The sequence below is a fragment of the Onychostoma macrolepis genome, chromosome 03 (assembly GCF_012432095.1).
Source record: "Onychostoma macrolepis isolate SWU-2019 chromosome 03, ASM1243209v1, whole genome shotgun sequence".
Classification (NCBI taxonomy): Eukaryota; Metazoa; Chordata; class Actinopteri; order Cypriniformes; family Cyprinidae; genus Onychostoma; species Onychostoma macrolepis.
In genome coordinates, this window is record NC_081157.1 from 8,593,078 (window position 1) to 8,657,325 (window position 64,248).

Below are 64,248 nucleotides of genomic sequence, written 5' to 3' on the forward strand. Positions count from 1 at the left end.
CAAGGTACCAGGTGGAGTGAAACCGGAAACAAAGAAAAAAGTCGAACAGCTCCAAGAAGCCCTTGCAGTTGCTGAACGTGACCGACAAGAACTAAAGGCTTCCCAGAAAGACATGAGAAGACATCTACAGTCTGCAGAACAGCTACTAGAGGAAGCTAAAACTGACCTTAAAACAAAGACTCTAAGATAAATGCTCTGGAAGACCACCTGAAAAGGAATTAGAGCCAAGAAAAGTGGAGCCCTCATCAGCATCACCACCGCTGAGCAGAACGGAGTCCCCCATCCAAGAAATGCTACACACTGGAAGAAGTGAATGGCCGCAAACCAAAGCATCGCCAGCCCTCACCATAGAACTCTTCCTTCTAGCAAAGAAGAAAGCCTCTCCATGCAGACCCCGAAACTGCACGAGACGACTCCCAAAGACCTTGACAAACTGGCTAAAACATCACCCAGTTTGACCAAACACTACAGAAGGCCAAGATATCCAGAAGTGGAAGCTCACGCGACTGACAGAGACAGGTTACACCTCCTCAGACCCACATCCAGTCCTGAGAGTCAACCTGATGCAAAGGTCCATGAACAGGTGCACAGCTGCACGCCTCAGACTTTCAAACGGAACCACTGGAGAAGAGGGGCCCAGGCAGAGACACTGCTGAACCTGAACAAGGTTAACACCCAAGCTGAGGAAAAGTAGAAACCACCTGTCATCAGTCATTTGTGATCCACCTGCCATCTGACCATCATGATCCACTGTTGGCTGAAGATGTCTCCAGGTGAACATTTTCAGCCAAAAGGGGATTCTGTAACATCTGCTTATGATCCTTGATGGTCGTTGGGACTTTATGGCTTAGGGGACCCTTTTAGCCTTTTGACTTTTGCATATAAATTACTGACCTGGCCTCAGCGTTTACATTTATATGGGTACTAAATTGCAGATGGTCTTTATCACTATCAAAAGGATGCAAAAGGATCGACTAAGTGTCCTTATCAAGCTTCAAAACATTCCACAGAAGGGGGTGACCCCGGACCAGACTAGTCTGTCTCCATGATTTCAAATACACATCACACACACACACACCTAAAGACATTTTCTCTATTTAGGCCATAATTAAGCAGTTATAAATGTATCTGGTATATGCATGTGTTGTTTGTATGTTTCCTTATTATATTAGCCTAGTTACCACTCGTTATTCGTATTAGTAAGCTCTAAACACTCATATTTAGAGGTATGAAGGTATCTCTGGTTTAATACCTTTCAGATGTCTCTTTCTTGATATCAAAATGATCTGCTCTTTATTCCTCACACAATGATGTACACTATGTGATCATGAAATGCATCACACTATTCTTACTGTACTGTGGGGAAAATTACACCAGTCTCCAGATCAGTCGTAAAACATGCAAACGAGGTGTCAAGTGGGACAAAGAACATTTTCCCGCTGAAACTATGAGCCTTGTTATTGGTCAAACTAACCAAAATGGGTGTTACAGGGAAACAGATAAAACTTCTCCCACACCAAAAGCCAATGCTTCTCTTAACTGTCGGTGCCCCGGAGACACACTTATCACCTTGGAAACCTCACGGCTCCCCTTCCGGGGAGTCCGATCTTCTGAAGTTTTAAACTCAGTAACTTTGTCAACTCACTTCGGACTAATCACCCATGACTGGAATGACGAAGCTTTCACTCCTAAAGGAATTCATCAGGAATCTACGCACCAGGATGCTTTACTCAGCACCCACAAAACCCATGCAAGTAACCGCTTGTTAACTATCTAGATGCGCTTCTAGGCTTCGACCCCTTTTAATTAAGGTGATGTGATTATCTGATGGTTCGTAACAGGTTGTAGTCAGCTGATGTTAAAATCCTGCCATACGCTCTCTTGCGCGCGAGCGCTCCTTCTCTCTCTCTCTCTCTCTCTCTATCTCTCTCTCCATGCCTTCCTTGCGTTGGCATCCATGTTTAATGTGTGTATGTCTGTGTCTAGTTCTATGTTACATGTTCCCCTGTAGTGTAGTTTAATAAACATCCATATGTATTCACACTTGGTTGTCTGTGTCTGCTGCTCTCAGAACGAAGTCACTTTAACGTCCGGTCTTGCTACATGCTCGGAGAGCAATGTTTCAGTAAGGAAATTATTGGTCGTGACCAGAGGAATAATTTTCCTTAGAGTCAATAGAAGGGTCCGTACTGCGGACGAACTAATCCTTTTATTGTACTATTAATACTACAGCTAATTCCTGAAGATGGATATATAAATGATAACCCGTTATGATTAATTATGTTCATCTCATAAAGCAAATATGCTACATTTGCATGTTTTACGACTGATCTGGAGACTGGTGTAATTTTCCCCACAGTACAGTAAAAATAGTGTGATGCATTTCATGATCACATAGTGTACATCATTGTGTGAGGAATAAAGAGCAGATCATTTTGATATCAAGAAAGAGACATCTAAAAGGTATTAAACCAGAGATACATTCATACACCTGAATATGAGTGTTTAGAGCTTACTAATACGAATAACGTGTGGTAACTAGGCTAATATAATAAGGAAACATACAAACAACACATGCATATACCAGATACATTTGTAACTGATTAATTATGGTCTAAATAAAGAAAATGCCTCTATGTGTGTGTTATGTATGTTGTAATTGTGGGGGTAGTCCACAGGCCTGGTACTGAGGGTCATTTAGTTCTCTTGGCATGTGTTTGAAGTCAATGGAGACACAAGATAGTCGATCTGTTTAGCATCTTTTTAACAGTGGGGGGGACAACCCTTGGCAATTAGCACCCATATAACGGTAGAATGTGGGGCCAGGCTGTGAATTATATGCAAATGTCAAAAGGCTAAAAGGGTCTCTTAAGACAAAGTCCCAACGACCATCAAGGATCATAAGCAGATGTTACACTGTCTCTGCCAGCAGCTCCGAGTTCTCTCAACCAACGGTATGCATGTGTACAATAATTATAATGTATTACCAGTGGTTAAAGAAGTACTCGGATCCTTTAAGTAGAAGTACTAATACCACCATAAAAAACTGGTACTGCATTGAATTTGGTACTTAAAGAGTTAGTTCACCCAAAAATGAAATATCTGTCATTAATTACTCACCCCCATGTCGTTCCACACATGTAAGTAAAAGTATGTAAGTATAATCAGGAAAATAGACGTCTTTAAATGGGACCAGGGAACAGAAAGAAGTAATTGACAGCTTGGCGTTTTTCTATTTTCGCTTTCTTGAGTGTACGCTTCCGGTTCCGAGATATGAAGTGAGGGAAGATATGAACGATGGCACTGTTTTACACATGACCTACCAAAGGTTACAATCAGCGATGTACACTGGCAAGCTCAGCCCGGAGGAGCAAAAGGGAACAGGGGTTCAATATGCATCTAGTTCTAGTATGTTCTAGTTCTAGTTACATCGACAAATATGAAGGTACTTTATGCAACATTAGCTAACTGACTGGCAAGCTTGCTAGCTCTAGTTAACATTACTGGCTAACTTTCACAACTTGACAGTCTATTTGATCCAGTGTAGAATGTTTTGATGATGTACAATTAAGTTTATGCATAACATGAATGATGTCCAATCCCCCACAGTTTCAAACAAAGATTCATCTGGGAGGGTGAGCATCAGGGCTACCTGTTACAGGTCGATGAGAAAGAGCGAGAAGCCTCACGACCTCAGAATAGGGAGTAGAAACAACAAGTGTTCATCAGTTCAAAGCCTCAAGCAAGGCAAGGCAAGGCAAGTTTATTTATATAGCACATTTCATACACAGTGGTAATTCAAAGTGCTTTATATAAAAGGAAGTGAAATAGTCATTAAAAATAATAGTAATAACAAGAAATTAAAAATAATAATAATCACAACAATAAAAACAAAGTGATTTAAAAATTGATTTAAAAAGAATTTAAAACATTTAAGAATGGAAAGTGATTATACACAGTGCAATCAGTTCGGACGTAGCACAGTGCTCATTCAACAAATGCACAGCTAAACAGATGAGTTTTGAGTCTGGATTTAAATGTGGCTAATGTTTTAGCACATCTGATCTCTTCTGGAAGCTGGTTCCAACTGTGGGCGGCATAATAGCTAAAAGCAGACTCCCCTTGTTTTGTGTGAACCCTTGGTATTTCTAACTGACTCGATCCAAATGATCTGAGTGGTCTGTTAGGTTTATATTCAGTGAGCATATCTCCAATGTATTTAGGTCCTAGGCCATTGAGAGATTTATAAACGAGTAAAAGTACTTTAAAATCAATCCTAAATGTAACTGGAAGCCAGTGTAAGGACCTGAGGACTGGTGTGAAATGCTCAGATTTTCTGGTTCTATTCAGAATCCTGGCAGCAGCGTTCTGGATGAGCTGCAGCTGTCTAATGGTCTTCTTTGGAAGGAGACCATTACAGTAATCCACCCTGCTGGTGATAAAGGCATGAACAAGTTTCTCCAAGTCTTGACTGGAAACAAAACATCTAATTCTTGCAATGTTTTTGAGATGATAGTATGCTGATTTAGTTACTGCTTTGACATGACTACTAAAACTAAGGTCTGTCTCCAGAAACACCCCAAGATTTTTGACTTGGTTTTTAGTTGATTGACCCCTAGAGTCAAGGTATGCATTCACCTTGAGAACTTCATCTTTGTTTCCAAATGCAATGACTTCAGTTTTCTTCTTGTTTAACTGAAGAAAGTTCTGGCACATCCAACAGTTTATTTCATCAATGCATTGGCAGAGGGAGTCAACGGGGCTGTAGTCATTTGGAGATAAGGCTAGGTAAATCTGGGTATCATCAGCATAGCTGTGATAGGCAATTTGGTTCTTTCTCATTATTTGACTTAGTGGGAGCATATACAGGCTAAACAAGAGTGGTGCAAGAATTGAGCCTTGTGGGACTCCGCATGTCATGGACGTCCACTTAGACTTATGCTCTCCTATATTCACATAATAACCTCTCCCTTCTAAGTATGACCTGAACCATTTGAGTACCATCCCAGAAAGCCCGACCCAGTTTTCCAGTCTCTCTAGAAGTATTCAAGCCATGTTTCATTTAGAAACATAAAATCCAGGTTGTTTGTGGTTATTAAATCATTGATCAGAAATGATTTTTTTTTTAGTGAGTGAATGTTTAAAAATGCTAACTTGATGGAATTACATTTCGTCTCTACAGCAATCTCAGATTGACGCATTATAGGCCGCAGATTAGATGGGTCAGCCGTACGGCTTGAGAAGGCCTTAGACTTTCTATCACGTCATAAAACAGAAATATAGAAGACTACAGGCACACTGGGTTCCCGCTTGTTCTGTGAACATTTGTGAGTGTTGCTGCTAATATAGCAGGGACCCGACACACATCACTGAGAGCTGTTATCAGTTGTTTTTGGTTCACCTACAGCCGATGGAGGAGGGTTTGGGCCCTGGCGTTGTGGCAGCGGTCGGAGAGCTCTCACAGGAGGAGGAGGGTGAGCTGGGCCTGCAGTCTTTGGTGGTTGTGGGGCCCGTCGTTTTTTAGTTGATATCTGGGGGCTTGCAGCGAACGAGTGGGAGAGTTTGGTCCCAGCATACACCAGTTCCTCCATTTTCTGTGAGAAGCTTAGGAGTGGAGATTCTGGAGAGAGGGATAGTGTGTCTGGTGAGCGGGGCTCCGGCTCTGGTGTTTCCGGTGTCTGTGAAATGTTGTCCTCGCTTCCCTGGCTGTTTTCCAGATAGTTGTCCTTGGGTGCTGAGTCTTGGAGCTGTTGTAGTACATCACAATCTGTCTGTGATGAGCTCTGTGGGCAGGGCTCAGCCGGGATAGTTTCCATGAGGAAAGCTTGTTGTGGCTGCGTGGTGTTATCAGTGTCCTTGCGGGATGTGTCAACCACATGATGACTCTGAGGCTGACATGAAGTCCTGTGGTCACTCATACTCTGTACAGGTGTGTGTGTCATTGAGGCCGAGTAGATTGGCACACACCACTGAAGGATGACGGAGGGAGAAATAGATATTGTCCTTTAGCACTCTCGCACCAAGTTTGTTTGGGTGGAAGCCATCCAGTTTAAACAGTTGTCTATGGCCCCAGAAAATATTGAAGTTGTCGATGAAGTTGACTCCTTTTGTACTGCAGGTTTTTTGTAGCCATGTATTCAGCCCAAGCAGCCGTGAAAACATGTTAGTTCCTCTTGCTGGGAGTGGTCCACTGATGAACGACTGAACTTCAAGTCTTTGAAGTGTTTCGAAGAGTTCACTGAAATCCTTTTTAAGCAGTTCTGACTGTTCTTTCTGAATATCGTTCTTCCCCACATGGATGATGATTCGATTTGCAGTCTTGTGCTTCATCAGAATGTTCCGAAGTTCCTTGTTCACATCAGAGGCGGTTGCTTGAGGAAAGCAGCATGTAGTTGTAGTTCTGCTACTGATGTTTCTGATAACAGAGTCGCCCACTATCAGAGTCCTGGGCTCGGCTGCGCTCTGAGCTGAATGCCGCTGTCTGCTCGACCTCGAGCGCCTGGTAGTAGCGATGTTAGCTGCTGGCTGATTCAATCCATGTTTTGTCACATTTGGGGATTCCTCACCCACATTCATTAATGCTTCAAATCTGTTCTCAAGATGTATAGGGGATGTAGAATGCCAGTGTTTACAAGTCTTGTCATAGCTGTATCTGGGGTAGAGGATGCTACCGCAGCAATACGAGATACTCGTGACAATCTGATGTCTCGAGTGCCTTTGGGTCTCGCTCCCTGTTTGTGCCATCGATTAGTCTGTCGATCAGCTTGTTCCTCTACACTTTGTATAAACTGTTGAGATTCACTAGATTCACAGGACTCACCGGCTGTATGCTGAGGGGGTCCGTGATGACGATCTGCTGTGTGTTTCACCTGTTTTGGAGGTCCAGCAAGTAACTTTGTCTCAAGAACCGCAATCCTTTGTAGAAGTCTGTGGCAGTTCATGCAGCAAGTAGATTCCACAAGGGGCATTTTCTTTCCCATCTGTTTGAATATAGACAGCGGCGTTTTCCTGTCTCCGGAATGTAAACTGCGGGCAGCGGGAGGCAAAGAGTCTTCTTTTTCTAAAAACTGTGTTGTTTGAGCACTGTGCTGATATGCTGAATTTAAAAACTTAGAGAAATCTGAGAAAAGTACATAAATAGGGAGCGAAGCGCAGAGCAATAAGCAGGAGCGTCCGAACAGTAGCGAAGCCGGAAGCGAAAAAAAGTTCATGTTCTGTGGTTTTGATGTGGCTAGGGGAGGTAACGTTAACCTGTAATTTAGGATTCAAACAAGCCTAGCTAGTTAACGTTTTGCAACAGGTTGCATAGTAATAACACCAACTGGTGAAGTTAGCTAGCTATTTGTGTGTAGCATGAAATGCCAAAGTGTTTTCTTTCTTTTCGTTTCGACCTATTTTGATCTTAAAAAAGTGAGTGGTCACTGAAAGGTAGGGGTGGCACGGTACACAGATGTCACGGTTCGGTACATACCTCGGTTCGGGGATCACGGTTCAGTACAATTTCCGGGGGGGGGGGGGGGATCTACTATGCTCAGTTTCTTTTCATTTATTTTGAACAGACAGTAGTGCAAATTACAATTTTTTTCCATCTAGATGTCAAAATACTAAATATTATTACATGTTATATATATATAATCTGTTTTGTTTTCATTGTGAGTGTACACAAATAAAAGCAGACCTTTATACAGTGATTATTAATAAGACAATATGTTTAAAGTTGATTCTGCTGGTATAAGGAAACAGTTGAAGTGACGCACGCACACACACACACACACACACACACACACAAAACACATCAGTTCCAGCATTCCAGCATTGCTAACTTGACAACGCAGTTGGTACTTTATCAAAATAAAATTAATTGAGCCAAACATCAGCGCGCGCGCCTCTGTGTCACCGTTGGAACGCGACTGAAGTACAAAACCTATCATTTACATAATAAATTATAGTTTCGCATTCAGATACGTTACATCGCAAATATGGAAATATTATGCAATATTTGGATTTGTGTCCAAAATAATTCAAAGACATGTCTTTGCCATTTCATCCGTACTTATTTATTCTTGATGCAAGGAGGAGCAAACAATAAAAATTAACAAGAAAAGTTTAATATTTGTTGCAGCAAATACAAAAAGTAAAAGTAGAAACAAATGAGACATCTCCCTCTTTATTGATTAAAAAGTTAGCAAAGCATCTTAAGAGAATAAAAGTGAAGAAAGCCAGTTGCAAAGCTACATGACAGTAAATCTTGCATTTGCTTTTTTGAAATAAACAAAAAGTGAATACCAATTTGAGTTGATAACAACAAAGTTTAAAATAAAAGAGCCTATCCAGCTTCTTAAACAATAACAATCTGTAAAAAAAAATGCTTTTGCTTTATAAAAGTGTAAACAAACTTCACAAAATTGAACATAAAATGAAACTCATCATAAAGCAAATTGATATAGATTATATTATTGAGCAAAGTGATTTACGAGAGATATTGTTCTTTGGAGAAGAACATCATCCTCGAACTTCGACTTAAAGATGAACTTTACCCCCTGCAGCTAATTTAGATGATGATTCTGATTAGGACAGACTAATAGGGAAGAGATGTGTCTTCGCACTCGAAAGTTCTGGAATTAAAGATAAGCTACTTAATGTGAGTTTTGGCGTGTATGCGTAGAGTTGATGAGTGAGTGAAACTCTTCCCACATGCAGTGCAGTGATACGGTTTCTCTCCGGTGTGTATCCTTTCATGTGTTTTCAGATGTTCTGAACGACTGAATATCTTATCACAGTGTGAACACATGTAAGGTTTCTCTCCAGTGTGAATCATCTCATGTTTTTTCAAGTCTCCTGATTCACTGAATCTCTTGTGGCAGTGTGAACACATGTAAGGTTTCTCTCCTGTGTGAATTCTCTGGTGCCGTTTCAAATCTAGAGCTCTAGTAAAGGTCTTACCACACTCAAAGCACATATAATTTTTTACACCAGCATGTATTTTCTGATGTATTCTTAAATATCGAAGAAGTGAAAATCTCTTTCCACATGAGGAACATGAATGTGGTTTTTCCTTTGAATGAACATTCAGGTGAATCTTCAGGGCTGAAGCCAACAAAAATGTTTTGCCACATTGGTCACATTCATATAGTTTCTCTCCAGTGTGGATGATCATGTGACTCTTAAGGTGAACATGTTTAAAACTCTTCCCACACTGATCACATGTGAACGGTTTCTCTTCAGTGTGGACGTTCATGTGACTCTTAAGGTGAACATGTTGTTTAAAACTCTTCCCACACTGATCACATGTGAACGGTTTCTCTCCAGTGTGGATGTTCATGTGTCCCTTAAGGTGTTCTTTTCGTTTGAAACACTTTCCACACTGATCACATGTGAACGGTTTCTCTCCAGTGTGGATCCTCATGTGAACCTCGAGACTCTGTTTGCGTGCGAAACTCTTTCCACACTGATCACATGTGAACGGTTTCTCTCCAGTGTGGATCCTCATGTGAACCTCGAGACTCTGTTTGCGTGTGAAACTCTTTCCACACTGACGGCAAGTGATTTGAGATTTTTGAGATCGTCTTTCTTTCTCTACTTCATTCACTTCTTCATTCTCATCTGTTAGGTCTGAAATTAGAGTTGAAAAAGTGCTCAGTAAGTCAATCAAAGAGAAAAAAATCTGTAGTAAAGTAATATATAACACCCTGATGTAATAGTAGAAAGAATTGAGTTGTGTTCAAACAGCTGTCTGTTATACAAGATTATCATAATTTTGAACCATTATGTTTCCTGGAATTTTCCATGAGGGGTACATCGAGGTACTAGACATTAGTTTTTTTTATTCATTAGAGGCACAAACCTTTAAAGCCCATAATAAAGGAACATTATGATGTAAAGAAAAATAGTATTTCAATGCTTACAGTGCATCTGGAAAGTATTCACAGCGCTTCACTTTTTCCACATTTTGTTATGGTACAGCCTTATTCCAAAATGGATAAAATTTATTATTTTCCTCAGAGTTCTACAAACAATACCCCATAATGACAATGTGAAAGAAGTTTGTTTGAAATATTTTCAAATGTATTAAAAATTTAAAAAAACTCAATTTTGAGTGTCATGGTAAAAGCTGTGGATACATGTGATATACATTTTTTCATTTTTAATAAATTTGCTTTCATTTAATAAAAAAGATTTCAAACAAACTTCTTTCACATCGTCATTATGGGGTATTGTTTGTAGAATTTTGAAGAAAACAATGAATGAACATGGAGAGGGTTCATCATCCAGAGAAGAAGGTGAGGGTGCAGAAACGGAACTCAAAAATGATTTCTCAGTATATGAAAAGATGCCTGAAATCAATCCAGAAGAGGACCCAGTCGCATGGTGGAGGACACATGAGACGACTTTACCTCACCTTGTCCAGTTTGCTAAGAAGTATCTGTGCATCTCTGCTTCAAGTTCAGCTTAGTACATCAGGGCTCATTTGCAGTGCAAGAAGGGCACGACTTACAGAGGAGCACACTGACATGCTGGTGTTCCTAGCTCAAAACAAAACAACTTTAGGATACAGTAATGGGTGTCAATCTCACTCACCTCTGTAGAAAAAATTTGCATATAATTGCAGTAACGGATTCCATTTAATTATTTTGTTTACTAATTTGTTACTTGATGCATAAGATTGCCCTGATTTTGTTTTTGCTTGAAGTTTAAGTATCTTTTGTTGATATTGTGATTGGATTTGATTTTACTTAGAAATACAAAAGATTGCACTTTTTTGGTTTTTGAATATATGGCAATCTGAGAGGCTTTTGAACAAGTGCACTACCTCAAGACATTTTTGTTCATGTAAAATATACCTCATTGTCATGTTCTAGACTTGTTATATTTATCTTTAAATAAAAAAAAGAAGAAAATTTACCCCCTTAATATTGTGGCAGTTTTTTTCTCCGTGGTATCGAATATCGATATTTTTCAAGGTATCGTATCGAAGTTCCATATTCCAGTATTGTGACAACACTAGTCTTTCTTGTTCTGTCCCATCTATCATATGTTGCTGCCTTCATTACTGTGCTATAGATTTAGAAGAAATGTCTTTTAACTTTATAGTATATATTTTAGGGGTGTCCCCGAATAGTCGACGATTCGATGCTTCGATTCGAGGAGCCTGATTCGACTCCCAATCTCACAGTCGAATATTCGCGGGGTGTTATGATCATGCCATTTTGGTTATATGGGGGTGCTCAGTGTCTGATTTCACATCGAACTACCGGTTTTCTCCCAGTAAGTTAATATACAGCCTATTATGATAATGCTGTAAATAAGAATCTTAAAAGTAAGAAGCTTTAAATAAATATTAACGTGCGTGAATAAATCCAACTTCCCTATAGATTAAAGTTTTGCTTTCTAATCCGTCACCGACAGAGGAGTATGGCGGGTAGGGTACAACAAGTGATTTCAAAACGTTTCAGTCGGTTTATTTATATCGTGTGTATATATTATTTATCTCGTATAAGATGCATTTGGTTGAGTTGCGCTACAGTAAATCGCTTCATTGTAGTAGCCTACTATCTATACGGTGATTATCTCTCCAGCGCGGTGCGAGCAGAACAACAATACAGAATATTAATAACTATGACTGCCACTGTCATATACATAGCATTATAATGAGAACTCTATTATAATACTTCAGGCTATTTTTGAAGAAACAGTTGTTAGACAGGCTCAAAAAATTATTTCAGATCCCACTCATGTCCTCCACTCTGAGTATCAACTTCTTCCCTCGAGAAGACGCTTCAGAGTTCTTCAGTGTAGGCTTAACCGTTTTAAGAACTCTTTTGTCCCACTGTCCATTAAAGCATTAAATGCTAAGTTAGCTAGAGGGCAACAATTATAATATAATGTTTTTTTTTGGGGGGGGGGGGCAGAGACAGGTTGTTACATGTATCGTATGTGTGTGGTGTGTTGTTCGTGTAGAGCAGCAGAGATATCGTATTGTATGTGTCTACAGCAAATTTCCTTCGGGACAATAAAAGTTCATCTTATCTTATAATAAATCGCTGTGGTTTTTTTTTATGTTTAGTTGTGTTTCTGGATGTTATTGCGTGAAGAACGTGTCCACAAAAGGAGTTCATTCAGAGCCGCGCAGACACATTCATGTGCATTCGGGGCATTTTATGCATAAAGCCTATAAGTCGTAATATTAACGTTATGTTATATAAATAACGAAGCGTATTCTATGTGAGATAAATGAGTTAAATCCCATTGATTAAAAACCGGCTATCATATGCTTCATTCATCTTCAGCGCGCGCAGCTCAAAACAGAAATGCAGAACGTTATAATGCATATACATAACATTATAATGAGAGCACTATTGTAAAAAAAAAAAAAAAATTGTTGTAAATTCTTAAGGGTTTCGCTGACGTTTAATGTTAACTATCTTTTAATCAAAACATAAAACATTATTCACCCCGTTTGTATCTGCGAGACACCCGTTACACATTTTCCCTGTGTATTTATGACTGTCGAATGTCTGACTTGACTCTTGGTAATGTATTTTGCCCCGCCCCCAAATATATGATTCGACTATCAGTCGACTATCAGCATGATTCGAAAATTCTGATTCGACTATGAAAATCCTTAGTCGGGGACACCCCTAATATATTTATAGGCCTATATAAATGTATTTGCTAATTTTTCATGAATGTATTTTACCACAATACAAAGAGCAATGTGTACCATTTTACCAGATTTAGTGCTACACTTATTCACTTTTATTTGTGAATAAAAATGTTTCACTAGGTTTTATAAAATTATTGTGCACCCATGATTTTTCTAGAGTATCTTTTGCTGCTGAATTATCCACTAACCTAGTTTATAATAGTATTTTTGTTATAGATTATGATTATATATTTTTTTCATTTGTTATTTTTCACTAAAATTAAGTTAAGTTATCTATATGTAGTAGATTATGTTTAACACACAAAAGAGTGACGATCAGGTCAACACAGAGAAGTATAGAAATTCGATTTACAAAAGAAAACTGTGCTGGTATCGGATTGGATCGGTATCGGCGGATACTCAGAAATTCCAGTATTCCATGACTACATATGAGCTTAGATTTTTAAGTGTTTTTAGACCTATAAATATGATCAACTCTATAAACTAACTTTACAACTTTTACTTGCACTTATATGGTAAGATGTTTTCTTTAAGTTTTCCTCTTTCAAGGATAGATCGTTTCATCTTGCTGTGTAAATGTGTTTAAATCCTGCATACTGTTCAATCTTTGGTAGTGAATAGCACTGACTCTCTCACGAGAAGTGAATCACAGTTTCAAGGCATGTGATTAGCTGCTCATTACTGATGTCACACTTTCATGTGCACGCGCTCCATTAACTCAGGATCAAGCCTGAGTTGACAGAGAAAGTTGATGATCAGCTTCATGGTACCAACAAAGCCGGATTGGACTGGTTTGGTTTTGTCAACTCAAAACTAATCCTGTAACCCTGAGTTTGTTCAGCCACCATCATGGTACAGGCCCCTGGTGTAAACAGGAATGGGTCACCCGCATCTACTTGGGTTCTAATCGCTCAAAACACATCTTAAAACCAGGTGGAAACAGTGCCTTACAATCTTCTTTTATCCCTTCATTGACCATGTGACTGAAATCAAATGCAAGACATTTAAACTGACCAATCAGCAGATTACAGCTTCCCACGTTGTACTAAAGGTGTGAAAGTTAGCAAATCTCAGTGCGAATACGTTTTCATTATGTGATCACTATTGCTTTGTCTGTTAAACAAATCATTTGATGTGTACAGAGTATTAATGCGCTTTTAATTTAAAATCACAGCAGCGTCCATCTTTGAAGAATGTAGAGTGTGAAACATACACAAGCCAATCACAGCAGTAGGCGTTTACTTCCGAGTCTATAATCCTCGACGCCTATTTAAATAGAGCGTTCTGAAGAGGGGGGTCAAACTCAGGACAGAAAGTAGCCTATTACTTCAAAATTATGTTTTTTGATGTAAAAATCTTGATAACTGTGGACCTCAAGTGTACAAAATAAAAAACAGAGGCAGTTCATGATCCCTTTAACATTTTAAAAAAATATGCAATAAAGCAAGAATTTTAACACTGTATTTTACAAAAACTACACATCACCCATTGTTTTAAGAAAGTTACTTTAACACTGAAAATTTGTATTTCTTAAAAATACGTTAATTAACATATAATCTGTTTTTACTTAATTTATGCCAAGTCTGTAACCCATTTAAGATTATTAACAGATTTGCGGAGTTGCTGTCTAACAGCAGTGTAAACCAGCATGCTGTGCTAACCTCCCTAACAAGTGCAGCTTGCAGTGCTGCCCTTAACCAGCCAACTCTTCACAACTTCTGAACTGGATCATGTGAGAATACTATTTTTAGATTTTCTTTTCACACACGTCTATTCAGTTTTTTTGTGTGATTTAGGAAAACATAATTATTTTGTAAAATACTGATTAAATAAAAAGGCCAATTCAATTTATTATTTAATGTGTATTGCACAGGTTGAAATCCGCAAAAGAAAAATAAACATTGCAAAGGATACATTCCAAGCATGTGGTAGAGGGGGCACATCATGGTCAGCCATGATTAAGGATTTAGCCGTGGCTGTTTTTGGGAGGAGCATGTTAGCATCCCACAGCCTTTCTGGAAAAATTGGAAATGCCAACAAAGAATCGCAAGTCAAACCTCCTTTGGACACCACAAAAGTGGAACTTGTTATAAGTATAAAAGTGTTGAAGGTTTTTAAGTACATTTGCTCTCATAAAACATAACAAGTATCTGACACTAAAGTTTATTTGTGACCCACAAAACCAGTCATAAGGATCATTTTTTAGGAATCTGAAAATGTAAAAAAAAAAAAAATCCAAATATAGAGAAAATTGCCTTTAAAGTGCCCCTATTATGGATTTTTGAAAATGAGCTGTCATGCAGTGTGTAACACAGCTCTAAGTGAATGAAAACATCCTGCAAAGTTTTAAATCTGAAAGTGCACCGTGTATAAAGTTATTGTCTCTCAAAAGAAAGAGTCAACTCTGAATCATTGAAACGAGTCGTTTTTAAAACGAATCCCAAGCCGTTTCATGTTGACGTCAACATGAAACATTAGCATATTGCCGCCCACTTGTTGGCCTTTTCGCGTTGGTCTGAATGAAAATGCAAATTCATTCTTTGCCACTAGGTGTCGCTTTTGGAGCGGTAAAAATAGCGGTTTCCTTGGTAACACTGTAAAAAAGCAGCACTGCACTCACAAACACTGCTTTATCAGGCATTACAGGTGAGATTAAATGAAAATGAGACCAATCAACCAATCACCGCAGACTAGCGTCAAGCAAAGGAAGGGTTTGGAAAAATGAATCATTGAGCGAATCGTTTGGGAGTCGTTGAGCAAATAAGGTAAAAATACATGCATATTATAAGACAATGAAAGTGTTTTTTGACCTTGCATGCATGACAACCTGTTATTGGGGACTCCCAAAACCAAAATATGAACCTTTAACTTTAATGTGCTATTTATATTTGATTTGGCAATTGATGTAACTAAATTATGAACATTTTAGGTTACCTAAGAAAACATTTTTTTTTTTACAGTGTGTATATACAGGTGCATCTCAAATTAGAATGTCGTGAAAAAGTTAATTTTTTCTTGTAAGTTATTTCAAAAAGTGAAACTTTCATATATTTTAGATTCATTGCATGTAAAGTAAAACATTTTTAAAAAAAATTTTGTTTTAATTTTGATGATTAGAGCTTACAGCTCATGAAAGTCAAAAATCAGTATCTCAAAATATTAGAATATTTACATTTGAGTTTCAATAAATGACCATCCCTACAGTATAAATTCCAGGTATCTCTTGTTCTTTGAAACCAAATTCAAATTCAAGTTTATTTCTAAAGCACTGAATAAAACAACAACGTTGACCATAGTGCTGTACAAACAGTAACACATTGAGCAGGAGACAACATTTAAAAGGGATCATATCCATCTAAATGAATAATATAGCAGAGACCTTAAAACAATCATAATACATTTTAAATAAGATCAGAAAAACCATATATAACACTAGCAACCTTCGCACTTATCTTAGATCGAACGCTATCATAAAAAGGTATGTTTTTAAATGGCTCTTAAACTGACCAAGTGTCAGTACGTCCCTAATATAAAGCGGCAAGCTGTTCCATAATTTAGGGGCGGTGACCGCAAACGCACGATCCCCTCTAGATTTCAACTTAGACCGAGGAACAACAAGAAGTTTCTGTGATTGAGATCGTAAGGATCTCGTTGTCCTTTGTTCCTTGATTAGATCAACAATATAAGACGGAGCTAAACCGTGTAGCGATTTAAAAACAAATAATAAAATGTTATAGTTAATCCTAAGAGAAATGGGCAACTAATGTGATCTAATTTACGCGTGCCTGTGAGCAATCTTGCAGATGCATTTTGAACCATCTGCAATCTCTCTAAAACTTTATTTTGAGTGCCATAATATAATGAGTTGCAATAATCTAATCTCAAGATGATGAACGCATGAATAACTTTTTCAAGATCTTTCTGGGATAAAAAAGGCTTAATCTTAGAAGTCATCCTCAGTTTAAAAAACTCTTTCTGACGATTTCATTTATCTGCTTGTCAAATTTAAGTGCGCTATCAAAAATCATCCCCAAATTATTTACATGATATTTCCTAACTTGGCTCAAGGGACCCAACTTAGTTTGAGAAGCATTATCAAGTTCAGAGGGACCAAAGACAATCAATTCCGTTTTCGATTCATTTAGGCTCAAAAAGTTAATAGACATCCATGCCTTGACATCATTAAGACAAGCCAGCAATCTTTCCATGGCAGTGTAATCACTTGACTTAAATGGTACGTATAGTTGAGTATCGTCTGCGTAACAGTGAAAGGACACACAGTATTTACGCAGGATCGAACCTAAAGGGAGCATATAGAGTGAGAAGAGGAGCAGTGCTAAAACAGACCCTTGAGGAATACCACATGATAAAGGTGAGGAAGTTGATGTACACTCACCCAAACAAACAAACAGAAAAACTTCTATTTAACAGGTAGGACTTAAACCAGTTTAAGGCATTTCCAGAGATGCCTGCCCAAGTTTCAAGTCGAGAAATGAGAATATGATGGTCAATTGTGTCAAACGCTGCTGTGAGGTCTAAAAGCAAAAGTGCAGTCATATTCCCTTGATCGGTTGCCAAACAAATGTCATTAAAAACCTTTAATAATACAGTTTCTGTGCTATGGTGCTTCTTAAAACCTGACTGAAACACTTCACAGATATCATTATCATCAAGAAATGACTCCAGTTGAATAAGAACACTTTTCTCTAAAATCTTAGCCAGAAATGGAAGTTTAGAGATTGGTCTATAATTGCAAAGAACGCTCTTATCCAAATTTTCTTTTTTCAACAAGGGCTGAACTACAGCGTGTTTGCAGTACTCGGGAACGATCCCTAGGAGTAAGCTTTTATTTATTATAGAAACTATATATGGACCAACCGAGTCGATAATTTGCCTTAACAAAGTTGTCGGAATAATATCTTGGGGGGCAGATGTAGCTTTCAATTGAAAAACAATGTCATTAAAAGTGGATATGGAGATAGGCTCAAGTTCAGATAGCATAGCAGGGGTCTCTGGTGCATTCAATGGCACATATGTACACTGCTGAATATTATTTCGAACCTTTGATATTCGACTGACAAAAAATTGTAAAAAACTTTCACATAATTCCACAGACGTATCGGCAGACACCTCTAATTTAGGGTTCAAAACAGAGTCAATAGTTGAGAAAAGAACTCTTGGATTTTGACGATTTTTCTCAATAACATTTGCAAAATAGCTTGTTCTAGCAGATTTCACAGCCCATTGAAATTTAGACAACATGAAACATGAACACCTCCGCACTGATCTAAATTTCATGTTTCTCCCCCTCCCAGTAACCTCGGAGGTAGAAACGACGAACTCGCGGGTTGAGCGATCAGGCTTGAGCGATTTCACGCCGGCACACATCCTGCGTGCTCCACTTAGGCTGCGTGTCCACCAAAGCGTTTTTCCCCGCGACTAGCGTATTTTTTCAGTTGTTCTCAATGGGAGCGCCGCATTTTTCAAAACGCCAGGAGCGTGCCGAGCGCTGAGCGTCTTTTTTGCGCTGAGCGTTCTGGCATTTTTTCTCGGCACCGAGAGTTGAAGAATGTTCAACTTTGAGTAAAACGCTGCGCTCATCACTGTCACTTTCTAGTCAGCCAACCAATCAGAGTGGAGGAGGGGCGGGACTAATACTGACCACCCTGCTTGCACAACAACAAGTTAATATTGCCTGTCTCCGAGTATTTATGTCTTTAACAAATTGAATTGCTGGACTACCATAACATTGTTATGAAAAATAATGCTTGGAGAAACATAGCAACCACAGCGTCTCAACGGGGAAAAAAAACACTGCGCTCCCAAGCGCTCACAGCTGGGCGTTTTCAGCAGAGCGTCTGGCGTTTTCAGCTGACAAAAAATGCTTTGGTGGACACGCGGCCTTAATCTCACGTGAGGCAGAACGCTGTCACCTCTCTATTGCTGATAGCTCCACATTTGTGTGCGTCACTGAGGCTGCGCTCACAGAGTCTTTCCCTGCTTCGCTCGTGGAAGGCGGCCTCCACTCGTATTTTGTTTACCAGTGTCACACTCTTTGGACTGTCTGTGTGTTTTCTGTCTATATGCTCCCCATGACTTAGCTTTCCCTCTTGTATGCCCATATTTGGTTCTGTTCCTGTCCTCATTGTATCATTATTAGTTCATTCAGTTCCACCTGTGTTTGATTAATTACCTTGTTTAGTTTCAGCAAAAATACAGCATATGTGAGCACATGGAGTAGAAGAGAAAGGATTAACACGAATCAATGTTTTTTAAAATATATTTTGCTGGACGGCAACATTCCAGAAGTCTCTGTAACATTCTGTAATATTCTAGTGCTTTCCAGAACATTGTGGGACTTAAAAGATAAAATAAAAGATAAAAATCATCCGTCAGACACTACTGAGGATTTGGACGACTCCCTTTTAGTAACGGTTTACAGTATGTTCGACTGCTGTTAGTTCAGTATTATACATGTATGATGTAATTTTTTATGCATGAATAATAACAAATTAGCTTGTTTAAATTGTTAGCATATTTTTTTAGTTTTCATGAGCACTGTTAATGATACACAAAAAGCAATGTGATTTTCGTATTCATTATGTCAAACTTCATAAAGAAACATTAAAAATAAATGCAAAACAAAACTTTTATAAAAATTTGTTTCACTGTATGATTAATGCATGATATGACCTAGCAACATTTAGCAACTTTTCGGGCAAGTTGCCCCATTAACCTTTCTGTGCGGTTACCGGTATAAAACAAATATGAGGATAAATACAAAAACATCAAACAAATCAGCATTGGAAATCAGAGGATTTTCCATAAACATAAAGTGAATCCATAAACAATTAGAGTAATTCTGTCAAATCTACAAATTTTTAGAAACCGTTAAAATGTTTGATCTTGTTCATATTTTCTCTAATGAAAGACATATATAGCGATGAAAATCTGTTGACTCAAAACTCCAAAAAATCCATAGTGAATTAAGCCTTTATGCCAATGTTGGAGTTAACAATGCAAAGTTTGCATAAAAATAGATGTAAATGCAGTATGGATGGATTCCCACTAATGCCTCTGGCTCGTCTGGCGTATAAATGGACTAATTAGGATGTTTTCTTTCACTAATGTGTTTCATAGCTTTTATTTGTTCATTCATTCATTCATGCCTGCTAAGACTTTTAAACTACACTAAGGTTAGAGAACACAAATAAAACTTTACAAAGCCTTTAAAAACCATAAGAGATAGAGAAGCTCTGATGTCCAAAGGTAAGTTGTTCAGCGACGGAAAATCATGATCACCTAAAAGCGTCTCATGTGTCGTTGGTATAGTTTACAGCTGCTTATTTGACGCTTATTTGTTTATCTGTCTGTGTTTTTGTTTGTCTGCGTGTTTGCACCTGATTTGGCAGGCCTGTGTAAACTGACGGAAGTTTCAGCACAAACTCCCTGAAAATCTGTGCTGAACATAATATGTTTTGCACAGTTCTGCATTTCTTGTAGGTTCCAATAGACATTAGGACAAGGTAAACAAATACAGGGTCATTCTACAGAAACGTCCACTTTTCTGTCCCTAGACTTTAAAGAAATATTACAATTGAAATACAAATTAGGGTTACTTTTTTTATATATATATTTTAAAATGAAACAATATATGTTATTATAATAATATGTTATTTGAACAATTACACCATCCTGAGCCATCAATGTGGCATTATTTGTTTTTTATTAATTATAAAGAATTCCAAGCACCACAAAACTGCTCGTCCCCACAGCCATGTACAGAGGGAAAGTGCTTTATTTTGAGGTCAAAAACAGGATTTTCTACCATTTAAAATACAAAAGTATATTCATAACTATCAAATATATGATATAAATGGCATAATAAAACAAAATGCCAAATAAATATTATAAAATATGTAATGAAAACAGTGGTCCCCTGGAGTTGTGTCACTGGTGTTACCGCTTAACAAAAGTCTTTTATTTTGGAATAAAAATATCACACTGATGACATCACTCGACTTCCTCCTTCCTATTTTCTAAACATCTATGAAAAAAGGCCCATGTTTAGTCCATTGCTTCTTTTCAGTTATGATAAATTTTCTCATTTATCTCATGATTTCATATGAAGCTTTTAGTTGATGTCACTGGTGTGACCTATTTATTGTTAGGGAAATGTAAAACTATAATACAAATGGATTAAACTACTTAATTTAGTGAGTATACCATGACTGACGACATGTGGCTTGATACCTTGCAGCAGACATTTTGTAAAATGCATTTTTCATGAAAATTGTCACTGGTGTTACTGTCACTGGTGTTACCTTCCTTATGGATAACACCAGTAACGACCAGTATATCAGGTCTAATGCATGTCACCTGTGTTACTGTACTGTTTTTGTCTGTCACATTAAATAAATAAAACAAAATCTCCTTATTTCTTGCATTTTCATTATTTTTCTGTAACTCTGACTACATGTGCTGATTTTTTTTTTTTGAAATAATATTTCATAAAAACTTTTAATATTGCTAAAGAAGATAACACCAGTGACAAAAAAATGATACATGTGGTCTTGAAATAATTGCACAAAAAATAATAATAATTAAGCTGTCATTTATATGTATTCATAAAGGTAATCTAATAATGTGGTCTAAGCTTAAATGTAAAAAAAAAATTAAATGTTAAGACATTTTGCCATACCAAAAGTGGACGTTTCTGTAGAATGACCCTACAGTGTGTTTGTTTGAAACCTGAGAGACAGGCGAGTGTGACTGAAGGAGGAGACACCAGGTCGGTCATGTGATGCACATATAAACAGATCATCCTCCATAAAACGTACATCACTCACACTCTTCATCCTAAAGAAAGACTTCATCCTTTAATCAGCCATGAAGAAGCTCTACAAGTGCCTGTGGATCTTACTGGGTAACGTACAACATTCATGTATCTGCTATTTTACACTGATATTAGCGCTGAGTTTTCTGTAATGTTATTCTTTGTTCAGAGATGCCAACACTCATCTCGTCCTCTAATGTGGATTTACAGCATATTATAAAGTGTTAAATATTCTGGCCAAACAAACCTAAATAATCTAAATCAGATGGTGTTTCATACATTAATTAGGGCTCTACGAAATCCATTTTATTTTTTCTGAATTTCCATTTCCATTAAAATTTTTCCGGATTCCTTTTTTTTCCCCGTTTTAATTTTTCTGAATTCCATTTTAATGGTTAAAATAAAATTTTAGTAATCAAAAAGCATGCCTAATCAATTGAAATCATAAAGCTTATACAATTAAACAGCAATTTACTAAAAATGTACATTGAAAAATACATTTTGGTATTGTTTTAAACTGCTTCAATACAGAATTTAATCAAAAACAATATATACATATATACTGTATAAAATATGTGTAAAAACTTTTCCCTTTTTAGACTTGCACTCTATTCATTTACTGCTTGTTTTCTTAATAAATAAATAAATAAATAAAACTAGCTTTTCTAATCTTTTTGTATTCTATCCGTTTTCTTTTTATTTATTATACAATTAACAAAAGCAAAAAAGGCCTCTAACACTAGCTTGCTCTATTCTTTTTCTATTCTATGTTTTCTTTTTATTTATTATATAATAAAAAAAAAAAAAAAAACTGGCTACATGTACTATGTTAAAGGAACACTCCACTTTTTTTGGAAATAGGCTCATTCTCCAACTCCCCCAGAGTTAATAAGTTGAGTTTTACCGTTTTTGAATCCATTCAGCCGATCTTCGGGTCTGGCGATAGCACTTTTAGCATAGCTTAGCATAGATCATTGAATCCGATTAGACCAGTAGCATCGCGTTCAAAAATGACCAAAGAGTTTCGATATTTGTCCTATTTAAAACTTGACTCTTCTGTAGTTATATCGTGTACTAAGACCGGCGGAAAATGAAAAGTTGCGATTTTCTAGGGCGATTTGGCTAGGAACTATACTCTCATTCCGGCGTAATAATCAAAGAACTTTGCTGCCGTACCATGGCCGCAGCAGGCGCAGTGATATTACGCAGCGCCTGAAAGTAGTCCCCAGCTGGGTAACTAGTTATAATATAGCTGGGGACTACTTTCAGGATTACTTTTTCATTTTCCGCCGGTCTTAGTACACGATATAACTACAGAAGAGTCAAGTTTTAAATAGGACAAATATCGAAACTCTTTGGTCATTTTTGAACGCGATGCTACTGGTCTAATCGGATTCAATGATCTATGCTAAGCTATGCTAAAAGTGCTATCGCCAGACCCGGAGATCGGCTGAATGGATTCAAAAATGGTAACACTCAACTTGTTAACTCTGGGGGAGTTGGAGAATGAGCCTATTTCCAAAAAAAGTGGAGTGTTCCTTTAAGCTAAATGAGACTTGTTATAGCACTTGCATATCATTGCTCTTTTGTTGATTTTGATTGCTTCCATTGTCCTCATTTGCAAATCACTTTGGATAAAAGCGTATATATTATATATATGACCCTGGACCACAAAACCATTCTTAAGGGTCTTCAAAATTGAGATTTATACATCATCTAAAGCTTTCCATTGATGTATGGTTTGTTAGGATCGGACAATATTTGGCCGAGATACAACTATTTGAAAATCTAAAATCTGAGGGGGCAAAAAAAATCAAAATATTGAGAAAATCGCCTTTAAAGTTGTCCAAATGAAGTTCTCAGCAATGCATGTTACTAATCAAAAATTACGTTTTTATATATTTACAGTAGAAAATTTACAAAATATCTATATGGAATATGATCTTTACTTACTATCCTAATGATTTTTGGCATAAAAGAAAAATCTATAATTTTGACCTATACAATGTATTTTTGGCTATTGCTACAAATATCCCCCAGCGACTTAAGACTGGTTTTGTGGTCCAGGGTCACTCACACTCACACACACACACACACACACACACACACACACATACAGTATATATTAGGGCTTTTACACCGTCTTAATCAATTTCCTTTTTATTGAAGGAAATTAAAGTATAATTAATGTAATTTGTTTTTAAAGATTTTAACTATAAAAATTGTGCAGTTCTGCTAATTCAGAAGGGAAACTGTGATGTCAGTTGACAGCAATATCACCTCAACAAGCCAAAGTAAACATCTAATTTGCATTGTCTGTAAATTTGCAACAAACAAATGTACAGAGGTCCTATTTTTTTTTAACAGTGGCCTACAGAACATTCTCAAAACAACCTGAGAGGACGGTTAAAAAAAAAAAGTTATTCTAAATGGTACCTTAAAATTACCAAGTATCTGCAGAATTTTTAAAAATTTTAAATTTTTAAATTTAAGATCTTTAAATACCTATTCAAGACCTGCACTTCACATTTCAGCCTTTAAACATGAGTCAAAAGTATCAATTGTTATATTAATTTAAACAATTATTATCAATCAATTATTATATTAAATAACATATAAATATATCTTAGTGTCTTAATTGTTTAGGTTTTTATAATGCATCAGCTTTTGGTCGATCCACCGGTTCACATTTTAAAATATGTAGAAAAAATAGCAGATGGGCTTATTGAAAATGGAAATTCGTTCTTTGCCTTAACGACAGCAGCACTGCGCCTGACTTTGAAACGTGCAGACCTCAAGTTTATTCAGTGAAATTGTAGCTTTTTTCAGTTTAATTGTCATATTAATCTATATTGCAATTCTTGTCTTCCCGTCCCCAAATTAAAGACCTCTTATAATTAAGACTTTTGTACCAAGAGTATTCATGGCCTTAAATTTAAACAAATAAACTGAAGACTTTTTAAGGACCCGCAGAAACCCTAAGAACATTCAACAGTTCAGTGCAAACATTTCTGTCATGCATTTGGCAAAAAGGTTTTGTTGATTGCATTTTACCTTTGAAATTTGAGGCAAATGCAACTCTGGCGTCCCCGTTGTTTGTGAGCAGTGGTGTGATGGCGATTTAAAATACAGATTTCCAAACAATGGGTATCTCACTGAACTTGGTAAAAAGATAATCTGTTTACCATCTTGACTGTAAAATACGTTTTTCATGGTCAGTTTTTCTTTTATTAGGCCTATTAGCTAATGTTAATGAATGTTTACATTAGAGTGCACGTCCTACTACGCTGTAATTAATACGGGGAGCGGCTGGAAACTAGCGACCTCTCCTGGTTGGAGATAGTATTAACATAATAAACTGAAAGCAATCTTTACGGGACTTACTTTTCAAATATTTTAAAACTGATCATCCGAGTCTAATATGATCCAGCGGGCCGTACTAAAAGACACTGGGCTGCCAGTTGCCCATTCCTGATCTAATTAATCGCAAATTAATCGCACATTAAATTTGGCTGAGAAATTACTCAAAGATCATTTAGGGTGCTTTCACACCTGCCTCATTTAGTTCGGTTGAGTTCGTTTTCCCTCTTGGTGCGGTTCGTTTGGGCAGGTGAGAATGCAGCGGGTGTGCACCAAAAGCGGACCAAACAAGCGTACCGAGACCCAGCTGAAGAGGTCGTCTCGGTCCGCTTACAAATGAACTCTGGTACGGTTCGTTTAAGGTGTGAATATGAACCGGCCTTGATCCGATCCAATTACAGAAAGCACGCTCAGAAAACACACAGCTCGCGCATATAGTGCTGTTGTTTGCATTTCAATCGCTTAAATCACTTGTTTTCAAACCGCAATGCTTAAAAACGCTTGCAAATTATGAGTTTGGTGATCATAGCACCCACAGCAGCGTGACATGAGAGCACTAAATAAGCTAAAGCTTGCTGCAAAGCCCCAGCAAAAGTTACAATGAATGTGTCTGGGGAAATAGTAAGGAGACATTTGAATTATTTATTAATAAACTAGTGTTTTCTGAGTCAGTGTCACAAAGATGAAAAAATCCTGACTCGCCATCTCTTCATTGGACACGCCTTTAGAAAGAAATGCATCTTTACGGATAATGACAGAGTTTTTGTTTTTGATATGATTTATTTCGTTTTGTAGTAATTCAAAGCTTTCTATAGATATATTCATCATGTCTGTAAGGAAAACATTCACTGAGTTACGGTTCATTTTTGACGGGAAGTGCATCCTATTAGTTTTCTTTATTTTAGAAAAGCACATTTTCTTGATATTGTGAGTGCACACAAATAAAAATATACCCTTTACAGTTCCGAACAATGTATTATTATTACCTTTATGAGCAACAATTACGGCGTATTTGTATGATGTCCTGAAGCGTGCTTCAGCTTCCACTCTCCGCACAAACAATTGCATATGCGCCTAATAGCGCATTTATCTAGGTTAAATGTTTAAACTAACATTTTGATATACTTTGAGTATTTCATATCTATAGATTTTATTTTTGGCAAGTCGTAATTACAACATTGTATGACATTGTCTCATATATGATGCTCATAAGTTTCTTCATATTGCGTTTTTATCTCATGACAGCAAATCAGTAAAAGAATAAAAATTGCACTACGAAAGATCTCCATGATTAGCCTTTTTTTGCACTTCCTGTTTTTCCCTGCTTGAGAATTTCTGTCCAATGAAAGGATGACCTTAGAACACGTGTGGTTTTGTTTACAATTTCTAGTTCACGTGCAAAAAGGGCAGTGTGAAAGCGAACCGCACCAAAAGTAACAAAAAAAAAAACTTCTATTTGGTCTGGACCAAAGCAAGTGAACTATCGGACTTTCCTGGTGTGAATACACCCTTAAAGTCATAGTTGTGTAAAGCATCAAACAGACATTACAAAAAGTAGCTTCAGCAAGAAATATACTCTTTTGGACCATGAGGGTGAGTAAATGATGACAAAATTTTCATTTTTGGGTGGGTGAACTATACCTTTAATAATTTTTATTATAATTATTACTATGGAAATATGAAATTATTTCTGTAATGAAATGATACTCTAAATAAGTAACTAAAACTGCAAGTAGGTGGTGGTAAATGTCTTAATGATTATGTCAAGTCATTAATTTGATTCGTTCAAATGGCTCATTCATTCAGGAGTGAAGTAAATGGTTCTCTTTATGAATGGTCCATTGAATCATTAGGCTTGTTCGACTTGAAGCGGATCGTCAGATTGATCGGTGTGACATCAAAATACAGTGAGAGCGATTAGAGAGCAGACGTCTCTAACCATAATTTTACCAAGCAACGAGAATACTTTTTGTACTCAAAGAAAACAAAATTAACAACTTTATTCAACAATTCGTCTCCTCCTCATCACCGTAACGTCATCAAAGCGTAAATAAACGTAGAAAACGCATATGCTGTTTGCGTTCAGTGGATACTCTCCAAAATGGCGCTACGGTGATGAGGAGCAGACAAATTGTTGAATAAAGTTGTTAATTTTGTTTTCTTTGCTTACAAAAAGTATTCTCGAAGCTTCGTAAAATTACAGCTGAACCCCTGATGTCACATGGATTATTTTACCGATCTCCTTGCTACGTTTCTGGATGTTGATCGTGTTAATTACATTGCTGTCTATGGGATGGTCAGAGAGCCCTCAGAATGCATTAAAAATATCCTAATTTGTGTTCCGAAGATGAACGAAGGTATTACGAGTTTGGAACGACATGAGGGCGAGTAATTAATGACAAAATTTTAATTTTGGGGTGGAGTAACCCTTTAAGGCAATATGATGCATTATCTGTGACTAGTGCCCACACATCATTGAGGTCCAGATTGTTTCTGTGGAGGGACTGCAGTATTGCCTGGGAAAATGTTGTGTAGTTGCAGCTCTCCATAAAAATGAGATGTGTGAGAAAGAAGTGGCCTTCAACACCTGAAATAAAATTAATTAATTTAGTGAATTTGAATTATACAATTAGGTTTGCCAATTATAACCAAATGCAAAATAGTACTTAGTAATTATGTATTTAATTATGTTTGAAAACACTGCATGAAGCCCACATGAAATCAAAATTTACAATATTTATTTTGTTAGCGCACATTGCTAGTCTTAAGGTGAAAGATTAATCAGTGCAAGTTAATCCACTGAAAAAAAATTTGTCTTGGTAATCTTTAGTTGCTTCCGCTCTGGAAGGGCATTCTTTCTCTGATTACGTCAGTTTGACGAGTTGTGCAGAATATGCTTAACTACGCCCCTCCAACCGTTAGTTCCAGGGCCTAAAACTAACTTTTTGCCACACCTGCCAATGGCCTGTGACGTTAGAAAATTTACCAGGCAAAAAAATGTTTTACCGGCCATGAAACTCTTTTTGCAAAAACAGGCAGTTATTACTACTACAATGACTAAACAATGTTTTTAATTTGTCCTTTACTTTACTTTCAAGAAAAAAACAAACAAATGTATTGATTTATTAATCAATGTTCATTAACATTTTCGAGTTACATTTATTTATTTAGTCCCAAAAAAAAAGGAATTGTTGAGATTGTTGTCCTTTGCATTTTTTCGGCAAACAGAGCAGGCCATCGTTAGTCGCAGTATCAAATACAAGCCAGTCTCTCTTTGATTCATCGTCACTGAAACACCATCTCTCGCTAAAACACCTAGAACCATCATGACGTTCTGATGTTTGCTTTTCATGTTTCCGTTCTGTTCAGACGTAACCACAGGTGTGTGTCGCCACATTCTTACACCGTGTTTACTCCATACGTGACAGTTGTCGTGTCGTACCGCAACAGCTAAAGTCTGTCTACACTAGATGTGTAGCGACCGTTAAAAATCATTTTAACTTTGTGTCAGTACATCATAAACAGAACGAGGCATCAGTTTACTGTCGGGACTGTCACACAGCGCCGCATCCAGTGTAGACAGCATCACTGATTATAATGGGTTCTATAGTATTTTGTCGCACCGCGCCGCTCGCCTCCGGTGTAGACACGATGTCAGTTTATGAAGAATAAAGAAGGGAAAAGTTAATCTTCTGAAATAAAGCAGCAATATCTTCTCAGGTAAAAGTTATTAGAATCGTGTCTAGGTACAAGCTAGACATCACACTCCTCTGACCTTATCAGCCCATTTTTATCCTATTTTTTGATTCGCTCTTGTCGCTTATTAATTTTAGCACCTTCTGAAAAAGCGCAATCTTGATAACACCATGTTGAGCAACTATAGATCAATATCAAATCTTCCTTTCATAGGTAAGATTATTGAAAAGGTAGTTTTTAAATCAGCTGAACAACTACTTAAACTCAAAAGGATACCTAGACAATTTTCAATCTGGTTTCCGAGCGCATCACAGCACAGAGACAGCACCAATTAAGATAATAAATGATAATCGCTTTAATTCTGATTCTGGCAAAATATCAGTGCTGGTACTACTAGATCTTAGTGCTGCGTTTGACACTGTTGATCATAACATACTTCTACAGAGACTGGTAAACTGGGTCGGGCTTTCTGGGATGGTACTCAAATGGTTCAGGTCATACTTAGAAGGGAGAGGTTATTATGTGAGTATAGGAGAGCATAAGTCTAAGTGGACATCCATGACATGCGGAGTCCCACAAGGCTCAATTCTTGCACCGCTCTTGTTTAGCCTGTATATGCTCCCACTAAATCAAATAATGAGAAAGAACCAAATTGCCTATCCCAGCTATGCTGATGATACCCAAATTTACCTAGCCTTATCTCCACATGACTATAGCCCCATTGACTCCCTCTGCCAGTGCATTGATGAAATTAACAGTTGGAGGTGCCAGAACTTTCTTCAGTTAAATTCAAGTCATTGCATTTGGAAACAAAGATGAAGTTCTCAAGGTGAATGCATACTTTACTCTAGGGGTCAAACAAATAAAGTCAAAAATCTTGGGGTGATTCTGGAGACCTTAGTTTCAGTAGTCATGTCAAAGCAGTAACTAAATCAGCATACTATCATCTCAAAAACATTGCAAGAATTAGATGTTTTGTGTCCAGTCAAGACTTGGAGAAACTTGTTCATGCCTTTATCACCAGCAGGGTGGATTATTGTAATGGTCTCCTCACCGGCCTTCCAAAGAAGACCATTAGACAGCTGAAGCTCATCCAGAACGCTGCTGCCAGGATTCTGACTAGAACCAGAAAATCTGAGCATATCACACCAGTCCTCGGGTCCTTACACTGGCTTCCAGTTACATTTAGGATTGATTTTAAAGTACTTTTACTCATTTATAAATCACTCAGTGGCCTAGGACCTAAATACATTGCAGATATGCTCACTGAATATAAACCAAACAGACCACTCAGATCATTAGGATCGAGTCAGTTAGAAATACCAATGGTTCACACAAAACAAGGGGAGTCTGCTTTTAGCTATTATGCTGCCCACAGCTTCCAGAAGAGATCAGGAGCCATTCGGCATCAATTGCTTGAATTCAATGCAAGCAACAACAAAATACAACGTAGAACTTTTATTAACAAAACGAATAAAAACACACCATGCTATATACCTAATATAAAATAACAAATAACTTAGACAAAGTTTAAATAGGTATACAAAACTAAAAATCAGTAAAGAATGAGGAACAAATAATTATGAAACGTAGAACATTTATTAGCAAAACCAATAAAGTTTGGAGGCACGGACAGCATACACACCTTGATGTAAAATAATGAAGAAAAAAAAAAAAAAAATACACAGTTTAAAAAAAATAAAATAAAAATCAGCTAATACTGTGGAACCAAATAAATGAGAAACGAATGTTTAAAAAAAACGCCCGCAGGCTGGGAGACCAGCTAAAACCAGCCTGACCAGCTTAGGCTGGTTTTAGCTGGGTTTTTTCAGCAGGGATCACTTAGATTAATGGCAGAAGTCAACAGGCTTTTCAAAATCCAAAATATTTTTAAAAGAGCCGCTTTTACATTTCGTTTTGAAACTCTTCCGCCATCGTCGATCTTGTCTGTCTCACCTCAATCTTCTTGTCAGTCAGCTCGACTCACTCCTCATGTGATAAATAAATCTAATCTGTGATGCAGCCGCGTTTTAATTGTAGTGTCCTCTCACTGAACTAAATGATTTTTATTACTATAAAAAAAATCAAAACGACGGTGGGGGACGGTGCCGCGGTGGGCAAGTGATGTAACGTATCACCGCCAACACCGTCTATCGCAGCAAGTCTAGTGCGGAGTTCTGCAAGCTTGTGAATCCTCTCATTATATAACACCGTGTAGATAAGATGTAAATAAGACATTCATTGTGCAGAGAGCTTATTTACGGAACGTCGCGAGATCGCGATGAACTGAAGTGACAGCTTTCAGTGATTATAGACGGAGCGCTTTTTGCGCGCATTCTAAGCTGTTTTGACTGTCTCAGAACAGTTATATTCACCTCAGTAAAGAAATTATTGTTTTAAGTTATAATTTTATTTTTCTGGATTTCAAAATGACTCTCTTGTGTGCTTTTATCGAACAATGAATGCAAATGAACTAAAAACGCGTATAAATGCACGAATGCAATGACTGGAGATTTTTGCTTAATAGATTACATTTTCAATTTGTTTCTCGGCATCGTATGCCTTAAGAACACTTGGAATACGGAACGAGTTGCATGGGATAATTTTTATGACATTTTAATCGTTTTTGGAAAAAGATTTAAGAAGTTTACAAGTCATTAAATGGACAAGTGCAAGCATTTTTTTTTTTTTTTATAAATGTCTTATTTTGTTCTTAGAAAAAAATAAGGTAGCTTAATATGGCTTTAGAACAGCATCAGGTTGACTAATTATTTAGGCTACTTAAGTTGTGAAGGGGTAATAGTTACAATAATTACAGCTATAATGAGAGAGAGCTAGCGAGCAAAATAAGGGTTACGCGTAAAAGAGCATTATAGTTATTGTGTTAAGGCCCCTTACGTGAAATTTGCTTAGGGCCCCCAAATCACTAAGTCCGCCCCTGTGTGTATGCAAATGGTTTGACAGTCTTTGTGACGGAGCGGTGCAATTTTGAGACCCAAGCCCAAACTTTTACTAGTAAGAAAATCCAACTACGCTACCCTAGGAATTACCCCCAGGGAAATACTCAAACAACCCAAAAATCGGTTGATAAAGCACACAGGTTCAGCTCCCTCAAAGAATTAGTTAGGCAGGAGACGTGGGTAAAGTATAAAAATACAAATGTTTCTAAATACAAAATGTTTTAAAATAGACACTAAAATCAACAGGAAAAACTGGAAACCCCACTTCAAACAAAAGAAAGCAAATTACAACAGAAAAAATATTATTAATACAAACCAACTTTGTATAACTGTAACAATTATATGTAAAACAAAACAAAATGAAATAAATAAACCAATACCAGCAGGGCTGAGGTAAAGAAAAAGATTAGTGTCAAACAAAGAAAAAGGAGACAGAGCACAGTTTTTATCTCTCATAAAGATGAAAAGAGACAATTGGAGGCAAATCAGTGCTCGTTCACGCAAGTGACAATCACGCAGTGTGAATTATCAAAGATGCAATTTGAAAGAAAGGAGCTGTCGGCGATTCAAAATCCTGCTGTGTGAAATGAGTTCTGACTGAAACATACATCGGCGATGACCTCCAAGCCAATGAGAGAGCAAGATACAGGGCAGCGGGAAGTTCGGGGAGGAGTTACATGAAACGTAGTTTGTGGACCAGTGTTGCCAAGTCTGCGGTTGCCGTGGGTTGTTTTTCATGTCCACGGGTTGAAGCGGCCCCCGAATGCGATTTTTACCGGGGGACCCCCCTCGAAACGCAGAGTTGTCGGTGATTCTTCCTTTTGTGAAGTCATGCATCGTGCAATGTGAACACAGCAAAAACTGAATGCTACCCCAGAAAGTCGTGTAGTGTGAAAAATGGTGATCCGACGACTTTGAAAATTGTGCAGTGTGAACTCTGCATTAAATAATGTAGACGACAGCGTCTGCGCGACAGTATAAACAGCAGCACTTTAGCAGCGCGAAGACAACAGCAAACAATCACGGCACAGAATGAGAGGGAGAATCCTGCAGCAAAAACAAAAGGAGTTTTGTCATCATGTTGTCCCCCGCTCCCAATTATAATTGCATTAAAAAAAACTTACCGTTAGGATATCACGTAGCTAGAACACTCTACAGGCACCAGTTTAAATCACAGTCATGTCCACCGATAACACAATGGGATACAGGAAATCATGCCTATTTAGCATGCAACAAAATGTTAACCCCACATAAACAAACATACTAGCCCAATACAACGAGCTCTTAACTACACATACCTGAAAGGTGAACAGTCATCATATCCACTAAAGCTGCACCGAAAGGGCACCAGAGCAAAAAGACGCGCTATAATTCACAAAAACTCACTTTAAAGTTGTGCACACCCAACCAGTTTTAAAATAACCGCCTGTTAAAGCATAGTGTGCTTACCTGCAACCACTGTCTACACAGACAAAAATAGGCAACAGCCAATCGGCCTTTAAATTGAAGATACTATTCGCTGATCAATCACCTCGTCCCGTTACATCCAGAAAGTCTGGTCCTGATTCACAGGAACGCGTCCTCATCCCACTTTAGATTTCAGTCTTCTGCTTGATGACCATGTTGGATGAAACCAATGACACATGAATAATTACCTGTATTATTATTATGTCAATGTTTTCATCCAACATGGTCATTATGTAGAACAATATTTTATGTTGTCATTATAATTCAGACTATTCTTTTCATTATTAGCAGCAATATCAAGGTGAATTAAATTGAAAATGCAAATTCGAATGTGATTCAACAAAACGCGGTTGTTTGACTTGTTTCCACAGGGTTTTTATTGATTGAGGAAATGGCACATGGACAAAAAGGTAAGAATCCTTCAGTGTCTAAACACTTTTGTTCTGTTTTGTCTGTTAAATGGGCAGATACAAACGTACTTAGAAATTTAGCCCTGTAATGAAGATCTGATGCAGTTTGATGCCCAGTTTATAGTTCCTGATACCAGATAGACCAAAGTCAGAAAATGTACTTATTAACAGGCAATATTTGGAAAAAGATGTTCACTATCATTCTCTTACCCTTGTGTTTTAAATATCTGTTGCTGTTTTGCACCCTTAACCCTTAATTTCTGACCCTGTGGTGGACATGTAGCTGATGATGAGTAAGAAAGATTAGTTTGGTAAAGGTCTTCTGCAGTAGTAGATGATTTCTTATTGGCCTTTATTGATGATTTTTTTCCAGAGAATGTAGCACTATGGGGCAAAACTAATCAGTCATCAATTTACGAAGGATTTTATTCTGGATTGGCTATTGATGGATTGTTGACCAGCTGGACCCACACTAACCCTGAAACCAACCCATGGTGGAGAGTGGATCTACTGAAGGTATACAGAGTGAACAGAGTGACCATCACTAATAGACCGACCTTTGATTATAGGCTTAACGGAGCGGTGATTCGTATCGGGAACTTTCTTGACATTTACAGCAACACCATGTGAGGATTTCTTTCTTTTGATTTGATTTCTGTGGCTGAAGTGAAGAATGAACAGAAACAGATAACAGATGATCTTTCTGTCTGTAGATGTGGTGTAATTTCTACTCTTGAAGCCGGTGACACGGCCACTTTCTCATGCGGTGGGATGGTGGGACGTTATATGGTTGTTCATATTCCTGGAGATCAGAAGATTCTTAGTATTGTTGAAGCTGGAGTCTACGGGTATTTGGCAGGTAATTTGTTTTTGTAGAGCACTTTATTGAATGTAATAAATACTTTTTGACTAACTTACTTTAAACTCATAGTTCACCAGAAATCACGCTCATGTCTTTTCAAACCAGTATGACAGTATTCATGCTTTACTGGCGTCTTATGTACAGATGATTCTGATAAACGTGGGGCTTGAGCATATAACAGGGATGCAAACTCATCATGGATGAAAAAGGTGACAAAGACGCACATTATTATTTTTTTTTTACTCTACAATTGTGCAGTAAAATGCACTTTAAATTTGAATTCATAAAGATGACATGAAAAAAAAATTGTCTCCTGGTGGAAAACAAAGATTTGTAAGATGAAATTACCAGTACAACCAGTGGATGCCAGCAGAGGATCACTCATTAGCTCAGTTGCTATGAAGTATAGCAAGTGCAGGAAGTCACAAAAACAAATAAGCCCAGACACCAACAGCTTAGAAGGGTTAATTATATAAATACTTAACTACAAATTAAGTTACTTTTGTAAGTAAGTGTATTTACTTGTTTCATTAGTGTTTAGCGCAGTTGTCGTTGCTAGGAAATGCTTGTTTAGTTTACTGTGTTGAGACATAGTTCACAAAGTACTTTAGAAAGAAGTATTATTTTTTTATATTTATATTAACTATATTGTATCAATATTTTATTTTTAAAATAGATATCACTATTCTCCCACCATGATTCTGAAAAAAAAGACAACTAAACAAAATAACATGTATTTTACTAGAGTTTCTAGAAAAAAAATTGCTGCTGTCTATTTATAGAATACAATATTCAACGAATTGATAAAAAAGTTAAACAAATGATTCATAACTTCATGACTTGCTCATAAAAACTTCACTTGTTTCATTCCTGAATGAATCAATATTTCTTGAACGATTCTCAGTTTAAGTCACTTGTTTCCACCTGCTGGCGTCACTACGGTGGCCGGGAAGTGCAAAACAACATTACAAAATGTGAAACACTTTTACGAAGCTCGAGACAAATTTACATTTTGGAAAACATTTTTACCTATCATAAAACACAATTACATGGGAAAAACACTTTCACCAAGAACGAAACAAATTTACATTTTAGAAAACAAATTAACAAGATGCAAAACACTTTTACCAGTCCCGAAACAAATTTACAATGACAGATTCTTCACGGAAAGGGAATGTACCACACACCGGAAGTGACGCGGTGAAAGGTGTTGTTGGTGAGCGCGGTAAATTTGTGTTGTGGTTGTGGAGTAAATGGCGTAAATAAAGTTTATGGTGACCGAACATGGACTGCGGCCGAGGGATGTTTTGCCCGTTTTGTGGCAAACACATGAGCAGCTTAACGAGGTTTTGCTTTACGTGTGGTCGGTGTTTGGAGTTTCTAAAGGACGCGGACCAGACGCAAACACAGGGGACGTCTCGACAGCCGGACAGTGCTAAGCAAAGTAAGTTGTTATTTGTTATTTTTTAGTGTAGCAAAACGCTAGCTATCTGAGGCCATGTGAATAAAAATCAGTAATGCTAACAATGATTTTTTGAGCGACTTATAACTTTCTGTTTTGAAACGGAACTCTGTCCATTTCAGCAGAACAACCATGCCCATCATACAAACAGTTCATGGAGTACAGAAGCTCGAAGTCAAAAGAACAGCAGTCTTTTAACTATGGGCCAAAAGGAAGATTTTTTGTGTTCCATATAAAGCCGCGCATTCGCATTTAAAAATTAACGGTCATTTTGTTTTACTGACTGAATAATTACTTATAATTAATAAATATTTGAGAGTAAACATTGTGATTTCAGGGAGATTTGACAAGTAATTGAAGATGATAATAAGTTTTTGTTTACGGACCAAAAGAGAGAAGCATGTACATCATCGTTAATAGAGTGGGGGAACTATGACGTCACTTTGTAGGCGGATCGGCTGTTAGCATGAAACTGGTTCCTCGACAAATAGCCAATAGGACTTTCCCATAGGCTTTTGGATTATCGCAAAAAATAAGCTCTGTATTCAACCATAGTTCATGAAACTTACACGTTTTGTCCATCAAGATAATCTTGACAAGATAATATAACTTTAACGAATTTTGAAGCCAAAATAAAAGCGCCAGAACTAAAAAGCTAAACTTAGGCTATAAACGAACTACAGCACCATGGTCGCCTTCAGCGTCACCACCAGCGCGCTCTCGAGAACTGCTTCAAACTTATTTTTAACATGTTCAGTGAAGGATTTACTCTGTATATGAATTTTAATCCACGCTACAGGAACCGTTTCATGAATAAATACAAAACTAGAGACAAACTAAAACTGAAATGGGACATTACTAATAAATAGTATAGTGAATAAATGAAATAATCATAACTAAAGGACATTTAAAGCATGTATTTCTGTACATTTCGAAATAAGGTGCATTAAAAGTCTATAAATCCTTGATTAATATGAATATTCTAATTAAAAACGTATCCCCGCGTATTTAAATAACAGCAGAGTGAGCGAGTTTTTGGATATGGTAAGATTAAACTTATTTAGTGAACAAAGTACCACATTTCAGCTCTCATTTTGTTAGGATTGATACACAAAATTTTATTTTATCCTTGCTTCAAGGAAATCCTCAATCTATGTTTTCTAACCGCTTCATGTGGCCGCAAACATTGAATTTTTACGTGCCTTTAAGCAATATGCATCATTAAAGTTTAACTTTCACCATGTTAAGCCGGCAAATGTGGTGTTTACATGTAATAATCATAATATGTGTTTACCTTATGGTGCGGAGAGTCTCCGTGTCAGTAAAGCGATAAAACAAGCATCTTCCCTCTGAAAACATGTCGCATTTCGGGGCAAAGCAAAAAAAACAACAATATAAAATGCTGTAAACTATTCATTGGTTATCCTAAAATTAATTGAATTACAAATTATACTACAACTGGAAAATACTGTATATTGATAAACTGTTTGGCGTGATGACGTTTAATGTCTCCGACAGCGCCTGTAGTCCCATTTAGCAACTTGTTAGCAACCGTCTTTTTTAAGAAACATAACTTAGCTTAAAAAAATCACGAGTGTGGTGTAACTGGTGTGTTAAATGTCGTAGAATAAAACGTGAAAGTATCTTGAGCCTGTGTGAACCACGGACCTTATTTTAGGGATTTAACCAAAACGGACGTTGGAACCGGAAGTGCTAAAATGCTAACTCGCTTCCGGGTTTTCGCCTACAAAGTGACATCATAGTTCCACCTCTCTATTCAGTGCTAAGAAATGAATGTAATATTAAAGTCAAATAAATGTTATTCATTTTTAATGTCTGTAAAAATTAAATTTGCATTCTTAAAACCCAATATTTTGTTGAAGTCATTGTTATTTGGTGCTTAAGAAACGTAAGATCTGGGTTATTATGTGGTAAGTTACATGGTAGTTATAATAAAGAAATCTTATATTAACGGATAATTCAATCTCATTCAATGCTCCTTATGATGGTTAAATGTGCTCTGATTATCTTTAAATGATTAAACAATAGTTTGAAACAAGACAAATGGTTTGTAGTACTGATTATTGAGGTCCATATCTGTCCGTCTTTCATGCCGCTTATACTCTAAGTTACTCGGGACGGGAGTGCTGGATGATTACTGACAGCAGCGATATCGGAGTAAAGAGGTTAGGAGAACGTTCTGGGAACCTTAAGAGAACTTTCTGGGAAATTTCTAGGAAAGTAAATAGAATGTTCCCTTTAGGTTAGGGGAACGTTCCGGGAACTTGCCGAGAACGTTCCCAGAAGGTTCCCCTAACCTAAAGGGAACGTTCTATTTACGTTAAGAAAACTTTCCTGGCTACCCAAAAGGGAATGTTGCTGAGAACGATCTGGGAACCAAAAATTGTTAGCTGGGACAGTGATATTACAGATAATAAATTGTGCAAAATGTTTATCTTAACAGTCAATTTACAAATATTGCATTCAGATTTGTGGAACTCACAATGTGCTGAATCAACACAAATTAGTGTTACTATGACAACCAATTTGAATGTGACAAGAAACTGGTGTATGAAAAGTGTATATATATATATATATATATATATATATATATATATATATTTATTATACATAATGGGGGCAATAGGGATTTTGGTAGTAATGGTACTGTAAAGAGAACCCCCCCAAAAAACTCACGCGAATCACACAAATTCACACAATCCGAAAGCTGACAAGTTTGCATCCCTGACATAATGCTGGGGAAAATATTAATGTGGGAATTTTAAAAATTCTGTCAATTTATCATGTTAAACAGTCCACATTTGTCAGACAAATCAACAGTCATCTTTCTTTTTATTCCAAATGGGTGTTATTGAAGATATTGGTTATATTTCCTACAGGTTGTTGGTACTAATGATGTAATGAATTACTAGGGGCATCTATTAATTTTGTATATAGTATATAGCAGGGGTCTTCAACTAAAACGGCTCGAGGTCCAGTAATGAACCCTCCCCACCAGCCGAGGTCCGAACAATTATATATAAAAAACAATTGATGGTTTTTGCCAGGCCAGGGTATCTGCAGGATATTTAAGCTTAAATTCAAGACTTTTAAAGACCTTTTTTTTTAAGACCTGCACAAAAAAATTTAAATAACTGTAAAAAGCATGATTTACAGTTCAGATACAGGTTTTCACAAAAACAAGCAAGTATTATATTAATTAAATAACATATAAATATATTTTACTGCCTTATTTGTTTACATTTTATAACACATTATCTTGGATTGGATTGAACATGGATTGATTTTCACATTGGCCTTTGACAACCGCAGGCGTACGGGCTGATTGAAAATGGAAAAACATTCTCTTCCAGCAGGTGGCGCTTTGGGAATGGCAAAGCCCAAGAGACAGACTCCACAAAGCAGCGAAGCAGATGACTTTGAAACGTGCAGCGCTCGTATTTATTCAATGAATAGCGCAATTCTTGTCTTTCAGTCACCACATTTAAGACCTCCTGAAATCATAATTAAGCCTTTCTTGTAACATTTAAGATTTTTAAGGACCCGTCAACTTTCCTAATTTTTGAAAATGCCATTGTTTTTCACCCACTGAAAGTTTAATCTGTCTGCGCGCAGCGGGCGCTCTCTGCTCTGATCACTGCACGCACGACTGCACCCAAACGGCTCTAGAGCTGACCTGCTAGATATAAATTTGATTTACTTGAAATTAGCGTTTGGTATTTATTTCATGATGTCAAAAGCCTTCACGGTTTCGGACCGGAGACCACTACCATAAAGACTACAAAAGCTGCGCCAGTTCAAATAGAAGCTGTATAGGTCCGGGTCCAGGTCCAGATGGGATGGCTTCTGGGTCTGGACCGCGGTCCGCCTGTTAGTGAGTATATAGTATATAGCAAAGGACATTGTTAGACAAAAAGTAATTTTTGTAATTCCGTTTGGTGACAGAAGGCTAGTTGGTGCAGAAATGACATGCTTCACCATCATCTCCTCCACTGTTGCTCTCAAATTTTATTGAAATTGTGCATAAACATGGGTCACAACGGTTTTTATTAATTTTCCAGGAAATCGGGCAATCGGTGGAGCCACTATACAGTCGTCAACATCTCAAAACTGGTTTGCTGAAAAGGCCGTTGATGGTAATCGAGGTCTCCAGCAGTTGTATACGGGATGCTCCTCAACCCTTAATGAGGCAGACCCGTGGTGGAGGCTGGATCTGCATGATGTCTACCGAGTTAATAAAGTGGTCGTCACTAATAGAAATGACTGCTGTGCAGAACAAATAAACGGAGCGGAGATTCGCATCGGAAACTCTTTGGAGAACAACGGCATCAACAATCCCATGTGAGAAACTTGAGGTTGAAAGAGTGTGAGACATCAAGGACAGATGTGAAGGATTAATGCAGATATGACAGTATTTTTTTATATTCTTCATCTGTTTCTCTGTCTGTAGATGTGCTGTTATTCCTGCTATTCCACCAGGTGAGTCCTACAGCTACTCATGTGATGGACTGGATGGACGTTACGTGATTATTCATGTTCCTGGAGACCAGAAGATTCTTGCGCTTTGTGAGGTTGAAGTCTACGGGTATTTGGCAGGTAATTCATTGTTGTAGAGTGTTATATTCAGTATTATACATTAATATATAATTCATGTAATATCATGCCATACTTGTAACGTACTATAAATGAACGCAAAATCATAATTTTCACAATTCAGTTTGGTGAGAGTAGTTGATGCAGTAATAAATCACTTCACCTCCAGTCATTGTTCCTCAGTAATCTTCCCCTCTGCTGCAAACTTTGTGCATCAAGACGAGTCGTGACTTTTTTCATACATTTTCTTTAGAACATCTGGCAGTAGCTGGAGCTGCTAAACCATCGTCAACATCTGCGGACTGGTTTGATGAAAAGGCCATTGATCAAGGTCTCCAGCAGTTGTATACGGGATGTTCCTCAACCCTAAGTTTTAATAAATGCAAGCTCATTTGTAGGGAGCAAACCATATTTCTTAGGATTTTTTATGAATTTACATATATATGATTATATTTTTCTAGGTACCTGTTTAAAAAGATCATTTGTAAAACTGCTGTTTCACTCCAGCAAAGATTTGACCGACTCTACAATGAGAGAAAACGTTCTGAAACAGGTGAGAAAAACAGTAACAAGTGATGAGAAAACAAACACTTATTGCATTGTTAAAGGGGTCATATAATAAGATTTCACCTTTTTAACTTGTGTTAGTGTGTAATGTAGCTGTGAGCATAAACAACATCTGCAAAGTTACGAAGCTCAAAGTTCAATGCAAAGGGAGAAATTTTCTTTTACAGAATTGGCAAAGCATCGCCTGCAGTGAACGGCTGGTAAGGGACTACAACAAAATACTTCTGGGTTAGTGACATCATAAACCCAGATAAACCCCGCCCCCGGGAACATGCAACGAAGGGGGCGAGGCCATGCTGTGCTGCTTTAGAGAAGAGGAAAAAAACCTAGGGGTGCATGTAAAAATCTATTCATATACTGTTTGAATCGTGATTCTGTCTTCTAACGATTCTAATGGATTCACAAGTTTCAAAATTAATGTTCTAAAACAGCCGTTCTTAATACTGTTCCTCACGTCGCCCTGCTCTGCATCTCTCTCACTCTCTCATTCAAGTCAGCTCAGGTCCAACAATAAACTGTTCCATTTATACACTTATTTTCATACAGCTATGACAAGCGTTAAACATGGACGCGCATGCGGTTGCCGTACTCTATTAAAACTTTAATCAGGATAAAACCGAATATTAAAAGCTAACATAAGCAGTAGCATAATAACAGCATATCTAAAAGTATGAGACAACAACAAACAAAAAACATAGGCCTACCATTAAAAGCCGTGCTGTGCACGATCCTCTTCACTAATATCCTCTGCATCTCAATCAGGCTCAAATTGATAAACAATATAGACGACGCCATTGTTTACAATACAACCGGAGCACATGCTGCTGAGCTGAGAGGCGGGACGTTTAGAAACAAAATCAGCTGTTGTTGTCCTGCAGTGCAGTTGCATCTGCTAAGAGAGAACTGGTTTAATTATGATACAAAGGTTCACCGACTGGAGTGCCGATCACCTATTGATTATTCAGTCAAACTATTTACAGCATGAACAAATTTACAATATTCTCACATTTTAAAGAGACATGATTTTACAAAAGTACTGTTTGGGACATGACACGAGAAACGAGTAAGATTTGAATGTCTTTTCATATTCTGATCTAATCAGTTTAGTATTAATTTTATTTCCAGTTGGGATCTGCTCTGGCTGATAGAGGAATCACAGACGTGACACTGAAGTGGTCACAAACCCCTAAACAGGAAGTAATGCGGAAAGTTAACGACAAACGTGAGTGTGTTCTCACAACTGTACAATAACTTATGACATATGCTGCACAAATAGGAATGATTATAAATTATGATATGTAATAGCAAAAATGTTTCATTTACAGGTCGCTGTGATACAAGACAATAATTCTCTGGAAATCAACAGTGTGTCTGACTCACTAAATTCACATTCATTCAATTTCTTCATAATTTATTAAAGCCTGTTTCCACCACTGAATAAAAAATAAAACAAGGGACTTTTTATCTCACAATTCTGACATAAAGTCCATTCTGAGGGGAAAAAGGAGAGACTATTTTCTTACAATTGCAAGTTTATATCTCACACTTTATTACTCAGAATTAAGACTTTATTTCTCAGAACTGTGAGAGTAGTAACTATGCTGTAGTAACAACTTTTTTTGCGATTGGTGCGAGAGGGTTTTGGTTTGCAGCACTTCGCACACTGGCACACTAGATGAGAAACAGCATTATAATGCATTATAATTGTATCAAATCCTCGTTAATGTACTACAGTCTAGTGTAGTCCTAGTCTTTACATTTTAATATTAAAAATAGTACTAATAGCATTAGTTAGATGCCAGATATATTATGTATTTTTTAAGCTATGAGTTTGGATAATTGATTTTTAGAATAGAAATCATGGTTCTCCCACGATTCTGAAAACAAAACATTAGACAACATATTATTTAGTTTGGTTGTCTAATTTCCTTTCAGGTTCTGACAAAATGTTTTATTTAATGTTATAAATTAGTTTATTTAAAAATAGAATATGTATAACTTCCTATTCTATACAACCGTTTTAAAGAGGATTAATTCTCCAATTTCAAGGTATATCTGGAAGCACAAGAAACCTAGACTTAAACTTTCAGTTTTGATGAAACCAAAGGAATTGGGTGGAGTTTCCCTACCAAATTTTCAATTATATTTTTGGTTTGCACAAATTAAGCACATGTTAAATTGGTTTATTTACAGATTTGATTCACGCTGGGTCGGGATTGAATCCACTAGATGTTTTCCTAGACTGTTATGCTCCCTACCATTTATTCATAACGGACAAACAATTCAACATCTGACCAATATTTTCACCGTAACAAATACTCTTTTGGTGCGGAAGGATGTTAAGAAATATTTATCCATTCCAAATAAGTTGTCTCTGAGGTCCTAATCTTCCCACTCCCATACAGAAAATTGGCCTTTTGACTTGGAGGTCAAGAGGAGTGTCGGAGTTAGGTCTTTTATTTGATGACGGTCAAATGAGATCATTTCAGGAGTTAAGACAGGAATTTAATCTGCCCAGTAAAGATTTTTATAAATTCCTTCAAATCTGACACTTTTTAGAATTACAGTTAAAAAAAGGTAATATACAACTTGATCTCACTGAAATAGAAAAAAAAAAACGCTTTTTTCATCATTTACTCTTAAAAAGAAGATCTCTGAATTATATACAATGCTGTTTAATGTTGGTCCTTCATCCTTTGACTCTTTAAGGGTGATATGGGAAAATTCACAAAATTATTCAAAAGATTATTGGAAAGATTTTTGTATTGTCCCCAAAGGTATACCATCTGAATTGTACAGCGGATCTGTGATCTGTGTCTGGACTGTGACAAAGAATGTGTACTGAATGTTTGTATATATCTGGCCAAAAATGTATACTATTATTATGATCAACTGCTCAGATACCTTCAATCAATATGTGGATGAGTCAGGCGACCACTCTTTTACCATTGGAAAAATTCACTTATGATTTACATCTAAGATCTGAGGTGTTCTGGTGCATTTGGTCCTCTCTCGGGAACTTTCTTGAGGATACTCAGTGACTGTCTTTCTAATTTTGGTTTAGAATTTTCTTTTATTTCTGTCTTTGCTCTTCTGCATTTGTATGCATTTGAATGTCTAATATATACTAGCTGTACATGTTGTTATGAGATACCAGTACCACTGTTGTTTTATTGGAAAATTTAATTAAAATTAAAAATATGGGTAACACTTTACAATAAGGTTCATTAGTTAACTACATTAGTTAACATTAACTAATAATAAACTGCACTTATACAGCGTTTATTAATCTTTGTTAATGTTAATTTCAACATTTACTAATACATTATTAAAATCTTGTTAACATTAGTTAATGCACTGTGAACTAACATGAACTAACAATGAACATCTGTATTTTTATTAACTAACGTTAGCGAAGATTAGTAAATACAGTAACAAATGTATTGCTCATGGTTAGTTCATGTTAGTTAATACATTAACTAATGTTTAACTAATGAACCTTATTGTAAAGTGTTACCAAAATATGTATTAATTTAAATGAATTCATTATGTAAAAAATCATTTGAAATAAATGAATGAAGACTTCCTTGAGTTTTTGAACAAATCTCTTGAATGAATAATCCAGAATTCAGAAATCAAATACATTTGAACAATCACTGGTCACCACCTACTGGCATAATGTAACATATACAGTCTTTATTTGAAACTTAACATCAGTTCCAAAGGTCAGTTCCTAATTTTGATCGCGGCTATATCCAGACTATAAACTTTTATCCTAATACTTTCGTTATTATTTAATGTTTGCAACACAGAAATGTAGCCTACTGTGTAGACTGTTTGCGAAGCTGTTTCAACATAAAGCTTATATGATGAGCGCTGCTCTCTCTGGATCAGCGGCTGCATAAAAACAGGTTTAAATGCTCCGATCCGATATGATTTCAAAGGTTAAATAGACATAGCAGAATCATCGTCATGAAGAAATAAGATTGCGTGTGTTTGAATCGAGATCTCAATATTTTAATGATTGATCATGCATGCATATGAGCCTATAGCATATGTATTTTTGTATGTCATATTTGTACCAGACCTCAAAAGTAACCTGGGCCCAGGCCCGGGCAGCCCTCCGCTTCCACGATCCATGGTCCACTTTATGCAGCACAGTTTGGTCTCTGTGATCTTGTTTGTTTTATCTACTCAGAAACAACAACATATGATTCAGCAAAAAGTAAAAGTAGCCTAATGTTAGTGTAATCTAACATAAACTACGCACATCATAAACCTGTCTTTTTAGGCAAGTACCAGATATGGGTGTCATGTCATAAAATATTTTAATATGACTGAATTTATCTTTAATGTGATCACAGTTTAAGAAAAACATTGTAAGCTACTAATTATTTCATTATTTTATTTAATTTCCACAGTTATTCAAACAGCGAATAAATTATATACCTAAAGCGAGCAAAGAACATCTACATGATCACATTGTCACTGACTATAGTCTAGCGTGAGTTTAAGCACTCTCAAAAATCTCCCGTTATTATCAATGAAGCGGTCTACACTGTCAAATGAATCTCTTACTTCATATGTACATCTGCACTTTGTTATGATGAGAGAATTCTCCACAATTCAGAAGGTGAGTGCACACACTGAACAAAAGTGATGACTGTAATAACTTTTATTTTGAGTTTTAGCTTTAGGAAATCACATCGTAGAGATTCGATATTGATCTGATTAATTGATATTAATCAAAACGAATAATTTATACTTTATTAATGACTCATTAATAAAGTATATCTTAGCAATTCTGTTTATTTCGTGGCCACGATAATAATACAGAATTGGTTGGGTAAATTTTTGAGCAACAGGTAACACGATCTTTGGCAAATAGTTTCAAACTTGAAAATCGCAGCTCCAGACCATTCTTTATAAATGAAACGAGAGTTTATTTGCTATTCTGATACAATACTAACAAAACACATACACACACACGTTCTGGCAAGAGGATTGCGATTTGAAGAAAGTTTAAAGTTCTAATGCTCTTTTCTAAGAGTAAAGACGATCTGAGGAATTCACAAATAGAGAACTTTGCTATCTTTTCCTTTTAAAGATTAATTCAAATCATCTCAGCAAGAAATGGAGATTGTTGGTTTGTTTACTTGCTTTAAGTTGAGTTGAAGGCTGCTCGTTCTTTGGATGGTTGCTTGAGGGAATCCCAAAGGCTGATTGGCTGCTGATGCATCCTTGTGTGACACATTCTGGGTAAATCCATTTACATTTACATTTAATCATTTAGCAGATGCTTTTATCCAAAGCGACGTACAATATGAGAACAATAGAAGCAATCAGACCATCGAGAGTGCAGCAGTATACAAGTGCCATGACAAGTCTCAGTTAGCCCAGCACAGTACACGTAGCTAGGTTTTTTTTTTTTGTTTTTTTAAATAGATAGAATAGGTAAGTGTTAGTATTAGTTGGTCAGGTGCTGGCGAAAAAGATGCGTCTTTACACGATTTTTTAAAATGGCTAAAGACTCAGCTGTTCGTACTGAGGTCGGGAGATCATTCCACCAGCTGGGCACAGTCCAGGAAAAGGTCCGTGAGAGGGATTTGGTACCTCTTTGTGATGGCACCACAAGGCGTCGTTCACTTGCAGAACGCAAGCTTCTGGAGGGTACATAAGTGTGAACTAGTGAGTTTAGATATATTGGTGCAGTGCTAGTTGTCGTCTTGTAGGCAAACATCAGTACCTTGAATTTGATGCGAGCGGCTATTGGTAGCCAGTGTAACCTGATGAAGAGAGGGGTAACGTGAGCTTTCTTTGGTTCGTTGAAGACCACTCTGGCTGCTGCATTCTGGATCATTGCAGAGGCTTGATAGTACATGTGGGAAGGCCCGCCAAGAGAGCATTACAATAGTCCAGTCTGGAGAGAACAAGAACTTGGACGAGGAGTTGTGCGGCATGCTCCGACAGGAAGGGTCTAATCTTCCTAATGTTGTATAAGGCAAATCTGCAGGAACGGGCCGTTGTAGCAATATGGTCTGTGAAGCTTAACTGATCATCGATCACAACTCCAAGGTTCCTGGCCGTCCTGGAAGGAGTTATGGTTGACGAACCCAGCTGTATAGAGAAGTTGTGGTGAAGTGATGGATTGGCTGAGACCACGAGCAGTTCTGTCTTGGCAAGGTTGAGCTGAAGGTGATGGTCTTTCATCCAGTTAGAAATGTCACTCAAACAGGCTGCAACGCGAGCCGCTAACGTCGGATCATCTGGTTGGAATGAGAAGTAGAGTTGAGTGTCATCAGCATAGCAGTGATAAGAAAAGCCATGCTTCTGAATGACCGATCCTAATGACGACATGTAGATGGAGAAGAGAAGTGGTCCAAGCACTGAGCCTTGAGGAACCCCAGTAGCAAGAAGTTGTGACTTTGAAACCTCACCCCTCCAAGACACCCTGAAAGATCTATCTGAGAGGTAAGATTCGAACCACAGGAGCGCGGTTCCTGAGATGCCCATCTTTCTGAGAGTGGACAGGAGGATCTGATGGTTAACTGTGTCAAAAGCAGCAGACAGGTCCAGTAAGATGAGTACAGAGGATTTGGAAGCCGCTCTTGCAAGTCTCAAGGCCTCTGTAACCGAGAGTAGGGCAGTCTCGCTCAAGAGTCTTTGCAATGAATGGAAGAAGGGATACCGGTCTGTAGTGTTCTAAAAGTGCTGGATTTAGAGAGGGTTTTTTAAGCAGTGGGGTTACCCAAACCTGCTTAAATGCTGTTGGAAATGTACCAGTGTGAAAAGAGGTGTTGATAATGTGAGTAAGCGCAGGTATGACCGAAGAAGAAATGGCCTAAAGGAGGTGAGTGGGGATAGGATCTAGCGGACAAGTAGTAGGACGATTGGAAAGGATGAGTTTTGAAACTTCCGTCTCCGAGAGAGGAGAGAAGGAGGTGAGAGAGTGTGTATTAGTCGTTATGAAGTTATCAGTTTGTGGTGTGAGGAATTGGTCACTGATAGTTCTAGTTTTATTTGTGAAGAAAATTGCAAAGTCATCAGCTGTAAGGGTTGATGAAGGAGGAGGGGGAGGAGGACAGAGAAGAGAAGAGAAAGTTTTGAAAAGTGTGCGAGAGTCAGAACAGTTGTTGATTTTGTTGTGGTAGTATGTCGATTTAGCCGTGGAGATGTTTGCAGAGAAGGAAGAGAGGAGTGACTGATACACACTAAGGTCAGCAGAGTTTTTTGATTTGTGCCATTTCCTCTCTGCAGCCCTTAGTTTAGCGCGATGTTCACGGAGAACATCAGACAGCCAAGGGGGAAAGGGGGGGTAGAGCGTGCTGGTCTGGATGAAAGGGGGCAAAAGTTGTCTAAGCAAGATGTTAGAGTGGAGCAAAGAGTGTCAGTAGCACTGTTTGTGTCCAGTGCTGAAAACTGAGAGGGTGAAGGAAGCGCAGATGTAACCATTGAGGAAAGGCAAGAGGGAGAGAGCGAACGTAGGTTACGGCGAAAGGTGACCTGTGGGGGAGTACGTGCTGTGTCCGGAGTTAGTGTGAGGTTAGAAGTGATGAGGAAATCCCTTCGGTGGTTGGCTGCTTCTTTGTGATGTTGAAAGTGACGCGCTCACTAGAAGTTCTTCTCAGAGTTCGTTTGCATAGCTTCAGGTTCTAACAGTTTCTTCAGTGAGAAGTTGACGAAGTGTTTAGTTCTTTTAGATCAGTGGTTCTCAACCTTTTTTGGGCCAGCGCCCCCCTACCAATTATCCAGGTCCCTCCAGGTCCCTCAAGAGGAGACTTGATTTAATTTACCCAAATTTAAAGAGACTTGATAAAAAAAAATAATAATATTCTGTTTAGAATATATCCACAGGGGCATTTAAAAAATAAAATAAAATAAATACAAGATTTCTGTTCCTGGAACTCTTGAACACCCTTTTACTGCTGTAATATGGATGTTTTCAATAAGCTTTCAGTGAAAAATAACAGTATTTGTCCTTTAGATTAAAAATTTTTTTTTTTTTTTTTTAGAATATATTGAATTTCCTTTTTTTTCTGACATAGTAGACATGGTAATTTTGGTGGGTAAACCACATTTAGGGTGAATCCCGTTTCTCTGTCTTACCCCTTTCCCTTCCCCTACCCCTTCGTCTTACCCCTAGCCCTTGTCCCTCGAAACCGAGTGGTAAGCGCTAGGGGTGAAAACATACCCCTATGAAATGAGACACCACTTGGTTACGGTTACGTCATCATACACCGTCGCTAGCTGGCTGCTACGTCACCAGAGCCGACAAGTGTTGATCACAAACTTTGGATCGTTTTACAAACTTGTTAAAACTGTAGACATGCATGGAGTCCATTCAAGGCTAGTCTGCGGGACTGTTGTGCAAATCAGCAATGTAACGTTAGCGATTTTTTTAAAAACGTTTCAATTAAGAACATGGTTGCAAATATATATGTACAGGACTGTCTAGAGCACAAAACAAGACTGTTGTAATTTTTTAATAAATTATTTAAGCCGAAAATACTTGAATACTTGATGATCTGGCCGCCATTGTTGCCGGTTGCGCAGTGTGTTCTGTGTACCCCTTGGTTTCAAGTAAGCTCTCAAAAATGCTTGGTTTTAAGGGGTATCTACCACTTCCCCTTAGCCCTACCCCTCGATCAAAACGAGAATTGGGATAGCCCTTACTCTCACGTGAACGTGCAAAACTAAGGGGAAGGGGTAAGACAGAGAAATGGGATTCACCCTTACACTTGCAAATGGAAGAAACATAAACCCTCTTTTACTATATTTAATAAATTCTGTGACAATATTTCAAAGTTTGCTTACAAATACTTCAAAGTACAACCCCAATTCCAGAAAAGTTGGGATGTTTTGTAAAATGCAATAAAATCAAGAACCTGTGATTTGTTAGTTCTCTTTAAATGTTATTTAATTGACAGAAGTACAAAGAAAATATTTCCAATGTTTTTGCTGACCAACATAAATGCATTTTGTAAATATAAACTAATTTTGATTTTGATGGCTGCAACACACTCCAATTAAGTTGGGACAGAGGCGAAATAAAAATGAAAACGCTATAGAATTTCCAAATTAAACTAATTTGAAACAGTTCACAAGTAAGCAGGTGAACTAGACCAGGGTATCATGTTTGGGTATAAAAGGATCATCTCAGTCTCAGTCACGGCTCATCGCTTTGTGCCAAACAAATCAAAAATCACATTTCTCAATGCAAAATCACAAAGAATTTAGGCCTTTCACCAACTACCATACTGTGAAAAGATTCAGGGAATCCAGAGAAATCTCAGTGTGAATTTGCCTTTGAGCCCTCAGATGGCATTGCATGAGAAAACATCATGCTGCAGTGTTAAATATAGCCACAAGGGCTCAGGAGAACTTCAGAAAACTGCTGTCACTTAACACAGTCTGCTGCTGCATCAAGAAATGCAACTTCAATCTCTGTTACTCACGGAGAAAGCTATCAATTTTATGCAGTGATAACACCAGATTCTCAGGACCAGAGCCCATCTCAGATAGTCCAAAAGACAGTGAAAATGTGTGCTGCGCTCAGATGAGTCCACATTTCAACTTGTGTCTTGGGAAAAATGGATGTTGAGTTTTCAGTCCCAAAGACCAAAGGGACCATCCAGATTTTCATCAGTGACAGATGCGAAAGCACACGTCTGTCATGGTATGGGGGTGCAGCAGTGCAGACAGCATGGGTGACTGGCTTATGTGTTAAGGTGCCATTGACATGGAGGCATTTACTGGGATTGAACAGTGATGTATAGTGCCATCACGTCTTTCATGGGAAGTTCATGGTTATTAGATCAAGACAATGCCAGGTCTCATTCTGCATGTGCTACAACAACATGGTTTCATAGACACATGTGCATGTGACTGACTGGCCAGCAGATCTGTCTCCTATTGATCATGTACAGTCCATCATGAAAAGAAGAATCAGACAACGATGACCACAGACTGATGGGCATCCGAAGTCTTGTATCTTGTGAGATTGGGCAAAATTTTGCTCACAAAACTTTTAAGAATTAGTATCTTCAATTCCCAAACAATTAAACATTGTAATTAAAGGGAAAGATGATGTGACACGGTGTTAAACATGCCTCTGTCCAAACTCTTTTGGAGTGTGTTGCAGCCATCAAAATCTAAATTAGTTTACATTTACAAAATAAAATTTGGCCAGTAAAAACACTGGATATTTTTCTTTGTACTTCAGTCAATTAAATATAGGTTAAAGAGAATGAGCACATAACATTTTCTTGATTGTATGGCATTTCACAAAACGTCCAAACTTTTCTGGAATTGGGGTTGTAGAAAGATGGGAAACATATGCTTCTCATTTTCAAAATAGTTATTATTTTAGTGCATTCCTGATTTATATCTGTCTCAAATAATTCAATTTATATTTTTGTTATTATCAATTAAATTGCAAATCTAGCTTTTTTTGTCGTTGTGGTGTGCCAGCTATAATAATAAAAAGAATAAAAATTTCTTGAGCAACAATCAGCATGATTTCTGAAGGATCATGTGACACTGAAAGCTGGAGTAATAGAGCTTTAGCATGAGAGGAAAACACATTTTAAAATATTCAAATAAAAAGCAGTTCTTTCAAACTGTAGATTTGCTGTTTTTACTGTATTTTCTATCAAATAAATGCAAACTTACTGCAGAAAGGATTTGTTTCAAAACCATTACTGACCTTTTTTGAATGGTGGTATAGGCTATATTTTATTTATAATATATATCTTAAAAGCATGTATTTTAACCCATATATAACATTGAATGGCAAATGACATTCATGACATATTTGATTTGACTGGACTTGAAATATTATCATAAGTTTCCCGAGGAGAAAAAAAAGGCCCGTGAATATAAATTAGGCTATATTTTGTGCGGTTGAATAACCTCTAAACTAGAGAATAAACTAGAAATTTGTCAATCAGCAAACAAAAAGCATTTCTATTTTTTTTTCTAAACAAGAAAAAGCATCTCATGCTTTATTGTGTCTAAATGCATATTGGTCTCATGGGAAGTTCATCAGCTGCGCTACAGAAAGCCGAGCGAACACTAGGGCTGGGAATCGATTCCAGAAAGAATCGATTCCTAGGCGTTGGGAATCGAGAGTCGATTCCAAAGGTTGGAATCGATTCCATCAAGGGAATCGACTCCAAAATCCGCCCCGTAGCAGATTTAATTTGTCAACCCAATCACGTAGTTAACCTTGAATAAAAAAAGACTGAAAATTACAAAGATAGGTCCAGTTGTGACACACATAATGTCATCAGAAACTTCTACAAACGTAATGTTATGGTTTATGGTAGGATAAGGAGTTTTTAGTATTTATTTCAGCATTGTGTAGGAAATCCTCAATGATACTGACATGACCAATGAAATCTTTAGAATCGGTTGCTGGGCGGGATTTGCTCTTAACTGGTTGTAGTTTGGAAAAGAAATCTGATCTCTCTCTCATCATCACACGAAGAAGAATGCCGCCAAGGTCAACATCAGCAGTCTGGCGATATTTTACTTTAGAATCAACAAAAATTAAGTTAAATGCCAAATTTGCGATAAAAAGTTAGCGTATAATAAAACAACATCTTAACCCTTGTGCATTGTTCAAATTCACTACACCTTTCGTTATGTTCGGGATGAAAACATCCACTAAATTAAACTGCTGTAAAATTGTATCAGATAAATATTTTTTGCATAAATCTGTTAATCAACCTCAGTCCTGATCAAAACTACTAAATGTTTTTAAAAAATCCAGGATTTTTACTCTTTAATTGCCAAGTTCATAAATGATGTCACTGATTTGGGGGGAAAAAAACACAAAATGACTTATTTTCAATATAAAATGTTAGTGTGATAAATTTCATAAATTTTTTTTTTCCCTTTTATCACAGTCTTGGACATGTGAAAGATTAGTAACAACATTGCCTTTCATGCATTGTTAGTTTTTGTGCAGCATCAGATTTAAATTTTTTCTCCCTCATTTACTGTTCGTGGCTGTTTTTGCCCCATTGACTTCCATTATAACGACATTTTTTGATTGCAAAGCCATGACACCATATAATCATGCATTCTTGATCGTTGGTGGTTTTCCGTGTTGGGAAGAGGTCAAATTTGTAATTTTACTGTTGATCACCAGGTAGCACCATTAACCCTTTATGTAGACCTGTGCAAAAAAAAAAAGCTTAGTTTCTGGCTTGTATATGGAGTTATATGGAGTATAACAGCATATTATAGTGTGTGTGTGTGTGTGTGTGTGTGTGTGAGAGTGAGAGAGAGAGACCTTTGCGCACTTACCTTGATGCGTCTGAGAAAATCAAAATATGCACCTCAGCTCTCACAACTACATGGAGTAAACAAAAACAAAGTAAGTGTATTTATGCACCTGCTGCCTTTTGATGGTGAGAAGTACAGACTAAACAAAATGCCATCCGGCTGGTCATTTGATGGTGAGAAGTACGGACGGCCTATGTGTGAAATGCTTGTCTTTTCTTGATGGTAAAGCCAGTTTAAAACCTTAAAATCCTTCAGTGATACACTTTTCCATTATTTCTGTAAAAAATCTACTCTGCATCAGATTTATGAACATAATTTATTATGAACCAAAATGCAACAACAACTTCAAATAAACTGAACAATGGTGCAAGAGTTGAGGATGGATGGAAAACTAAACAATTAAACTAACCATTTAGTGTATATGTGTGCACGTGTGTGTGTGTGTGTGTGTGTGTGTGTGTGTGTGTGTGTGTGTTCAGTCTTTCCAGCAGGACTTGCGGCATATCACTTGGTGCTCTTTGCAAGTGTGTCCACCACAACAGATGCAAGTACTGACTGAAGAAAGGGAGTTGTCTCCACGTTGGTGGAAAACCACACTTCGCCGTTTCTCCCAATCCACCCAGATCCAGGATCCTCTGAATCCTCCTCGTCTTCAGTGGAAGCTGGAGAGGATGATGAGGGTGCCACAACAAAATCAGGATCTGACTCTCCTGAGTCTGTGATGTCAGAGGGAGAAGACAATACATCCTGCAGCTCGCTGGAGGGGTCAGGCTGCATAATCATTTCTAAAACTTCGGTACAAGTCAAGCCCTTTCTCATGTTACTTGCTGCTCTTCTCACCATCAAATGACCAGCCGGATGGCATTTTGTTTAGTCTGTACTTCTCACCATCAAAAGGCAGCAGGTGCATAAATACACTTACTTTGTTTTTGTTTACTCCATGTAGTTGTGAGAGCTAAGGTGATTTTGAGGAAAATTTTGATTTTCTCAGACGCATCAAGGTAAGTGCGCAAAGGTCTCTCTCTCACTCTCTCTCACACACACACACACACACACACACTATAATATGCTGTTATACTCCATATAACTCCATATACAAGACAGAAACTAAGCTTTTTTTTGCACAGGCCTATCTAAAGGGTTAATAACCCATAATAGGGGCACTTTAAAGTTGTCCAAATTAAGTTCTTAGCAATGTAAATTACTAATCAAAAATTATGTTTTGAGATATTCACGGTAGGAAATTTACAGTCTTCATGGAACATGATCTTTACTTAATATTTTTATCTTTTACTTTACAATATCCTAGTGATTTTTTTGCATGAAAGAAAAATCTATAATTTTGACCCATGCAATGTTAATTTTTTGGTTATTGCTACAAATATACCCGCACTAATTAAGACTGGTTTTGTGCTCCTGGGTCACATTTACATTTCTCTTTCAGACACTATTCTGAAGAAATTTCCAGCAACTCCACGAAAGTTTCTTCAGGCTGCTTTACGAGAAAAAATAATGAATGATGAACATAAACTCCTTAGCAGGTTTTACATTCTAATTTAATTTTTTATATTTTAAGTGTTATTCACTACACATTTTGTTTCACATATCAACTAATCAGCAAGATGATCATTTACAGTTTTTATAATCACAGTACCTTATATTTTAGCATTTATACATATGTACTGAATACTCATATTTCTCAGGAAACATAAGAAGGACACCGTTACGCTACAACACTGAGTGGTGAAGCACATAAGAGGTGAGGGCAAATTCAGTAGAACATATGCATGTAATTATATTTATATTTATTTTATTAGCTAAGTTAAGGAAAAAATGTCTCTTTTTTTCCAGATTTACTCGTTTCTGCAGAATGATAGGCCACGTTCTGTTCAGAGTGTTCACTTTCTTCACACTAGTCTCAATTTATCTTTAAGCTTATTTGACTAATAAATATTTAACATTTTATGAAGTTTTTAATTTGTTGTTGGTATTTAAAATTGAGACACAGAACATTGCTTTTAAAAGGTGTTTTGTTATACAAGGAGGCCCTGAATGTCCCTTCAGCAGTCCAACAGGATGAGTATACATAATAGTTCATTAGGATTCCTGCAGAATTAGTCCTGTAGAATCTGAACACTAATGCTTTAGGATTCCTGTAGGATTCCTGAAGAAGTCCTGCATGTTTCCTGTAGGATTCAAAAATCACAGCATCATCTGTGACATGAGTACCAATCACTACACATGCAATTAAATGACAAAGGCTTAAATGAACGATTACCAGTCAATGAGAAAAAGCTTTAGTCAAGAAACAGAGAGATAAAGAGATGCACATAATATATACATAATCTATGTGCTTGATTCAAATTGATAAACTGATCCAGTGCGTGCAATAAATATTTGAATTCATGTGTTTACAAATGATGGTATATAAATTTACTGGAATACAGCGTAATTAGGGTTAAAATGGATTGCTGGTCCTTATCTTAGTTTAAAGGGACTTTGTTCTTTTTGTAGCTGTTTTTTTAAGTAATGATTTTAGTGGATTTTAACTGCCTTTTATGCTTACTAGACATTGTTTATATCTGCAGGAACAAGTGCAAGAAGACATTTTACAGTGTATGCTGACAAAGTTTAGCTTGATTTGTCAGAATGAAGTTTTAGATTTGGGTTACCTCCTGGAAACTGCTCAGCAAGAACTGGATTTGGAAATTACTGCATCAAAACATGTCAATGGGTCTACAGGAGCTAATCAGCATAACTCATGCAAGTTCTGAAGAAGCTTAAATAACTGCATCTGATATTGAAACCTGCACTTGGGGAAACGTGCGACGCCCACGTTTGGATATCAGCAGGGATGAACTCATTTGTACTTCTCTTTCTGTAGAACATCTTTCTCAAATCTGTGGAGTTTCTAGAAGAACAATGAACATTGAAGGATATTGAATATTGAAGGAACACTCCCTATCTGTCAGAGCCTGCTATTCCAACATATCATATGAAGAACTTGATGTTGTGTTGTATGTTGTGAGATAAATAAAATTAAGAATGCCACATGCTGGATACAGACTAATGAAAGGTGAAGTTTCGGCTACAGAGCATACAGTGGCACAGGATGAAGGCATCTATGCATAAAGCGTAGTCTCTCTTTTTTATGAATTTTTTTTAAAAAGAGGTCGAGTTAAACAATTAAGAGGACATATCAAATCTATTCTAAACCCTGTAAAAGTAAGTTCCCAGTTGCACTGCAATTTTGCAATTAAATTTGTTAAATGTTTTGTGGGAGATGTGATTGTCTGGGTGCATGCACTGACTCTGTGGTCTGGCATATGTTCCATGCATGTACGGTCAAATACAGCAGTGATTTTTAAAGGCTTGTCTTTCTGAAAGAAGCAGATGCCTGTGTGCTTGTCCAGACAGCCAATGCATTACTTTTGACACAGAGAGTGCCTCCTCATCCTCAGTATCTCCATTTAGGGCAGTAAACATACATTATGTATTTAAAATATCTAAAAATAGGCATATGTCTTTTTAAACATTTTGGAGTAACAACAAACTTATCTTCAAGTTCCATTAGAAGATTTGCATTTCTTTGCTGTGCTTTAGAGTGCCACTCTCACTCATTTGTGGGTCAAGATTAGGTTTGCCAACTGTCCTGTATTAGCTGGGAAGTCCCGTATATTGAGATTAATTGATCCCGCTTCACAGCGAGTGGAGCTCACACTAACACCAGTTCCCTTCACCGTCCGTGTGTTGACTTCAGCAAATCAGTTTTGGCTAACGCAAATAGCATTTTTCATGAGTCCAACATCAAGCCAAGAAAACATGCAATCCACCTGAGACATGATCACTAAGGAAAATCATATTTTTTACATTAAGTAACATTTTACATTAAGTAACTTCTAGCGTTATTTATGTAAGGGAAACAGGTCCATTTAGCTGAGTTGGCCAGCGATACATTGAACAAGCCTATAACATCAACTCTGCACTGGATATTAAAATCCAAAATATAGTGAAAACACTATTAATAAGCACAGTAACAAGATCGGCAGATTAAGACATTAACTTGTAAGCACAAAACACAAGATACTTCTCTTTTCAATATAAGTAAGACTTATAAACTAATTTAACACAACATACGCACTTGTGACAGTGCCAATAGCCTCGTGGTTAGTGTGTGAACATACATCATAACGGTGACCCGAGTTCGATTCTTGTCTCTTAATTCTTTAACAATGTGATTCTGAGGAGTTTTGTTGTACCGTGACCCCCCTTTTCAAGATGTACCTTTTGGAAAAAGTCTTTGAAATCCAAATCTTGTGTTTTACATAAAACATACATAATATGGGGTTATGCATTGAAATGATTAGTTGCTCATAAGTCCTTTTAGCATCATTTAGGTGTATATATATACATGTTCACAGAATGCCACAGAAACTGCCTTCACGTGACGACATGTTCTGTGAAGACCAAAGGTCAAAAGGGTTTAGAAGGAATCTCAGTCTGGTCTTTGTCTGCTTGGTGGGGGAAGTCAATCCGAGGAAGTCTTTAGCTCATGATCTGTATTAGGGCTGCACGATACATCGTTTCAGCATCGACATTGGGACGTGCGCATGCGCAATAGTCACATCGCAGGAGGTGTGATGCAGGGCAAAACTTTTTTTTTTTTTTTTAAATCTGATTTAAGGGTTCTTTAAAAACTATTTACAAAGCACACGTTTGTTGCTTCACGTTTTTGACACACATGCGTGCGCATGGCGAAATGAACGAGGAACGGGTCACTTTTCTCACAGCTGGAAGGCCAGAGCTGCTCTTGAAAAAGCCCAGAAGGAGCTCAATTTACTGGCACATTCCCTCGTATCAGAATTCCAAACAAGATGGGGTTCCAGGCAGATGATGATCAACAACAGGATTTTAGAGCAGCAGAAGGCTTTAACTCAGATCCTGTCTGAGGACAAGAAGGCGAGGCATCTGATTCCAACCTGGCAAGATATAGATAGATGTCCTGGAATCTGTCAGCAAGACACTAGGCCCACTGCTGGATTTCACAGATGCACTCTCCCGAGAAGATTATGTTAGTGTCTGCTATGTGAAGCCAGTTCTTCACCTCTTCAGTATTTCAATGCTAATGCTTGAGGAAGACACAGACCTGACTTGAAGAAGGAGATGTTGCACTACAATCAATGAGAAATATAAAGATGATGCTACTCAGGAGCTGCTAGATGTGGCTTATGTTTGGACCCCCGATTCAAGAAGGACTTCATCAGTGCAGACAACAAGCCCAGAGTGAAGGCGATAGTAGCATGAAAGATGATGGAATGCCAGGAGGAGATGGCAAGCCGCAGCACTGAGGAGGAGCACGAAGTTGCTGAAACATCCCAAGCAAAAAAAAACCAAGTCCTTGGGAAGTTTCTTTAAACTGAGCGGAGCTGCAGCACAGAGTGATTCCTCTGTGACCCTTAAAGATGCTGTGGAAGAAGAATTAAACAACTACCTGCTAAAACCTTCTAACAAAGAGCAAGTAAGCTTTTCACATCTCGCCAAGCTTGCTCGCAAATATCTTTCTATAGAGCTTGGCAACCGACGTCACTGCGCAGTGCATTCTGGGATGTAGACAAGAGGGCGCCGCCATATTGTGAGGCCACATCGGGCAAGACTTACAACAATCACACGAAAAACAATGTTGAAAAGTCGATTAAAAGAACAAAATGTACTATACAGAGGTAAACTTCTACCGTTCGCAAGAAAACGGTACCTGGAAAAGATGGCCAACCACCCGCACCTATATTTTTGTCTGATTTAGATAACCGCACCCGATCGTCACATTCAGGGTTCATATACGGTCATGAAAAACCTGGAAAAATCATGGAATTTTAAAACAGCAATTTCCAGGCCTGTAAAGTTTTGGAAAAATAAATAAACCCAGAAAGTTTTGGAAAAGTCATGTTTCACAATTCTATGTACAGTAGAATTATGCTTAATCAGGTCCTGAATTTCGGTGCGGGATTGTGCATATATTACCGCAGCTTTCGACTTTAAAATGAGGGAAATTCCTGCAAAACATTTATTCAATATAGCGTGTAGGTTAGATGAGTAAATAAATTCACACAACCAGTCATTTGAAAACAGCGTGAGTGATTCAGCTGTACCGCGTCTCCTCTCTTCACATCGGCGCATTTAGTGCTGCTGCACGCTGCGATACAAGACTTTAGCTCGCGTTTCGGTACAGCTGACAGAATTGTCAATTGCCTAATCGGTTATTGTTGCATCGTCACAAAAATGTATTATTTGCACGTCTTTTTAAGTCTTTCGGTACTCGTGCGCTCCAGAGGCGCTTTTCTGTGCGCTGCAGTCACATCCAAAGCGCGTGCTACGAACAAACAAACAGAGTGGACAAATACACACAAAATAACGCTTAAGTGGACAAATACACACAAAATAACGTCAAAATGGCCGTCCTGTATCCTCATAAGCATTGTCGGGTTTGTCTTATGTTGCGAACGCATATGTGTAAGTATTGGATCCGTGAAACAGGTCTTGTGACAGCAGCCTAATAAAGCTGTGCCGTCTGTCATTAATGTTAATCAAACAACAAAAGACAGAAGAAATCCCTCACTGCTCTTGACTAAATAATGTTTTGTTGAATAACTTTAATATGTTGATTTACAGTTTATTCAATTTCTGTATCCTATTTAAAACCTGTTCATATTACAACTTCCTTGGCACATCAACAAGTGGCCTCACAAAATGGCGATTTTTCCCATCAGCCACCACGGCGCTAGAGCAGTGACGTCACGCCCCCATCCCCTATTCCTGCTCCAATTTCCAGTCAGAGCGGGATTTCAGTGCAAGTGGCAACATAATCACTTGCCAACGTTCAAGTCTCAAGCCTGCAATGGTGGATGGTATTCTTAGCCAAAAACCTTAAATGAGCAAATTAATGAATACAGAAGCTTGAAACATCAGATTGGTATTTGAATATTTTAGTGCTGTCAAAGTTAACGCAAATTCATTTTAACGGCACTAATTTTTTTAACGCACGATTAACGCAGCGCGTATTTTCTGTTTGACCCGTGGCGAAGCGCTTTAATTCAGTTAAACACAGATATTATGTTGCTTCTATAATTTTACATGCAAGTATAGCCAAAATCACAGCACAGCTATTGTCAATATCTTACGTGTATTTTATTTCATCAAACGACGTCTCGATTATCAGGATTTTTGTGCAGATTAACATCTTGAAAAGGAGAGCTGGTTATGTTGATCGCGTTTATGGGTCGTGTTTCAGTCACCATTTCATATTCATTCCGTTGTCTGACAACAGAAACAGTAAAATATATAAAATGAAAACAGTTTTAATGAGAATTTAGCTTCATCTAAATACAGTATGTGGGCACAGAGAGGGAAACAAATCTAATAATAAATAATATATGTACATTTTGCATGTTCAGAAGAAGAGCTGCCCTGTCATGCAATAATGTAAACAGGTTAGTGTAAGTAAATTGATCAGTGCAAAGAAAGAGAAGTAATGGGAACCTGATATTTCTTTTTTCATGTGTCTAATAGACATGAACAAGTTCTCTGAAAAACATCTATGACCTTTGAAACATGTCTAGTCTTCATGCTCTATGTTGACTATGGTTTCACTAATAATAAACATACATTTGCATGCCCATGTTGATTATAGTATTAAAAACTAGAAAAATATTAATTTAATGTACATTTAGAACAAATAAAAATGTGCGATTAAATTGCGATTAATCACGAGTTAACTCGTGACAATCATGCGATTAATTGCAATTTAAATTTTTTAATCGATTGACAGCCCTAGAATATTTATATTTACTCTATACAACAGTTGTGAGAAAGAAACCAGATTTATTTTGTATACAGTTGTTGAAAAGTTTAATTTAATCTTTATTTGTTAGGATTTATTTGTTATTATGATGAACAACACTTGTTTTACTTTGTAACTGTTGCTAAAAAAAAGTATGCAAAACAAAATAATTATTCTGATATATGTTCTTTATTGTAATTTAATTGTAGTTAATTATTACAACAAGTTAAGTTTAGCTTATTACGATTTATGTTTTATTTTATAAACCACTCAGGGGGTTGGTGTATAGCTTTTTTATTTTTCAAATTTTGTGACAAAATACTTTTCTATTTTCAAAATTATTAGTTTGTAATTGAATAAAATGTTAAATTACTTATTTTGTCACTCATGTTAATTCCCTAATGTGATAATTATGTGTCGTCTTCAGTGTAGTGCTGTTTTCACTTAGAATGCATACATATAGTCTCCCCATAACTGGATCGCTTCTAGACGCCAGACTGCACTTCTTCATTCACAAATGAGGGTAAGAAGCAACATTCATTATTAATATGATAACATATTAGCTCCTCGATTTGCCTGAATAGATATTGAATAAGGTGAGTCAAATAGTGTTTTAAACAATGCGAAATAAGGCAACGAGTAAAAAGTCCGTTTTCAAGGTTTTATATTATATTAATTTTCCATGAAGATCGATGCCTACAAAATCACCCCAAATATTCTACAATCACAATATATATCACAGAAAAAAAAGATATCGCAAATTGAGTTTTTTTTCAATATCGTGCAGGCCTAATTTCTATCGTGGAATTATATGTGATGGTCATGCCGTGCTTCTCTTTGACCATTAATCTTGGTTACTTGCCCCAAAATTGACACCAACTAGAAAAAAGGCTCCTTTAGCGACTTTTTTCCCTTCAAAAAGCGCCCGAACCTTTAGTTTCTGAGAATCGCCGGTACTCCAGCTCCGCTCTGGGTTCACCATTTCCCACTCCCACTCCACTCCTCGCTCACTGATATCAGAAACACTGCTATACATAGTATGAAACATAGTATTTTCGGTATGTTTAATATGTCACAGTTCTGTTCATAACATATATTGAAAGAAAATAAAATAAAAGGTGAGTTCCTACCTCATGCCAAGCTAATTACATTGTTGTCAGCATTAAAAGGTATCATTGCTGCTTTTTGCAGTGCAAATTTAGTTTGTGAAGGATGCAAATAACTGTGATTTTGTCAGTTATTTAACCTACGGATCGCTGAATTTCTTACTGCTTATTCGAGGATACAGATGAAGATATTCAAATATTAAGTATCAAGGAACAAACAAATTCCTTGAGAAATAGCCTAACTTCCTGCTCATGTCCATTCCCGTCATCTATAGTCTTCACATTCTTTCTGATTTAAGTGATCCTTCTCTGTCAAGCTAGCTAAATATGTTTAACTTGTGAATTCTTGCTAAATATGCAGTTATATTCCGTGTCGTTGGCTTGAATTGTACTCGTAATGGAGTGGTGGTGGAGCGCTCTTGGAGCGAGTGAAAACCACGACACTCCGACTTTTAAAAAATCCGCTCCTCCCTTCATTCAAAATTACAACGCTCCACTCCATTCCGCTCGCATACTCTGTGAATCAACAGTCTTCTCCAAAGGCAAGATCTTTGAGCAGCTGATCAAATTTTACAAACATTGCAAACATGGAGGAAAACGTACTAGGTAGGGAGAGAGATGTAGTATAGATTTTGCATATATCTCTGTTTATCAGAAAGTAATTTCAGCACAGCAAAAATACGTTGGGAGATTTGTCACCATGGGTGTTAAAATTATCACTTTCCGGGTGAACATACAGGTCCATCTTTGCTAGTGTTAAAACAACACTGACGAAAGTGTTTATTATACCAACACTGTGTTAGTGTTTAATTTTAAACACCAAGGGTGGTAAGAAATTATTACTCGCAAGTATACACATTTAACACTTTATGGTGATTAATCCTAGACACCCAGTGTATTTATTTAATGTTGATTTAATGTAAATACTTATTTTAAAATGATAATGCAGATTAAAACATACCTACACTGCAAATTTTAAAGAGTGAATTTAACTCCCTCAACTGGTGAACACTGCACCAATGTTCAGGTAAAAATATAAAAAAATAAACCCACAAAACAATACACTTTTACAATTTTTAATCTTTTTTTGATCTTTTACAATTTTTAATCAATTTTTGATCTTTTTCCCTGAGAAAAATGTTTTCACATTCAATGCATGTAAAGAACATGTTCTTACAAAAATTAAAACATCATAATGTCAAAGCAAATCAGTGAAAATACATATTCTTATTTGGTCCATATGTACACTTAATGTCATGAGGTTTATAACGCTTACATTTATCAGTTTAGACAACAGCATCCCATTCATTAGCATCCAGGCAGAATGCATGTTGATGCTCACTGAACAAAGTCTCTGCTAATGTTGTTTGGACCTCCTTGTAAAGAGTAGTTTTCTGCAAGACGAGATGTGTTTCTCTGCAGTTTTCAGCCAGGCAAGATACCCAACTCCCACTTGCAGCATCACAAAAGTGCTCCTGTAAAATAGGAGAAAAAACAAAAAGGATTATTTCACATCCATTTATCAGGTGAAATGTCAGGGACAATATCAATTACAATATAAGAATAGTTAACCCAAAACTGAAAATTCTGTCATCATTTATTTATACTCATGTGGTTTCACACCTGTAGGACCTTCTGTCTTCAGAGGAACACAAAAATAGATATTCTGAGTAATCATCAGAAGAAACTGTCATACATGGCATCTGTGGAAAGGCATGAGTACAAGTAAACATTTACTGTTCACTTATGGTTGGACTCCTACCAAAATGAATGCACATAAATGGGACGGTACATAAATGACAATGCAAGCATACCAAAAACTTACATTTGATGCGTTTTTTTACGAAACATTTTTAGAAGGAGATCAGACTCTTTATTATTATTGTTTAATAATCAAAAAAATTAAGCATGACAATCAATAATCTTAAAATATGCAATTGTGGCTTACGAGCTGGCTTACCTATGTCTCTGGTATGTGTCCTAACAAAGCTCTTCTCATCACACTTAATGTATTGGTGGCTTCATACTCTTCAAGCACATCATCTCCTTTCGATTTTTCTCTTAAGCCAGCATGAACCATCTGTAACAATATTAAAAGAACAGTTAACTTAAAATTGTA

General features: G+C 37.2%; 2 protein-coding genes across 4 annotated transcripts; one reads left to right on the plus strand and one right to left on the minus strand.

Moving 5' to 3' along the window:
* Nucleotides 1-8,630: 8,630 nt before the first annotated feature.
* On the minus strand, nt 8,631-9,692 carry LOC131537609 (zinc finger protein ZFP2-like). The gene has a single exon (XM_058771190.1). The coding sequence runs from the start codon at nt 9,488-9,490 to the stop codon at nt 8,633-8,635; it is 858 nt and encodes a 285-aa protein (XP_058627173.1). The 5' UTR covers nt 9,491-9,692; the 3' UTR covers nt 8,631-8,632.
* Nucleotides 9,693-21,304: 11,612 nt separating this feature from the next.
* On the plus strand, nt 21,305-44,395 carry LOC131537561 (pentraxin fusion protein-like). Of its 3 annotated transcripts, XR_009270322.1 has the most exons (11): nt 21,305-21,590; nt 33,355-33,393; nt 33,767-34,019; nt 34,107-34,252; nt 39,800-40,079; nt 40,189-40,334; nt 40,585-40,662; nt 40,793-40,884; nt 41,066-41,126; nt 42,024-42,120; nt 42,224-44,395. XR_009270322.1 is itself a non-coding variant. In XM_058771101.1 (10 exons), the coding sequence occupies exons 1-10, from the start codon at nt 21,554-21,556 to the stop codon at nt 42,244-42,246; spliced, it is 1,191 nt and encodes a 396-aa protein (XP_058627084.1). In that variant the 5' UTR covers nt 21,305-21,553; the 3' UTR covers nt 42,247-44,395. The 3 variants fall into 3 exon arrangements, 2 of the variants coding, with proteins under 2 accessions (XP_058627084.1, XP_058627086.1); XM_058771101.1 differs by lacking the exon at nt 41,066-41,126; XM_058771103.1 differs by lacking the exons at nt 41,066-41,126; nt 42,224-44,395 and having other exon boundaries at nt 40,839-40,884; nt 42,024-42,063.
* Nucleotides 44,396-64,248: the final 19,853 nt, after the last annotated feature.

Bases quoted from the DNA above. Each gene is read 5' to 3' on its own strand.
- LOC131537609 (XM_058771190.1), bottom strand. From the start codon at position 9,490: ATGAGGATCCACACTGGAGAGAAACCGTTCACATGTGATCAGTGTGGA.
- LOC131537561 (XM_058771101.1), top strand. From the start codon at position 21,554: ATGAAGAAGCTCTACAAGTGCCTGTGGATCTTACTGG. The intron at 33,394-33,766 runs GTAAGAATCCTT...ATTTTTTTCCAG, and splicing joins AATGGCACATGGACAAAAAG to AGAATGTAGCACTATGGGGC. The intron at 34,020-34,106 runs GTGAGGATTTCT...TTCTGTCTGTAG, and splicing joins GACATTTACAGCAACACCAT to ATGTGGTGTAATTTCTACTC.